We start from the raw sequence: 60948 nt of genomic DNA, 5'->3' as shown, positions 1-60948 counted from the left end.
CTCAAGATGTGTCCTATTGCCTTATACAATGGAATAATTACATCCTTATCCCTGCTAGCAAAATTCCTGTATATTATTGACAAAACCCATGAGCTGTCCTGGCAGCCTGCCTGCACTGCTTAGAGAACTTCGTATCTGACTGCACAATTACCCCCAGGTCTTTTTCATTTTCCACTGCTCTGAGTATAGTACTATACAGTTGGTACTTGTGCCTACCCTACTCCAATTCAAAATTTTGTCAGAAGTACATGGTTCATAAAGGTTGGGAAACACAGCATCTCCCCATCTCAAATCTTCATCCAAATACTGAAACTTATCCCATATCTATACACATATAGAAGAAAAAGTCTACTAAAAAAAAAAAGTAGTTTCCACTATTTACAACTGATAAGCACATTGTTCATTAATTTCTTTATTCAAATCAGTAGGAATGATAAGAGAAATACAACACAAAATTGCATAAACTGCAATTCACCTAGTTACATAACTAATTAATTTTTTTTTACATATTTGCTACCTCCGCCTAAACAGTCCTGTACTCCATGCTCCAACAAGAGTCCCTTCTTTTTCCTCTTGACGTTTCTTTTCTTCTTCCTCCTAGAAAAATACATTTCAGTGATGAGCTGTATGAATTTTATTTTTAGTCACTGCTTCTTGAAGAAGCAGTATTTACATCAAAACTTGTTCTAAAGTATAATGAATTGAAATAAATTAGGACTTTCGAACCTTTCAGAATGTGTGTAATTTCAAAAATTTATTTCCTGCTTTGTTTTTTTATATCCAATTTATTAATGAAAGTAACCAAAAGCACACACTAGAGGACATTAGAAAGTTCTAGAAAGCAATAATTAAAAGAATATTTTAAAAGACAAAAAATACTGTTGCTTAGGGAAAATTAACAGTTACCTCTGATATGTCTCAAATCTCATGAATATTCAAAATTTATGATAGAAACTAAACATTAAATGCAAGTTTGAGCTTAGAATAACTAAGTATTAATATTCATATAAATAAATAAGTTTTTATAAAAATTTTGGGCTCAAAGGAGCACAATCCTTTTGTACATGTATATCAAAAAAAAAAAATAAATAAATAAAGATCTACAGATAATATATGAGTGCTCTGAAATGTAGGGGAGAAGAGACTACTGCTATTTTTCCACATCTTAAAAGTGGATATTTGAATACTAGTTCTGGAATTATTTAAAGAAGTATAAATATCTATGTAATGAAAGAAAGGAAGTTTTAAAAAAATGGATGTGTGGTTAGAGCTGAACACCCGACAACTTCTCTGAACTTAGTAAAAAAATTAACTTGATAAGTTTCTCATGACAATATAAATACAACAGTACTTCAGCCCAAATTATCAATTGCTATTATTAAATAATTACCTGCAGTTTTCTTTGATTTTCTTTAAATACCATCAAAGGATCATCAAATTGACTATAATATTCTAAGACTGAACGTACATCATCCACACCACTTGTAGCAATAGCTGAAAACAAATTAAATCAAAATTAACCTCACAGAATTAATCACTCAGTTTCATAAAAAAAACACGTACACGTACCCAAATGTTCCCGAAATTTCAACATTGTGCGGGAACTATGTCTAGTATGGACTTGTGGCGCTAGGTAACACTGCATGCATCCTTTGTAAATCAGTGTGCCACGTGGCATCGGGCTGGATAGAGCCATTGAATATTTATGCACAGTTCTTTGGTGGTGTGTTTCACATAGTTTGTGGTTATTGCAATGACTGAAGTGAGAGAGCAACGTGCTTGCATCAAGTTTTGTTTCCTTCTTAACAATACAGCAGCAGAAACCCATAAGAAGTTGAAACAAGCTTTTGGTGACAATGCTTTAGGCCAGACACAGACCCACTACTGGTTTAACCGTTTTTAAAAATGGTTGAATGTTGGTTGATGACAATGATTGCGCTGGGGGTCCATCATCAAGCACCACCTCAGAAAATGTTGCAAAAGTTTGGGCAGCAATCCATGAAGACCACAAATGGACTATCCACGACATGTGGCATTGTAGGACTATTGTGCGGCACGTGTCAGTGGATTTTGTCAGATGAGTTGAACATGAGAAGGATTGCGGCCAAGTTCATGCCATGGTTACTGAGTGAAGACCAAAAGCAGCAACACATGGAAGTTAGCAGAGATCTTCAAAAACAGGCCAGGAGTGATCAAAACTTCCTTTCTACGGTCATCACTGGTGATGAGAGTTGGGTATATAGGTACGACCCAGAAACATTCATCCCAGTGGAAGAGCCCATCTTTGCCCCGACCAAAGAAAGCCCGACAAGTGAGGAACAATGAAGTCCATGCTGATCTGTTTTTTGAACATTGATGGGATTATCCATAAGGAATTCATCTCTCCTGGTTGGACCATCAATGCAAAGTTCTACTGCAATGTCCTGAGGTGGTTAAGGAAACCGTAAGGAGGACACATCCAGAGAAGTACTGCACAAAGAACTGGGTCCATCATGACAATGCACAGGCCCACACATCTGTCGCTGTGATGCAGTTTTTGGCATCCAACAACATGACAATCATCCTCCATCCCCCCTTATTCGCCAGACCTAGCCCCCTGTGACTTCTCCTTCCCAAGAATGAAAATCAAGCTGAAGGGTCGAAGATTTGACAGCATAGAGAATATCCAAACCGAATCGCAGGCGGTGCTGAACATTATAACAAAGGACTTTCAGGATGCATTCAAATCATGGAAGACGTGCTGGGATCAGTATTTACACTCTCAAGGGGACTACTTCGAAGGTGACAGTGGTGAATAAGACCCAGGGTGAGTCTAATTTATTTTATAAATACATTTTGGGAACTTTTGGGTAGCACCTCGTACATCATGTTTTTTTTTTGATATTTTTATAATTTTAAATGATAATTTAAAAATTTTGTGCACTTTTGTTTCTTGAAAAGTTATAAAGTGAAAAGCAAGATGGCATCAGAATGGTGAAAGGATACTAATCAATGTCTATATGAAGAATGGCTTAGGTGTGGTCTACAAAGCTTGGCAATTAAAAATGAACCAAAAAACAGGAGGTTTTTTCCTGACATACCTCTTTCTAATAATTAGTGGTATTAGTTTTAGGTTATGCAAAATTCAGACATTTAGAAAAGCTTGGAATAAATTGCAGATAAAGAATTATTGAAAGCTTGGAATAAATTGCAGATAAAGAATTATTGAAAGCTTGGAATAAATTGCAGATAAAGAATTATTGAAAGCTTGGCAAATAGACATCTTAGGGGTGGCCCGATTGAGGTATGAATCCCTGAAGGGGATCAATAAAATGAACGATGAAGGAGAGAAATGAACCAGAGAGCACATACATTAAAATCTTAGGGAGTAACAGAAGGGCAGATCCCATGAAGTTTTTCCTTTGGGCAGCATGCTGGAGACTATTGGAATAAAATAACTGCCAAGTTTGGTTATGTTCAAAGTGGAACTGGATAATCATTTTTTGGCAATATAGAAAGTATTATGATTGAAAATTTTTGCAGATGCAGAAAAGTAAGTTTCCTTGCATCATTTAGACATTCTAATACTAATGTATGCTCTATGTTGTACAACATTGTATTAGTGTGTTTCTAGTGAAGAAATAAAACAAAGGCAAAATATATAGAAGATTATATATTAGTGCATCCCCCAAACACTACTACATGGATAAAGGATTTCAATATAGCTACAAATAAGCAGATCTTGAGTAGGTACTATGTGTGTACTCAAAGATCACTTGCTAATTTGTATCCATTTTTAAACTGAAATAATAAAAATTAGCATGCTGAATAGTTAATAATGCCTAGCCATCGCATTATTGTATACAACATTACTGCTGCAGAAAATATCAACATTGAAGTAATGAGGAGACTATTCCCACTTGAAATTCCACAAGTAGAGCATACCTACAGAAGGAACTCTCACTCAATTGAAAGCAGACATGTGACGTACACTGAACAATTCAAACAATACAAGGGGAAAGGAGTTGATTGTCTGAACTGGAGTACGATATGATGAAAAGTTGACACAGTAAATCCTCTAATTCAGACTTCACTAATACAAACCATCTATAATTTAGGCTGACTTCTTTCTGTGTGGGTAATTATTTATTCAGAAGGAAATATTTCCTTAAACCAGAATTTAATATAAAATTCTGAATTTCTTTCTGAATTCTTTCAGAATAGTTTGAACCACTTTGTAAAAGAATTAAAACCGTTCAAAAGGAAAAATTAAGTGTGAAAACATTAAGACATTTTTATCATTAGATAATGACTTTGTAAATTCTTCTAATGAAATTTTATCAAATGGAAATATACTTACCTTTACTTACCTCCTAGTCCCAGATTTCACACAACTTATCGATCATGGAGCCACGTTTGACTGTGATTTTTTATATTGAATGAAACAAGTGAAGAGTTGTTTTTTTTTAAATGATTTTTACAAAATGAGAAAAGACTGGCAAATATTGAAAGTTACAGCATAAAAAATGCTACTTCTGACTGGGATGCAAGTCAGGATGAAGTAAATGGAAAAAGCTATTAAATGATGAAAATAAGAGTAGTGATTTAGCCAGAATCAAAGATGATCAAAAATGTCAAAATGGTAAAAAGGATACAAATTTGGGGATATAAGAATGTGGTTAAAAGATGAAATAATTACAGCATTTCAAGAGAAAAATTCTGTAGGTCAGGTGGGAAGTAAAGAAAAGAAGAAGTGTAGAGAAAAAATTTTTAATTATATAAAAGCAAAAGTTGCCTCAATACTCTTATCAAATTTGCTAATTCTTACAAGAAATTCTATAAATATTTATACTCAAAAAAATTGAAGAGCAGAAATATTCAACCAAAAATGAAGAACGATATTATGAAATGGTGACAGAATACAAAATGTTTACTCAACGAAACATTTGAATTTCTCAAAAAAAAAAAAAAAAAATACAAAACTGGGGAGGGATTCTGTATAATCCTAATTGCATCGTCTTTTATATGTATACTGAGGGACCATATACATCTCAAATATATGTTACTGGACTGTGAATAAGTTTGCTCAATTTTATGAATTTTTATATTTAATTTATATTGATATACAACTTGAAAATATTTAAATATGTCCAGTATGCAACCATCCTGTAGGTTACTCAAGGATAATTTTTAAGACTCAAATTACCCAAAGTCTGATGCCCTCAAATGGCTATCATCCAATGCAGCAGGGATTTATGTATTCCTTGATTTATGAGACAAATAAGTAACAGAAGAGAAGAGTACTTCAATTGTCAAGTTTTTTTAAAAATCAAAACTGAACATATGCTAAATGAACCTATGTAATTTATCCTTCCTTACTCACATACAGTTCTGCATATCAAGTTATATCCCTGAAGATAAAGATTATTTTGCAATTTTTTTTTGTTTTAAAATTGAATTATTCCCACTCCCCTGCCAAAAATGATTGAACAATGCTATAATTATGCTGTTTTCAGGAAAAAAAAAAAATATATTAGTGAGAGAGAACCAGGACTGGACTGTTTAGAACAAACAGCAAGGCAACTAAGGAAATGAAGCACCAGTATATCCTATTTGTAAACAGAATGTACTTTCTGATTGGTTTACCTGTTTTTGAGTGAAAAAAAAAAAAAAACCAGAGTTCTTGAGAGAGAGGGTGGGGGAAATAAGAGAAACTCACCTGAGACTGACTAACTTGGCTGTGGTTAAGTGAAAGAATGCTACTACATTTAATCATACAAATGAAAGCCTACTGGACAGGGGAGCTATAGGAACAAATTCTTTGTACTAAGATGCAATAAAATTATCAAAGAACTGCTAATTTCTTAAAAAAAATTAGAGCATTAATTAGAAAGACAACTTTTTTTCTTCTTTGCAACAGTCTGATATGAAAATCACACACAAGTTTTTTTTAAGCTGAAAGGATGCTTAATCCATGTGGTATAAACTAAAATGATTTCTAGAGATGTCATAAACTGTTTCTATTATGTAAACCACATAACACAGCTTATAGTTACTTATAGATGTTGACCAAATACACACAAAACATCCATGGACACATTATTCTCAGTCAGGAAAGAAGATGTTAAGTATTGTTTTAAGCAAGTATATAACAAAGAAAGGCCCAGTAACTATTTTTTTAACAATAATTAACACATTTAGAGCACATAGTGAAATAAAAAAAAATGTTTATTATGTGAAATTACATAGAATACAAACTAATAGCAAAATGGCAACTGAGGAGCAAAACAAAAAAGGTGGGAAGTGTTCAAAAGCACTCCCCATTTGCCATTTTGTTATTAGTGTATATTCTACATAATTTCACAGTTAAATATAGAAAGTTTACTTTTTTAATATGTGCTCTAAATGCATATATTTGTACAAATTATTCAAAATAATTATTTTAGACTCACTTCGCAAAAAGTTGGCTAAGTCATAGAGAATTTTATCTTCATCGCTGCCTGTCCATTTCTTTAATTTCAGTGCATTTTTAGGTTGCAGTTGAAAGGAATTTGAATTCCAATCAACAAAGATTACCTTGGATAAATCTCTATTGAGGCATGACAAATCCTATTATAAAAGAAACACATCACTAAAGAAGCATTATCTGCAGCACTTAGAGATAACATAAAAACAGTTACATAAGGGAAATTCATATTAATTTAAGTCACTATACATACTTAAGGCATAGATTATCTCTGGTTTGACAATAATACATTTAAAGCACTACAGGTTTTACAGTCTGAGACAAACTGTTTTCTAATATTGTGCACAAATTTTGTTCCAGGAAAAAAAAAAAAAAAAAAAAAAAAAGATAACTGCCTTACTGAGCTTTCTAAAATAATTGAGACAAAACAACCACCACACTTATACTAATAAGAATCTGTAAGTTGGCTCTTGTTAGGTAACAACAAATAAATGTAAATATTATTAGTATATTATTAATATTAGACAAGCCAAGGGCAGAAGGGTTTACACACTCAGTGGGACTGCATACATGTTGAATTCTTAAGAGCAGTCAGATTTTCAGTGGCACAATTTACAATGGACCATAGCTGGCCCAGAAAAGCCCATAACTGTAATGAACTTTGGTAAGAGCACAGTCTATCGTCTAAATTACTATGGATAATAGTGAAAACACATTCATATCATATAAAATATTGAGCAATATAAAGTACTAAGCATCTCAGCTCTTTTGAGTAAAATCTGAAGATCACAAGCCATCACCTCATGCTCTTCATCAACATTTGCTTGAGTTGTAATGGAAAATAATTCCTGACCTTTCATCGTCTTTAACATCAAAATCTTACCATTTGAAAAGGAGGGGGGGGGGGATTACAAATATTTTACAGTTGAATAAAATACTTGACTTGTAATAAATACTAAATAAGTAAATTGTAAATCAATACTTGACAGGTAAGTAACTAGAAGAATGAAGAGAACTCCAAAATACATTAACAGAACAAATATCCCAGGAAAGAGACACTAATACTGAATGGGTTTGTTTTCAGTCTTTAGGAATAAGTGCCCAATGTCCTGACAACTGGAAATGGGTTTTGAAAAGTAATGAATTATATACATACATTGCCTTATTTCACTCTGAAAACAGTTTTGGATATGGAAACTGTGTGTAAACAACATAAATATACTGTACTTAGAGTAAAGTTCAGTGGTGAATTCACGTTTGCCACCAAACTTCACACTAGGAATTTTCAATCTCTTTGTGTGGTCATTCAAATTGTTCGCTGGTCTTGGGGCTTATTAAGAGGAAAATAAAATGCTGATTACAACTTCTTGTGAAATCCTACTTATCTACCTATACCCTGTATCAATTCTATGGAGCAGGATGTTCTCAGCTTTAAAACAAGCCTTGAGTACTGCGTACAGGTCTGGAGGCCTCATTTTAGGAAGGATGTCGATTTACTTGAGCGTGTACAGAGAAGGGCAACAAGATTGGTGAGGGGAATGAAGGGATCATCTTACGAAGAGAGGCTTAAGTTCTGCAAATTGCAATGGCTGGAGACTAGGCACCTGCGCAGTGATCTGATTGAGGTGTAAAAGGCCTTGAATGGGTTGAGCATGCTGAATTCTGATGGGATCCTTCTACTTGTTCAAATTACGAACCTAAGGGGGCATAAATTCAAATTAAGAAAAGACATGTAGAATAGATGTGCAGAAATTTGCCTTTAGCCAGCGGGTGGTTAATTGCTGGAACAAACTTCCATCTGTCGTTGTGGAAGTTGATAGGTTGAATAAATTTAAGGAGGAACTGGACAGGCATTTGGAGGGAATGGTGTGATTTTTTTTTTTTTTTTTTTTGGCTGATGCTGCATAAGCTCATACACTTGCTTTCTTGCATCACATGCCACCACCAGTCTAGAAACACAGCAACAGTCTAGAAAAGTTGCCATGATTGGCACAAAGTTCTAATCCTATGTAAAGAACTGCAACTCCATAACAAGTGATTAATCAGACTAGTCTTGCTGGAGAAACAACAGAGTATTCCTGAAGTCAAATACCAAGAATTTGTCAAGAAGTATCTCCAAAGATTAAGGCTGGTTATCTTGTGTCACCAAATTATGGATCCAAATGGTTTTGGTACTACGAAGGATAACATAAAAGGGAAGTTTGTCAAAAACACCCCTAATTTTTCAAACCTAAGTCAGTCTCGCCTCTTAAAGAAAGTTCATGAGGTGTTTAAAAGACTGGTTTTTGTTTTAGTTATAAAAAAATAAATTTGTAGGCTGTTTTATTGAATTAATTATTTTTTTTATTATTATTTCTTATATAATTTATCCTATTTCTTCTTGCTTGAAATTTCTTGTGCTGTATGTGCTTCTTCAATGAATTTCAATCATATAACCCATCCCTCTATTTCCAGTTTCTCATCCAAAAGCCCCTTAACAAAAAGCAAATTTAATTTTTAGAAAATATAAATGATCAATACAATGAGTCAAATTAGAAAATGCCACTGGTGCACAGATATTTTTCATAATTTATCTGCCTGTGCACATTCATTTACCCAAAGGGTAGAGAGGTGAATTATGGCTACTGGATAAAGTGTATTTGTACATCTCAGCTAATTCCAAAAAATGACACACACACACAATCACTTGTGCAGCATATATTAACACCAAACACAAATAACTTCTCATAATTCATTGTAAATCAAAACAAAAGCAGAAAATATTGCCTAATCATTTAGAGAAAAGTGGTATGAAAAAGTATGAGGCATATGATTACAATTGCAAATTTAAAAGAAAATAAACGTGGCTTCTGCCAAATGCCACATAACTCTTAAACAAATGCAAACTTATAATAGCCAGTAATTTCTTTACTAACAGATAAAATCTTTATTTCATACCTTCACATGATGTCCCTGCATGTATCGTGTTGCATCCCTAAACAATCGATACATAATATACCCATTTGGATCAAGGGTATCGAGGATAGGATATGCTGTCTGTGGTAAACATAGAAAAAAATAAAATAAATTGGTAAAACTAATACTGAATACAGAAGAAATAAAATAAATTCATTTAATTAGTTTATTTTTAGCAACTTTAACTGGAAAAATCTAACAGAACTGCTCATTCCATAAAATCACATTAATATTTCTATAAGTGGAATGTGATTTGATTAATAAAATGGAGTTATCAAACAATGAATTCTACATTGTATGTTAATCTAATCTATAAAAAGATTTAGAGAAATTTACGCAATCTATGCAAAATATTGAAGTAAATTTCTCTAAATCTTTTTATAGATATGTAGAATGTATACATTTCACTTGTAATAATACTAGTGTAACTGATATACATATCAATTCACAAATGCTAATTTTATCAGTTTGTTTTAATCAAAAATATTTTATTACTTTTCTAACAAGCATCAAAAATGCAATGGCAAAAATATAGACACAGCAAGATTACTGGCCTAATGTCCAGAAACTAATGGAAACTTAATTTTCATAATGTCTAAATCAGTGTTTCTCAATCTTTTCATTGCTGCGACACACTTTTAAAGACAATATAATTTTGTGGCACACCTTTAAAAGATGTTAAAATTTTGCTGCACACTACACTCTACTATACTCATATATTCACAAACAGGAAGTTATTTCTGCTGGGTATATTTAATAATGCACTTATTTTTTTAAATGCTTTTAATATCTCTTTTTTTGAATGTACATGAAATTTAAAAGGAAATAAGTAAAAAATTAACATAATTATATAAAAACAAACAAAAATACAATTAATTTTTATTATAAAAGTTGGATTTATAAATTTTTTGGCTAAAATTAAGAACAGGTTGCCATTCCAGTGAAAAAAAAGAAAAAAGGTTATGTTAGTTACACCACCAATTCGGGACAGATTCAACCAATTAATGATTAGTAATGATTAGCACTACAGTGAAAAAAGGTTAGGTTATGATACACTACTAATTTGGGATGGATTCAAGCATTCTGGAGTGGCATCCTGTTCTACAGTTTTACCATTTTTTTTTTTTTTTTTTTAAATTTGCATTTTCATTGGCATACTTGAAGCATACTAGCAGCACACAGGTTGAGAAACACTGGTCTATACAATGTCCTAGAACAGTGGTGTCCAACCTTTTTCAGTACGGGGGCCATATTCAAAGTAAGATTTGTTTTACAGGCTGCAGTGAGTGATTCAATAAAAATTAGTGTGCTACATTTTCAATGAAGTATACTGTGCATACACTTCTGTGCAGCCACCAAGGTCAAGCAGAAAGTGCGCCATAATTGGAGTCCCGTAAAATTTTGATAGCACCTCGTATATAAATATGCTTCTGGTCAGGCATGTGCATATTTGACACAAAACAAAAATAAAACAAACAGAATTCATGACATCAACACGTGGCTTCGTAACTTCAACACTCTCACATATTCACTTAATGAGCACCACAGTCTTTTAAATTTATTTCCACTTATTTCAGCGTCGAATGTACACAGTTCTTGAAATAATTAACAAAACTTTAAATGCTGTTTTAGTTCACTTTCTGCTCAGGCCATATAAAAATTATTCACGGGCTGTAGGTTGGACACCACTGTCCTAGAACACTGGTTCCCAATGTGGGCAATACCACCCCCCATTGGGACGTGGTGGGATTACCTAGGGGGTGTTAAGAGGCAAGGGAGTGGCAGAGGTGCACTGGAGGAGGTGGTCCCCTCTTAGTACAGTGATCTCTTATTTACGATTGACCAGGTTAAAGCCTAGGATGAAATGCTCTTTGCTTCATATTTAAAATTTTACTGCTCTTATTGCATTCAAAGTTATTTTTTTTTTGGTCATTTTGTTTATATCCACAATGGAAATGCAAGTTCCTTGTTGCATTTCCAACATCAATATTGTGATCTGATTTTACTGTAATCACCCAACTTCTCTCCAAACAAAGAAACAAACTATAGATTACTAAACATGGTGATTTAAGATTCCTGCTAAGTGACTATAAACCAGACATTGGGAAACTAATATCACTTCATCAAGCTCAATCATTGCATTAATTTATTGAATAGTGAAGTAGTTACTAAATGTGATGTCTAAGACTCTCTAAATGACTATCAGACTTTGAAAACTGGTACCACTGGATCAAATTCATCAATTTCGTTGAATTGATTAAACTAAAAAGTTTTCATTGGATTTTGAATAAATATGCAATTACTTGTTACTGTTTGAATTTTATTGTGTTACTATCTTCTTTATTGGATCATGCAAACTAAGTCTGAATAATGCTTTTTATAGGGTAGGGGGCACTGGGAATGCGTTTATGGTACCAAGGAAGTGATGGCCAAAAAAAAAAAGTTTGGGAACCACTGCCTACTAAAAATTTCAATGATTTCTATTTTGTTTTGCCTTTCTATGACAGCAACAAATAACAAAAAAAGGAAGAGTCAAACTGATTCAAGATAATTAATACTTTTAAATTTTTGGATATCTTTCTAAAAACAAAAACTCAAAAATAAAGAATAATCACGTTGAGTAACAAAAACAATTACTCTAACTGCTGAGCAAAAATTACATTAACCCTTTCTGGAGTTCACACATCCATTGGTACATATACAGTCGGACCTCTATATTAAGAAATCAATCATTCCCTTGAAAAAATTCGTTATACCGAAATTTTGTTAAAGAAATATGACTCTTTCAATGAGGAAAACTGTTGTAAATTCAGAAATATAGTAAAAGATGGGAAAGAAGTGGGAATGAATGAATTTTCTAACAATTTATTAATACATATAAAGAAATGACTACTTACATGATGCCCACAATTTATTAGTACACTTTTAAGAATTATGCTGTAAAATATTTGGTTATTTTCTGTTGTACACTGGATTCTACTGTACACCGTTCATAAAAATGCTCACATTTGTTTAAACTTTAAACACTCAGATATATTTTCTGTTACATTTTCTTCCCACTGAAGGCCTTGATGCAAAGTTTCAAATGCTGTCGACATTTGTTTGGAGGGTTTAATATTGCCCTCATTTTCCAACTCATCGTCGATATTGTCATTAGTTCTTTAAATATGCTCCAAAATGCTGGAGTCACTCAGATATTCAGCTACTATGACATCATTATCAAACCTCACTTGGAACTCTTCCCAAGATTGCTCAATGTCTTCTAGTAGTTCATCCCTCTCATCTCTATTAATCAGCATTTTAGCAAAACCTGCTTACAAAACAATTCTTAATCATTATTTCCATCACATCTTGACTCCACACTTTCGCCAACTCTGATATGCACATCCACAAATCTATAGGTTGGTTTGTTTCTATTCTCAGTATTATTTTTTTTCAGTATGCACCTTCGGTAGTGTATTTTCAAATTTTTGATGGTCCATTGGTCCATTGGCTGCAGCTAAGACGAATTATTCAGAAGGAAGAAAACAAGCTTCACACTTGTAAGTTTCAAAATTACTGAGTGAAGGTGGGCAGGGCAGTTGTCAACAATCAATGCGATTTTTCTGTTTTCTTTCATCATCTTTCTAATGATATTTAAAATCCACAGCTCAAATTTTGCTTGTCATTCAAGGTTTTTTGTTGTAGTTATAGTCCAACTTTAATGACTTTACTCCTTTGATTTGGAATTATATGATGTGAGCATATTTCATCTCTGAAAAATCCTGTCCAAAAACTTTTCCTTATTGTAAGAGCGTTGCAAAGACATGCAGAAACACTTTGTACACATCCTTTGACACATGCAAATACCATTAGGATTTCCTATTCGTGAGCAAAGAAAAGAAATTCAATTCTATTTTCAGATGATTCAGTATACAGCACACGTTTTTTACACATATGGTGGGAAACCAATTACAATGTCTCATCAGTGAGGTTGCCTCACACATGTGTAAATCCCTTGCACCAAAAGTACACCTGCTTCATGGATACTGATTTACAACTATACATCTCCTTTAGCTGACAAAGAATTTTGGCTGATGCACATCTTTTACATTAGGAATATGAATAACAAAATGGCACTCCATATTTCACCCCCCCCCCCGCAAGTGGACTGTCATGACTACGCTGTACATGTATCCATATGTATGTGTCTGTGCATATACACTGTTCCATGTATACATTGATTATCTGTACATGTATAAATGTTATTTCAGCTGAAATTTTCTCAAAACAATTTCAACTTTTAACTAATTAATTTAATATCATGCTACTGCATGAAATTAAATTCTTTAAATAAACTGATATATTTACAGAAAGCTTTAAATATTTTTTTTAAAAATTAAAGTACAAAAAACTTACAAAACCCTGTTCACTTGTAAATATAACCACTTCAAATACAGGTGGACCCACTTGCTGAAGAAAATAATCAACACCAGGCCTCTTCTTGAACCTCCATCCTGTTTTATACTACACCAAGAAATAAATATATTACGCAATTTTTTTGTAATGTATACATTATAATTTACATTGTATATTTTTCTAAACACAAAGCCTAAATGAAAAGTTACATATTATTTATTTATTCAATTATATTTATGTATAAGTATAGTGCGAAAGCATCAATAATCATAGTCTAGACTTTTCCATAGCTTGAGGCTTATGCCCTAAATGCTTTAGAAGAACTGAAGCGTTAATATACATGTTGCTGTATACTTAAGTAGTAACATACAAATTCAAAATTAAAAGTAATACGAAAGCATTAATAGAAAAATTGTGCTCTGATACAGGTCTAAAACACACATAGCAAATATAGAGTATCTCATGTTGTGTCTTGCCACTAAATACATCAATAAAAAATTAAAATTATTTCATGAAGCGGAGCATTTGGTCACCAAAAATAGTTAAAAATTAAGAGTTTAAACTCACACCAAACTCAGTATTTAAAAATATTGAGTGATTCCATTTCTGTTTTTAGGTTATTTATTAATATATAGAAATAAAGAGGAATTTACCTCAATGCTTTTTTGTAGAATGCTTCACTAAAACACCCCTATATTGATTTTATTATTAGACAAGATGTTTTCTGACTCTCAAGGTTATGTGGAGGTGGTTTGACGTGTTGGTGGTCGGATTGGGAGATCTTGACTGCCAATCGCAGATATTGTTTAATTGAATTGAGGAGGGTGTTGTAGTGAAGCATTCTACAAAAAAAGCATTGAGGTAAATTTCTCTTTATTTCTATATATTAATACAAATGTAGAACTCATTGGCCATTATAGCTCTGTTTTATTTATCCTAATTGTTATTTATTAATGTAATAAATTTACATTAATAATTACTTAATTTAAAGAAAACAATCCTTTCAGTTACAAGCATTTATAAAGCAAATATTTTGGAGATTTACTTTTACTTTCTATTATACATTATCAAAACTGTTCTTGAATATAAGCTTGTTCACAACAGTTTAAGTTTTGTATCTACAAAGAGAAACCATATATCACTCAAAAAGTCTCAACTGGTCATTATAGTGTTGACATTCGAGGTAAGTGGATGCGCTTCGTCAGGGCTCCTCAGTTGTTGTTTGTTGTTTTTTGGATTTTTTAGGAGCATTAGCAACTAAGGCCATATTGCTCCGGGATATGTGGTGATCATTCTTTGACCTTTCCACATCCTCCGTATTTGGTGGTGACGGGCTCGAACCCCGGTCTAATCAAGAAGCGTGTGCTACGCACTGCTGCTCCTTCCCACCTGGCTACGGAGGCGCCCAGGGCTCCTCAGTTAAGTGGACTGGAGTACTGTTGATTATTGCTTTTAAATATTTGATTTATTTAGATATTGTTGGATTATTTTGTTATGTTTTCCTGTAACAGTTTGATTTTTATAATATTATAGATATTATTTTTTAAAGTTAATTTTCATTGATATTTAGCTAATTTTATAATGGTAATTACGAGATCTGCCTTAAACACGTCACAGGGTATCGTGACTCACACAGAAATAGCCGATGCCGATTTACATGAGTCATGATTTAATCCGTTGTGGAACCTGTGGAATATTTTCCAAGGTTGATCTGGTGACTAATCATAGCTCACCTGGGGATTCTTTTCTTTGTGATCAATCTAAGGAGTGCACCGATCTTAAATTACAATTTGATGCACTGATGGAACAATTTGAGTCACTGAAAAAAATGGCGATTTCCCTCGAGAATAATGCATCTGGGAGCTTGTCAGGGACTCAAGACTCCAGCAATCTACCAAGTGATGCACACCCAATTCAGGCCTCAAAACAGAAAAACCAAGTGCAAACTACTCTAGTTCAAAATTACTTTGTTTTATTAGGAGACTCCGTTGTCAGGGAAATGGGGAACATTTTTTGCAATAAGGATAGGTGGAGTAGAACCAGGGTATGTCTGCCAGGAGCAACTATTAATGATGTCACCAACAGATTGTCAGGTTTTAAGGGGGGTAAAAAGAATATTATTATTCATGTGGGGACTAATGACATTAAACGTACAAGATCTGACGATTTGTTAGAAAAATACAGGACCATGCTGAGGAAATGCCGCGAGTTAGGCCACAATGTCTATGTGTCTGCAATCCTGCCCAGACACGATAGGAGGGATTATATGTTATAAGCCTTGTGGGATTAACTCAAGACTTGAAGGACTCTGCAAGGATTTAGGGGGGAAATTTCTATCAGCATGGCCCACACTTGTAGGTAGAAGGAATTTGTTTTGTAGAGACAGGATATACTTAAACAAAGGTGGTGCAAAAGTTTTTGCCAGTATTATTGAGGATACCTTAAAGGTTCAGGGAAACTGCTAGTTAGGGGGGGGGGGATGTGGGTAATACTGACACGTGTTTATCTGATAATATTGGTCAAAGTAACTCTTGAACATACCTCAAGAGTTCTTATCTGTTACCCCAACTGGACATTATCTAGATGTTCTGGGGGCAGAAACATTTCAAGTGAGTGGGTAGCTAATGCCAAGGAAGCGAGCCTAAAAAACTTCAAGGGTTGTGTTAGAGTTGTTAAATATACAAGAACAGCAAGTCTTAATTGTTTATATAGTAATGTTAGAAGTGTCATCAATAAAATGAGCGAATTCAAACTGCTGGTTAAAACAAGTAACGCGGACATAATAGGGCTTACAGAGACATGGTGCCACCCGGAAATTGGGGATGATGAGTTTCAGTACGGCTTGTATAATGTATTTAGGAAAGATAGGGTAGATAGAAGGGGTGGTGGGGTAATGCTTCTTATCAGAAGCAGCCTGAGTGCGATGATAGCTTTCCCGGATTCAGACATTTCACATGCTAGTATAGAATCTATATGGTGTGAGATAGTTGGAAACAAAAGGTATAATGCGAGTAGGAGTAATCTACAGACCAGGTGATTGTGACGATTATGACGAAAGCCTCTACATGCAAATGGAATGGGCAAGTACGCTTCAATGTCTTATTATGGGTGATTTCAATTTACCTCTGATTGGAGTAAATGGGAAGGAAACTCGACATGGGGAACAAAATTTTTAAATCAACTAGATGACTGTTATTTGTATCAACATGTCAGGGAAAGTACTAGAGAAAAGAATATCCTAGACCTCATCATCACCCATGAATCAGATGACATAACAGGACTGAGAGTAGAGGAACCAGTAGCAGGAAGTGATCACGGAGTTCTACGGTGGATGATGATGAGAGAGGTAGCAGTAGTAAAAGGCAAAGGAATGGGTTTTAATTTCAGAAAAGGAAATTACAATGCCTTAAGGTGCTACATGGCCTCTATTAACTGGGTAGATATCGCACAGAGAATGAATACAATCGAACTGTGGTATGCTTTTAAAACATTAATCACAGATGCCTTGAATGCGTACTTACTGTTAAAAAAATACTCCACAAGGAGGGTTCCAAGTTGGATGAATAGTGAAGTTGCCACATTACTTGAGCAGAAAAAGGTGGCATGGAAGGTTACAGAGCAATAAAAAGTACTGAAGCTTATAACAACTACAAGATGATCTGTAATAGAGCCACAGAAAAGGTTCGACAGGCAAAGGCAGTTTATGAGAAATCACTAGCAAACAGAGCAAAGAAGGGGGATAAGGAATTCTTCACATATATAAATGCCAAGAAGAGCAGGACAAACCAGATTGGACCTTTACGTAAGGGAAAGAGGATAGTATTAAATACACCAGCTGCCATTGCAGATGAACTCAACAGTTATTTTGCATCGATATTTACAAATGAAAAACCTTTTGTGACAAAGGGAAATTGTGGGAGCGAAGTTGAAAAATATGCAATTAATGATATTGAAATTTCGCAAGATTATTTAATGAAAAAACTTTCGAGCCTACAGGCCAGTAAGGCTCCTGGAGTTGATGGAATATACCCTATAATCTTAAAGGAGGCGGCAAGTGAGTGCATTGAACCATTGAAGCTAATTATGCAAGCATCACTAGACTCTGGGGAGATTCCATTGGATTGGAAAAGTGTCAATGTATCTCCCATACATAAGAGTGGCTCTAAGAGTGAAGTGGGAAATTATCGACCTGTCAGTCTGACTTCAGTGGTAGGAAAATCATGGAGGCAATGATCAAGGGTGGAATTCAGGATCATTTGGATAGAATTGAAATTCTCAAGGATACTCAGCATGGTTTTGTAAAGGGAAAATCATGTTTAACAAATCTGGTTCGGTATTTTGAAAGGGTCACTCACAAGCTGGATTTAGGGAATAATTTCGACATTGTTTATTTATATTTCAGCAAAGCTTTTGACTCAGTCCCACATGAGCGGTTGCTTTATAAGCAGGAACAGGTTGGAATCACTGGGAAAATCCTTAAATGGATAGCAAGATGGCTTCAGGGCATGAGGCAGAGGGTTGCGATAAATGGCTATTCCTCAGATTGGGTTGATGTAAGAAGTGCAGTTCCCCAAAGATCAGTATTAGGGCCACTGTTGTTTTTAATTTTCATAAATGACATCGATGAAGGGATAGAGGGCGTGATGTCTAAATTTGCAGATGATGTTAAAATTGGTAGAGTAGTTAATGATCACTGTCAAGCTAATCTTCTTTAGAGAGACCTAGACAGATTGCAGGAATGGTCAGAAAAATGGCAACTATGCTTTAATCCAACAAAGTGTAAGGTATTACACCTGGGAAACAGTAATCCCAAAATAACTTATTCACTTGGTGGAGTTCAACTAAATCCAGTACTGGAGGAAAGGGACTTGGGTGTTACGATACAGTCAGACATGAATTTTCTGAGCATTGTAAACATTGTAAATACACCAGCTGCCATTGCAGATGAACTCAACAGTTATGTGGTGTCCCGATAGATCATCGATAGGACACCCATGGTATCCTATCGATGATCTATCGAACTTTTGCAAGTAGAGATAGGATGTGATAATCCCATTATATAAGGCCTTTGTTAGACGACACTTGGAATACTGTGTTCGAGTATGGAGACCGCACCTAAAGAAAGACATCGAGCTTCTTGAAAGGGTGCAAATACGGGTAACTCGCCTGGTGAGATCGACAAAAGGGCATCCTTATGAAGAAAGACTTCGAATGTGTGGGTTGCAGAGTGTGGAAACTAGACACCTTAGAGAAGATTTGATTGAGGTGTTTAAGGCTCTGAGAGGCATCAGTAAAATGAATGAGGACAAAATTTTCAAGATTATAAATGATGCTAGAACTAGGGGACATAAATTCAAGTTACGGGGGGGGGGGGGGAATGTTGAGATTGGACTGCAGAAAGTTTTATTTTAGCCAGCGAGTTATAAATTACTGGAATAAGTTGTCTACATGGGTGGTAGAGGCTGACAGTTTTGGGGAAATTCAAAGGTCATCTGAATAGTACCTTCGGGTGAGGGAAAGGCATAGGATGATAGGTTTAATTTCCTTTTCTTTTATTAATTATTATTATTTTTTTATCATTGTTTTATTCTGGTTTTTTTTTTTTTTTTTTGGCTGGTGCAGCATAAGCCATAGGCTTTCTTAAGCCATGCGGCCATTGCTAATACTAACTGCAAAATGGGTTTATATTATGATATGAATTTAATGAGTTAGTTTTTAAATATGAAATGAAGTAATTGATGCATTTATGCAAATGACCCACTGACAAATTAAAATAAGGATATTTAACCAAAGAGGAGTTTGTGCATTTTTATTACTTCAGGTATATGTGATCAAATCCAGATGCAGACCCTTTTTTTTACTCTCCAACTATTCCCAATTCTTTTTTCCTCTCCAACTATTTTCGATTATTTTGCCAGATAAATTGAACAAAATGATATAAACGCGAGGGATATAATTAAAAAAAAAGCACATCACTTGGAAAAGAATTAAACTAACAATTGAATGTTAAACTGTAATCTTATTTTTAGCCATTTATAACTAACCTCCAGAGCATTCTGTGACCATTTGGATCATAAATATCACATTCAAGTCAATCAAAGAATCCAGCATACCTTCAGTTAAAGTAAAATTTAAAAATGTAAACTTTCCATGTGTTGTAGAAGTATACTAAATGTATAACTCCTATGATTTATAATGCACATTTCCAAATATCTTTGAATACAGTTAACTTTTCAAAACCATTTATTATTAAATTAAGTCATCACAAGGGAGTACACATTAAATCTTACCCAGAATTGTGGTCCAATTCTGGCTTATAAATATGCAGTTATACAATAAAAGAAAAAATGCAGTTCTATAACATAAAACAAAATTCAGTTCTGTAATAAAATATGCAGTTCTATAATAAAAGACAAAATATATGCAAATTATTAAATTCAGCTTCAACTTAATTTTTTGCCATTATCTTAATGTCTTAAGAGCACATAAAAAATATTTACCGTCCAGTCTGGGTGTACTAAAATACCAGTCATTTCCAAAACAAGAGTATAAGGAGGTTGATAATAAGGCTCTGTCAAGGGGTCTGGAAGAAGCTTTTCTCGAGAAGGCTCTTTGATCATCTATGGAATAACAGTGATTTTTTATTTCATTAAAAAATAAAACTTAAAATTTAAAAAAATAATGGCTCAAAATTTTAGCTAAACCAACAAGAACATTGTACTTTCTAGATTTTATGTATGCTGCAAAAGCTGCTCTAATAAATCTTAATTTACGTTTACTATGTCCAAATGTGAAGTGTTTTTATTTATTCTTTTAAGGTCATGCCATAACTGCTTTTGAAATACAGTGGAACTTCTCTATTACGAACTTCTATTTAACAAAGTTCTCTATATTACGAATGTTTTCGCAAAACACTGCACCTTGAAATGAAATTACATGTAAAATTAACCACATATAGTGAAGTGTTAGTCTCTCTATAACGAATTTTTTAAAAAATTAGTAAAAGCATTTTTGAAGATTTTCAAGCATTTACTGCTAAACAGCAGCTCAAATATACTGCCTCCTTCCTTCCGAAATTGCGCATTAGCATCTGGAATTAATCATCCTTTTAGTGAACACTTGTGGTCATTGACGCCCGTAGGAGGGTCTTTGTTTCATTTTTGTTACAGTTATAAAACCAAATGAGTTTTCTTAAAAGTGGTCATAAACTTTACAATAAATAGGGTAGATTTGTAAATTGATGTTGGCTCAAGGGAAAATGAAATTCACTGCAGCAGCGAATGCCAATATGCTACCATATGCGAATACGCTACCATAGTTGGTTTTTAGTAATGCCTACTGAGTGACATTCACTTCTCACCTCAACCGTACCACGTGACCTTCCTGTCAATCATTATATGATATGTCCGTTCTCATCTAACTGGACTCCCAGTAGATGGTTCTCAAGAATTTTTTTTTTTTTTTTTAATTTCGTTCTTTTAGAACAATTTGTCATCAATCACATAGGCTATATGCTCTTGTATTTTTTTTTTCTGAAAAGTAACATACATTAACCATAAACTTTCTTTCGTGTATATATGAATGAAAGCAGAATAAAGGAAATTCACAAAGTCGTATATTTCTTCAAAGTGATTGATAAGAAAGGTCACGTGATACAGTTGAATTGGCAAGTGAACGTCATTGAGTAGGCAGTACTAACAATTCACTATATGGCTAGCGCACGAAGTTTGCGGTGTGTGTATCGGCAAGAGCTGCAGTCGAGTAATTTTTACAACTGCGGAAACAATGTCAAAGAGAAAGTGTTTAAGTATTAATGATAAAGTAAAGATTCTTCATGATACTGACCAGGGTTTTAAGAAAAAAGATGTTGCAGAGAAATGTGGCATACCTGCAAGCAGCTTATCTATGATTTTAAAAAATCGAGAATCAATTTGAAATCCAATTGAAGGAGCAGCAGACAAGAAGCGAATTAAGTTGTGTATACAGTAATACCCCGACTCACGCGAACTCGGAGTTACGCGGTTCTTGATTTTTTTGTTTGGCAACACGGCTGCCCACTATCTTCAAGGTCATTTTTCATATTTAACGTGGATGAGATTGACCTGTTCTGGAAGAAGATGCCTAAAAGAATTTTTATCGCGTGTGAAGAAAAAAAGCTTTCCAGGCTTTAAGGTTTCCAAAGACCGATTGACAGTGATGGTTGGAGGGAATGCAGCTGGTGACTGCAAGTTAAAACCTTTCTTAATTTATCGCTCTGAAAACCCAAGAGCTTTAAAAAATATATCTAAAATTAGCTTACCAGTGATTTGGAAGTCAAATCATAAAGTTTGGGTGACAGCTTCCGTTTTTGAGGACTAGTTTGGTCACCACTTCATACCCGAAGTCAAACATTATTGCAAGTCTAAACAGATTCCATTTAAAGTGATGCTTCTTATTGACAATGCACCCGGTCACCCTCCTGCCACCTTAATTAATTTTGACCCACGTGTAAAAGTTGTGTTTTTGCCTCCAAACACAACCAGCTTGCTTCAACCAATGGACCAGGGAGTCATCAAAACATTCAAGGCTTACTACACAAGGTGTTCATTTGCACGTCTGAATGAAGCTATGAGACAAAATAGTGAGATATCTGTTAAAGACTTTTGGAAACAATTCAATGTTTTAGATGCCGTAAGAATCATTGAAGAATCTTGGGATGAAATTCACAAAAAAACATTGAATGGTGTCTGGAAGAAACTTTGTCTATTTTTTTTCAAAAACGAGATGAAAACAATACCAGAAACTGATCATGTCGCTCATGTGATAGAAGAAGTTGTTAATCTTGCAAGGCAATTAGATTTGGAAGTCAATGGTGATGATGTCAACGAGCTGTTGGATTCACATAGTCAGGAGCTGACAATGAATGAGCTCAGAGATGCGTGAGCAAAACGTCACTGAAGTATCCGACACTTCAGACCCAGTTCCACCAGAAAAGCACATGACAATTGCAAGCTTGACAGAAGGTCTCAGCTCAATTAAAAAGGGCTTAAAAATTTTAGAAAACAGACTCCAACGAAGAACGCGTTATAACTACAAAGCAAGGAATAAAAAAATTATTAGCTTGCTATGAAGAAATTCTGCATGAAAAAAAGGAGGCGCTGTGTCGTCAGATGAATTTGTTAGATTTTATGAAGCCATCGACATCGAAATAACTTTTTTACGTAACTCATTTATTTTTTTAATACATATTTTGTATAATATGTATAAAGAACTGCAATTTTATTAAATATTTTTCTTCTAAACTAGCGTTTTTGTTAGTCCTTGGTCCCAATTAAGCAAAATTTATATGTATTTATATGCAAAGTTGTACCTCGATTTCAGCGATTTTCGTCGGACTCACCTATCGCGTAACTTTGGGGTATTACTGTATACGAAGATATTGATAAAGCTGTTCTAAAATGGGTGCAAATGATGTGTGAAAAGAATATACCAATATCGGGTCCAATAATTAAGCAACAAGCTCTGAAATTTTGCAGTCCCTTGGACATACAGAATTTAATCCGAGCACTGGGTGGCTAGATAAATTTAAGAAGCGCCACAGAATTGTGGAAAAGGTTATTTGTGGAGAAAGTGTTAATGTAAGCGAAGAAGATTGCAACAGTTGGAGGAACAATACCTTAAAGAAGATTTTGGAAGAATATGAACCTAAGGATGTTTTTAATGCTGACGAAATGGATTTATTCTTTAAATGCTTACCGAATAGAACACTTGCTTTTAAGGGTGATAAATGTTTTGGCAGAAAACTAAGCAAAGAAAGAATCACTGTGCTAGTTGGGGCAAATATGACAGGAAGTGAAAAATTAAGACTTTTAGTCATCGGAAAATCAAAAAACCCAAGATGTTTTAGAGGCACAAAATCTTTGGAAGTTGACTACACCTTTAATAAAAAAGCACGGATGACAAGTGATATCTTTGAAGACTGGATATTAAAATTAGACAGGTGTATAACAAAAGAAAAAAGGAAAATCATATTGGTAACTGACAACTGTCCGGCACATCCTGCCAAACTTAAGTGTGAAGTTGTTGTTTTTACCACCAAAACCATTATTAAAAGGACCAAGGCATTATTAAAAATTTTAAATTTCATTATTGAAAGAGAATAATAATGAAGATTGTCAATGTGTTATCAGAAAATAGAAACTTGGAGGTTACAATTAACCTTAGAGTGTGCATCTCTGAACTGGTGAAAGTTTGGACAAACGATGTCACTGAATACACTATTCAAAATTGTTTTTCGAAAGCAGGATTTGCATTGAATATAGAAGTCGAAAAACAACTGGACAAACAAGATGAACTGCCCCTTTCTTTCACAACTGAAAAACTTTTGGACATTATTAGAATCGTCCGGAAACATCGAAAATGAAATAATACTGGATAGTTATGTTTATGTAGATCAAGATCTGACTAAACAGAACATCCAAATGAAGATGAAATACTGCTGAATGGTGTTAGACACGACCACGATCATGAAGGAATTAATGATAACGCTGAAGACACATCAGAACGACCTGTAGAAAAGCCAACTCGTGATTAACGCTTTAAAATGGTTCGTATGGGTCTACAGTTTTGTGAAAATATTCCTGATAATGTTTTTAATGTCTGAACAAATGTGAGGTTTTCTTTGAGAATCAGACATTTTTTAATTGTACTGTGCAAACGAAAATTACGGATTTTTTTAATTTGTGATACTTACCAGCGAAAATTGTGTAAACGTAATTTAAATAAGTGTTTTTGAAATAAAATACATTAAAAATAAATGTAGATTCATTTTCATTTTCTAATTAAATAACAATTTTTAATAAAAAAGATATTCTCTGTATAACGAAATTTCTCTATAACGAATTTTTTCGCTGGATTTATCGAATTCGTTATAGGGAAGTTTTATTGTATTTTTAAAATAGTAAAGGTCTCAAAATTCGGGCATTGAAATAATTTAAATCTTAGTAAAATAAAGGAGCTTTGTATTTGCTATCAATCATATTATGAAAAAAATTCCTGTTTAATAATTTTTTTCAGCATTTCCTTAAGGAGCAAAATAATCTTACCTTATCGTAGTACATGATTTCTTTATAAGTCCTTAAAATATAAGCTTTCCATATGGGCACTAGAAAAAATAAAATTAAAACTAAGTTTGCTCATAAGCCTTAATGTAGTGCAAAAAAAAAAATTTAAAACTACTAAATTTCAGTAATAGAAGACATACTTACTCTCTGAAAATTCATCAGGTAACTAAAATCGAAATGAGGGGGAAAAAAAATAATAATCAGAATACATCACCATGCTAACAAATCTAGAAAACATTGTCAGTAAAATTCTAAATTACAGAAAATTCGATGAAGATATTTTCATAACTTTAAGCAACATTTAATTCTGACCAAGTGACTGGTCAGGATTAAATTGGTGAATTACTTTATAAAAAAGCAAAGTAATTCACCCATTCAAGGTAACTGAACTTCACTGTTCAATTATCTTGAAACTTGTTAATGTATGGTTGCAAATGAGATGGAAATCCAACTCCTGAGCAAAAATTGGCAATTTTTAAAATTGCCTTCATGAAAAATAATAAACAACACCTAGCCAATACTTCACAATATTTTCTGAAAGTGATACAGCATTCAGAAAATGCTTCAAGATACAAAAAAAAAAAAATCACCGTATTAAAAATAAGCAAAAGTTATTATCATTAGCATTAGTAGAGGCATTTGATGCAAGAAAGCAAGCTTATGCAGCATCAGCCAAAAAAAAAAAAACCCACTTCCACTTCACCTCTCTGTTCGTTCAAAATACCTGTCCAGCTGAGCCTTAAACTTATTTAGGCTATCAACCTCCATGAAAAGGGATGGAAGTCTGTTCCACCAACCAACCACCCGCTGGCTAAAGGCAAATTTCCGAACGTCTATCATACATCTGTCTTTCCTCAATTTGAATTTATGCCCTCTCAGGTGATTATTCTGAGCTAGAGGAAGAATCCCATCAGCATTGAGCATGCTCAAACCATTCAAGGCTTTATACACCTCTATCAGATCACCTCGCTGGTGCCTAGTCTCCAGACACTGTAATTTGCAAAACTTAAGCCTTTCTTCGTAAGAGCACCCCTTTGTTCCATTCACTAATCTTGTTGCCCTTCTCTGTACTCGTTCCAGCAGCTCTACATCCTTCTTGAAATGAGGCCTCCAGACCTGTATACAGTACTCTAGGTGTGGCCTGACCATTGCCTTATACAAGGGAATAATCACCTCCTTATCCCTGCTGGAAAAATTCCTGTATATCATTGACAATACTCCATGAGCTACTCTTGCAGCCCATCTGCACTGCTCAGAGAACTTCATATCTGCCTGCACAACCACCCCCAAGTCCCTTTCATTCTCTACCACTGTCAGTGTAGTACCACAGAGTTGATACGTTGCTCTGGGGTTGCTGTTTCCCATGTGTAGTACTTTACATTTGTCAATGTTAAACTTCATTTGCCACCTCTCAGCCCATCTGCTCAACCTTTCCAGATCCTGTTGCAGCAGCATAGTGTCAGTAGTGTCCTTGACAACCCTGCCAAACTTTGTATCATCTGCAAACTTGGACATTAAGCTTGATATACCATCATCAATATCATTTATAAATACAGAAAACAATAATGGACCCAACACTGAGCCCTGAGGGACTCCACTAATAACATTAGTCCACGATGAGCAGTGTCCATTGATTACCACTCTCTTGTCTTCTCCCCCTCAACCACCCCTTTATCCATAGCAGCAATTTGCCTCCAATGCCACACTGCTCCAATTTGTGCAGCAGTCTTCCATGTGCAACAGTATCAAAAGCCTTTCTAAGATCCAAGTATATAATATCAAAGCTATTCCCTGAATCCAGTTCTTTTGTGACTGCATCATAGTATCCAATCAAATTGGTCAGGCAAGACTTCCCCTTAACAAAACCATGCTGTGTCCGAGCTATAACTGAAGTCTTGTCTAAATGATCATGCAGTGCTTCTTTAACCAGTGCCTCCATTAATTTTCCTGGAACAGAAAATAAGCTCACAGGTCTATAATTACTTGTGTCAGCCTTTGATCCTCCTTTGTGAATTGGGGTCACATTTGCACATTTCCAGTCTATGGGTACCTCCCCTGAGTCCAAGGAAGCTCTCATAATTATGGCTAAGGGTTTGCTTACTTCCTTTGCTGCCTCCTTTAATATAACTGGATAGATCCCATCCACCCCGGATGCCTTTCTTGTGTTTATCTTCAACAATTTCTCCTCCACTTTACTCCCAGTTATTTCAAGATTCTGTAGCTTAGTGCTAGAGTTGAATACACCTCTGGCATTCCCCTCGCTGAATAACTCCTCATGTGTGAATGTCGATGCAAAATATTCATTTAGTTTGTTAGCTACCTGAGCAGGATCATCAACAGTTGACCCATCAATATCAAGTAGTTTACATAAGTAAAGAACTCTTTGCTGTTTTTCTTTGCATCCCTTGCCAAGGATTTCTCGTAATCTGCCTTCGCCTGCCTAACCTCCTTTGTAACTTGGTTGCATATCAACTTGTATCTATATCATAGGCTTCTGTGTCATGTATTAATTTGTAAGTATCCCATGCATTTTTCTTCTTTGCCATATGCCTCATTAGTTCATCTGACATCCATTTTGGCCTAAACCTTGAACAATATTTCTTAGTTGGTATGTAAAGCCTAGTAGCTTCCAAGATAAGTTCTTTGAATGCTTCCCATTTTGAAATTGCTGTTGGTAACATCATCAGTTGGTCCCACTGTATAGAATTTAAATACTGTCTCAGTCCATCGTAGTCGCCTTTACGGAAGCAATAACCCTTCCCTTTACCCCTAATGGTAGTTACCTCTTTGAGTAAATCCCACTTCAGCACACTGTGATCACTGCCACCTAGTGGTTCATTTATCTGCAGATTCTTAATGCATGAAGAATCACTGCTGATAATAAAATCAAGAGTATTACTCCCTCTAGTTGCCTCCCTAACATGCTGATGTAGAAAACAATCATCCAATAAATCCACAAAAGCCCTGCTAGTGTGTGAGTGACCAGCCCCCAAATTCCAGTCAATATCTGGGAAATTAAAATCTCCCATTATAAGATCCTCTGATTTTCTCGCCCACTCTATTTTCCTGTACAGGTTCTTATTATACTCATCAGAGTCATTAGGCCTATAGCACACTCCTACGCTCAATTTTGATATCCCAATGCTTATGTCACACCAAACTGACTCAACACTGCACTGTCCAGCGATGTCGACTGGCTTCACTTCCTTGGTTTTTATGTGTTTCTTAACTAATAGCATAACCCCTCCCCCTTCCTATCCTGTCTATCCTTTCTGTAGACGTTGTACTCCCCAAATTCCAGTTCTGCATCCCTTATATCTGTGTGACACCACGTCTCTGATATCCCAACAATATCTGCCTTTGATGTTTTGAGCAATACCTCAAATTCATCAAATTTGTTTACTAAACTCCTAGCATTGGTGTACACGCAAGTATACCTGCACCTGTTTCTATTCTTAGCTACCCTAACACAACCCATGTGTTTACTTGTACCGCAATGGCTCCCAACAGTCTCTGAAATATCAAGCATCTTGTTTTTCAGGCTTCTGCTCATTCTAATAGAAGCAGTACATATTTAACTTCAATTAACTATACACTCTGCCTATGAAAATCCCATCTACATGCAGTATACTGAGCAAACATGTTACATTTTCCAAATTTTATAATGCATGGAAAATCTTATATCTTCTCAAATACCATACTTCTTTGGCATCTTACTAAAGGACATTATTAACCCTAAAACACTACCAATAAATGAATAGGCATTAAAGAAGCCAAATGTGCACATATCTGAAGCTATTCTACACTGTTATCAGACTGAAGGTGAACAGTGTGCTAGGGAAAGAAAAAAAAAAGGAAATATAGGATCTACAACTTCGTAAACATCATCAGAAGGAAATAACACCATTTCTAATTTTTTTTTTCTTTTTTCAGACATTACTGCAAAAAAGTATATATCATTTTAGGTAAAAATAGTTACAAAATTTAAATATAATATATTAAAATATGCAACATATGATAATACTACTGATACATAAAACTGACAAAGCACCACTAACTTTGTCATATTTTTGTATTTGTACAGATGCAAATCCAAAATAATCATACTACCACCATCAAGTTAAACAATATGTTCAAATAAATTGATGGCAATCACTGCTACATCATAAATTTTACAAGACATGGTATTCTATGGCCAAATCAAATTTAACTTCACATCACAAATAGTAAAAAAAAAAAAAAAAGATTGGGGGGAAAATGGTCTTCATTATAAATCCAGAGATTGGCAGCTATGCACCTGGCTCAATGAAAACTTTACTGTTGATTCAATTCAGTCACAATGATTAACTTTGCTGGGACTATGCTGACCATAGAGATTCCCATCTGATTACAGATTAACATTACAGATTTTCCCACTGCTTGCTTGTCCAACTGCCAACTGGATAAATAAGTAGGGGAAAATCTTTTTCTCATGGATTTTTCCATGAGGAAATAAGAGGCCCTTAATGACCAAAATCGATGGTTATTTTGTCAATAATATGTTCTTGTTTATACTCCGGCATGACCACCAGATCGGTGGAGTTTACAATAAATCAATCGATACAAACTAGGATTCAGTCTGAATCCTAGATATACATACTAGGATTCGGTCTGAGATTTATCTGTACCTTTTAAGAAATTAAATATAAACCTTTCTCTATGCAAGTTAGTATTTGAATCACTTTTCCAATGCTTAGCAAAATAAAATTCCTGAAGTAATCCAAATAAAAAGTTACTTACTATGTTGCCATTATCATCTTTTCTAGGAGATCCTAAAAAAAAAAGTATTTTTAATTAAAAAAAGAGAACATATTAATAAATTGTTGTATAATATAATTTCAACTACTACAGATTATAACCGCAAATCATAAATATATGTAATAGATCTGATGTAAAAGTAATACGATGTGCAACTTTACAATTTTTAAACTTTTCTGGAGTACATATGTACAGTAAGTCTCCAACTTATATAAGCCTGAGTTACATAACTTTGTACATACGTAAATTTTTTTCAGCTATTTTTTTTTTTTTTTTTTGTAAAATTTAAAACAGTAAAAAAATAAATAAATAAGCAATCAATAACTACAAACACGGCATGCACAAATTGCACAAGTGAGATACGGAGTAACAAGCTTAAAAAAACAGGAATGAAGAGAAGATGCTGAAAATTTGTTTTTTTTATGACTGAAGGTGGGACAGATTTCACCACAATAACAAAAAAAACCATAGAATTCCAGATACTGGTATTATTGCAAATGCAATAAGATTGAGTTTACTACTCGTTTATAAGGAATTGCATTAAGAGAAAAGCCCAATAAACCAGAAACTGTAAATTGTCTTTATTGTTTATGGTAGTAACCTCCAGAAATGTGCTTTAGGAAAATGTGAGCTCGCATGATGTAATAATAGTATGTTTCTGCCTTAACCATGAAGTTCTTCACAGAAAATTTCATTTTGACAGTTATCATAGTGCCAACTACTAAGAGAATAAGTGAAAGTGGTACTAGTAAATCTACTAAGAAAAGGAAAGAGATTGATTTGGATCAGAAAATTAAAATAATAAGGATGCATGAAAAATGGTCAAATTAAGTATCATGCGGAATTTAGATTTGCCAGTGCCAACAGTGAACACAATAACAAAGAATATGAGAAGTGATGAAGGGATTGGCGCCAATGAAGTCAACTATAATAACCAAGGCTACAAAATACATATCAGTTTTTACAGTACAATAACATGCATTTTTTCTCCCTTTTATATTTTCTTATGTGCCACCTAGCCACAGAGCAGAACTATGTGATTCCAGCTACTTCACCACTGTCCTCAGATAGTTTTTAATTGAACTAATAAAAATATGTAACTAATATATAAAAAATATAACTATTTTTCTTCATTCTTCTGAGGATATTATGTGGTTTTGAAATTTTGGCATATCAGGGATATAGTAGCAATATTTTATTAGTCATTCCCAAGTCACATAACACTCGACTTACATATCTCTTACATATGGCGGGGACTTACTGTACAGCAATACCCCACATAGCACTGATAACTGGTACCGAAACTGTTCCATGAATGTGTACCAGAGAAACGGTCTCTAAACAAATTATGATAAATCTATAAACAATTTGCACTTGATACCAATTAAAAGGATTTGAAATAAAAAATACTGGAAAAATGTTATTAATGAAAAGGTAACATAATGAGAGATGAGAAAAAAGCTTTATTGTTTATTTACGTATTTCAATAATGATGTCTGGTGAAGTTGTCACTTCTTTTTTTCAACATACAAGTCTTTGTAGCATCGAATCCGATCTTGTAAAATTTGCCATATCTTGATGTGACGTTCAACATTCGGATCTCCATTCATAATTGTCTTGCAGGCCATGTCAACCCCCCCCCCCCAGCCACCGCAAAGCTTACTCCAATTCTTCTGTTGAAAGTTCTTTTGTTGCAACTTCAGTGTTATCCACTTCAGAATTGTTTTCCTCTTTATCATATGCAGTTTGCTTATCAGTTTCAATGAGAGCTTCATCATCTAAATCATTTGCATGTGAGTTAATGCAGTCATCACATTGGCAGTGTCGAAATTTTCGAACCCCAAGTCTTTTCTGATCTTCACAATGTCTTTGGCAATTGTCTGAACTTGCAGTTCAAAACCAGTGAAAACCAAATGGAGCAAAACATGCTGCCAAACAGAATGTATGTTGTTGGTAGTGATTTCTAACCAAGATGCAGATATATTTTCAATCGCATTCCTGATGTTATAATTTTTCCAAAACGTTGATAAAGATGATGATCCCACTCCTGTTGAAGCTTCAATCACTTGGGAAAAAGTTTGCTGCAGATAACATACCTTGAATGTGGCAATTACGACTTGATCCATGGGTTATAAGAGACATTGTGTTAGGTGAAGAAAGCATATTTTTATATTTTCATTGAGATCAGAAATTTCAGGTGGATGGCCTGGTGCATTGTCAAAGCATCAAAATTTTGAACTCCATCCCTTCATCTTTGCAGTAACGTTCAACTGTTGGACAAAAATAATTTGAACCATTCTGTAAACAATTCTCTTGTAATCCATGGTTTCTTATTGGATCACCAAATTACGGACAATGTGCTTTTTACGCAACCCTTTAAATTGGGAGCTCTTGGGTTTTCTGCTCTGAACATGAGTAGAGGCTTCAATATAAAATCCCCAGATGAGTTTCCACCCAATAAAAGTGTTAAACGATCTTTTGATGCTTTATATCCAGGTTGGGCCTTTTCATTTTCAGCTAAAAAAGTTCATGAGGGCACATTTTTTCAGAACAGTCCAGTTTCGTCGACATTGAAATTTTGTTCGTCCTTGTAACCACCTTCTTCAATGATGTCTTTCAATTCACTGGGAAATCTTGCAGCAGCGACTTTGTTTGCACTTTCACCTGAGATACAAACATTGTGAAGCCAACGCAGTTTTTAAATCAGAAAAACCAACCACAACTGGCTGTAAATATTTCTTTAGTCTCCTCTTCATTTTCTTCTTGCCTGAGTGCATTATAAAGGCTCATAGCTTTCACTTGAATGATGTTTTGACTCAAAGGAATTCTCTTTTTATTACAATCTTCTCTCCATATTAATAAAAGACATTCCATATAATGAACTTCTTTGCTTAGTTATCACTTTCATCAGGTAAGATGCTGTAGAAATTCCCTGCTCTTTAACCTGATCCTTCTTTCAAATAATCGTTCACGCTGATGCTTCATTCATTCCATTTTCCTGCACGATTTCAGCATACGATGCACCAGATTCATGGCACTTGATATCAAGTTTTTTTTCTAATGTAAGCCATTTACATTTAGTAGCTCCACCGCTTTCATTACTTTTTCTTTTTTGACTCATTGGTTCATATTTAAAGGGGTAAAAAATAAGTTGTGAAATAAAGTTTGAAAAGCTATCACCTTGTCTCATCAGGATGGAACACTGAACACTGTTGCACATTGCCGCTGACTGCCTGAGGGGAGCTATTGGCACATGTGCATGTGAGACAATAGAGTTAGCACCGCAGCATATAGAGGGTGTTTGGAAAGTCCCTGTGCACTTTTCTAATCATATTTTGTTTATATTTCAGATTTTGATCCCAATATGTTCGGAAAGTCACTGTGCACTTTTCTAATCATATTTTGTTTATATTTCAGATTTTTATCCCAATATGGTTTTAACAACTGAAGAATGTGTATGGCTCGTTGAACATGTATTCCGAGAAGGTGGTAGATATACACGTGGTGCGACAGCGATTTGCTGACAAATTCCCAGATACACCTGTTCCACATTGCAATAAAGTTCGTAACCTTGTGGATAAGTTTTAGGAAACAGGAGCAGTGGATGATGTCAAACGCTGTGGAAGGCCAGAAAAGCTATCAGAGGAGAAACTGTTGGATATTTCTGACAGTATGCTGCAGAGTCCATCAAAATCATTACGAAAGTTAGCTCAGCAGCATGATATTGGTCTTGGAACTGCTCATAAAGCCGTCAGAAAGAAATTAAAGCTCTTCCCATATAAAATAATGGCAGCACATGAACTGAAAGCAATTGATCATGAAAATCGAATACGCTATTCCAGATGGTTTAACCGATTTATCGAAGAGAATACAGCTAATGTGTTGGATGTGACCTTTTTCACTGACGAAGCATGGTTCCATCTCTCGGGTTATGTTAATTAGCAAAATTCAAGATTGTGGTCATCCGATAATCCTCACACTTTGCACGAAACACCCCTACATGATTTCAAGGTTGGCGTGTGGGCTGCGATTTCCAGATGTCGAATTGTTGGCCCTATTTTCTTTATGAACACAATAAACAGTGAGCGCTATTGTTTGGAGATTCTTCACACCTTCATCGGTCAGATGACAAGTGATGAAATCAATTACTCATGGTTTCAACAGGATGGTGCTACTGCCCACACATCTCACAGATCTATGCAGTTATTAAAGGAATGTTTTGGAGACCGCATTATTTCGACAGACGTGGGGCCCCCACGCTCACCAGATGAGAGCAGTTTTATCAAAAGATAAAAATCCACCAGACTTTTATCTATGGAGAGCAACAAAATCTGCAGTGTATTGAGATTGTCCGCGCACACTGGATGACTTGAAAGCAGCGATAACAGCATTCATTCAGTCTATTTCAAGCAAGCAACTGATAGCAGTGTTTAGAAACAAAATAAGGATCCAAGCCTGTATTAATGCTAAGGGGGGTCACTTTCAACATTGTTTATAATTGTCATTCATATTTACCTCTTGTATTCTATATTGAAACACGTCTGTTAATAAACATATAAGTGCACAGTAACTCTCCGAACACCCTGTATGTGCGCATACCTAGACTATGACAATGCAGCATATAATTATGTAGAATACGTGTCTAGGCTATTAGTGTAAATTTTCAACTTAAATTTAGTCAAAGTTTATTGCTTCCTCTGAAAACTAATAAATTTATTATAAGTTAAGATACAAAAATATAAACAAACAGGAGCTTTCGGGGCAATGGAACATTATAGTCATAAAGCAATAAATTGTATGACTATTATGGAACCTGATACCAAAGGCCTTTTCACAGACTTAAGCTTAATTGAAAACCATGTTATAATGAAATTCGTGCTGTTTGAAACCATGCTAAGTGAGGTATTGCTGTATATGTATTTTTCATGTGTGGGGCTTGACAAGCACGTACGTGTGTGTGTACACACACACACACACATATATATACACACATACATTTTTCAAGGTCATTTCAAATAATACATCTGTTTATGCACGAATCGTCTTGAAATTTTCCAGTAAGTGGTGTTGTCTCTTATCAACGTTCCCAAGTAATTACAAGAACCGTTTACAACACATAACATCATGAAAACAGCTTTTAAAAATTAAGAGGTAAGCATACCTGTTGGCCACTAATGCCTGACTGGGGCTTACAAAAGCCATAATTCTCTGTAATTTGGATCTAGAAGCTCATAAAATTGAATCAAGCACTAAAATAAGTGTGAAAAATATTACTGCATCAAAAAAAAGTAATGATAAGATTTTTATTTTGTTTTTAAATTCTGATTTGAATTTTTTAATAATTTCACTCTAATTTTGGACAAACAACAAAGTCAAAATAAAATAAATTATTATTTAAAAGACTTTATGCTCAAAGTTTTAATTTTTACAAAATTTTCAAAAACTCCATAAAGAATTAGGCATTTGAGGAATGATGTCAGGAGAAAACATCCAGATAAATGGTACTCTCATGATTGGCTTTTTTATCACAACAATGTGCCAGCTCACACGGCTATCAATTCAGCAGCTTTCAGAACAAAATGACAATGGTCCCACACTGTCATTTTGTTGTTCTATTCTTTTAACCTGGAACCCTGTTACTGCTTCCTCTTCCCCAAAATGAAAATTCAATTAAAAGGATAAAGATTCAAAGACATCAACGGAGATTCAAGCTTAATCGCAGAAAGTGTTGAAAGGAATCAAGAAACAGAATTTCCAGAGATGCTTCAAACAATGGAAGAAATGCTGAGATCGATGTATAAACTCGGGAGGAGGCAACACCAACATGTAACTAACTTAAGTCTAAATTAATTTTATTGTTCCAGTCAGTAAACTTTTGGCTTGCATTTCACATTCCCACAGTAAAATAAACATCATTCATAATAACCTCATCCACTTTATGCTCCAAAATTCAGGAACCAATTAAGAGCATTACAGTGGATGCTGCCTGTATATGGATTTGACTGTACAATAAGCATATCTAGCATTGTGATCACAAATATTACTTCAGATAATGAATTAGATGGCCAGTCTAAGAAAGAAACCTAGTAACTTAGTCTACACCCTAAAACTACATATTTCTTTACTTTATCGAACCAATCCAATACAATATATTCATATTGCCAATAAATCAGTTCAAGTTCTACTTAATGTTTTTTGGCATTTACACAGATAAGGGAAAAAAAATCATAATAATGTTGCTAGAACCTACAGAAATAAAGATGTACTGGGCATACCTAGAAAGAACTGCATGTAATAAGGAAAAATAAGCTAGCATACATTCTATAATGTAGAAAAATTTCAGATTCAGTAGTAAAATTATGTAACACTATATGCTAGAGGATGCTATAATTAAAGGAAAAAAAAAGACAAGATTGATCAATTTAATTTTTCAATCATATAAAACCAATTTACATATAGAACATGAAGGGAGGTAGGGCACTGGATGCAACGTGTGCTCAGGGATGAGCTAGAGGGGCTTATTGCATGAGCCCCTTGTTAACAACAGACAACTAGAAATGACTATCATCTGAATTTCTTCTCAAGTGGACACTGTTAACAAATTGGCAGTACACCCCCTGTCCAGCCCCAAATACAGGAGACATCCAAAATGTTTTTTAAATGGTTATAATTATAACAAAAGAAAGGGGAGACTCAAATCCAACAATGAATCTAAACCCCAAAAAATCTGTTGCATGGTCCTGCTTATAAAAATGAACAGTTGACAGAAGCTGGTCCAATTTTATCAATCTCTGGTGAGCCCACACCAATGCAATTAGCCTTGACCACTTGCAACGAGGAAAGACTTCGAATATGTAGGCTGCACAGATTGGAAACTAGGCACCTTAGAGGAGACTTGATTGAGGTATTTAAGGTTCTGAGAAGCAAAAGTAAAATGAATGATGATGGAATTTTTAAGGTTATGATTCTAGAACTAGTGGCCATAAATTCAAGTTATGGGAGGAGATGTTGAGAATGGATTGCAGGAAGTTTTATTTTAGCCAGTGAGTTATAAATTACTAGAATAAGTTACCTACATGAGTGGTAGAGGCTGACAGTTTGGGAAATTTCAAAGGTCGGCTGGATAGTTACCTGCTTGAGGAGGAAAACACATGGGTTGTCTATTTCCTTTTATTATTTATTTTATTATTATTTTACTCTTTTTTTTTTTTTTTTTTCTTTTTTTTTTGCTGGTGCAGCATAAGCCTTGGAGTTCCTTGCACCATATGGCCATTACTAATACTTGCTGTGGGAATGATACTTATAACATAATACTGTAAAAGACAAGAGTAATAAAATATTTCCATTTCATTGGTCCAGTTAAAAAGAAATTCTACCATACAGAAATTAACATGAGATATTTTACAGATTTTAAAAACTATGTCAGGATATGCCAAATAATATGAAATATGGATAAGAGGAGGAGGAAGAACAGAAACCTCTTGCCCTGTTCGTGCTTCTCTTATCCTCTTTGGATAATGGGAGGAAGAGAGCAAGAGGTTTCTGTTACACAATATACATAAGGTACTAAGCTACTGAGTGGATATAATTTCTTTTCTAGGAAGAGAAGGAAACATTTCCAAATAGAAAATTAAAAATATCTAACTGCTCATATGCAAAAGTTACATTTTTAGAAGTATCTCATCACATCTGTCAAGATTTCAATACAATTTTTAAAGATCTATAAATGAATAGAATCTAACACAATGAGTTTACATGTCATGAAAGAATAAATCATGAACTCAAGAAAGTCATACAAAGTTTAAGCCTGAATAAGGGTCAGACATGAAGTAACAGGGAGTGCAATCAACCCTTCACTACTATACTCTCATACTGGTCCTTCATACTGCCTAAAAGGTTATCCAGGAGGTCAACTGGCAATAAATTCCATTCCTGGGGGGGGGGGGGGGGGGGGGAGTACTTTCCAGAAATTCATCAATCAATTAGAGTCCTGAGCTGGATATCATCATTCTTCTCTTTCTTGGCGATTCCTTTCTACTTTTCTTTCTTTCTTTCTTTCTTTCTCTCTCTCTCTCTCTCTCTCTCTCTCTCTCTCTCTCTCTCTCTCTCTCTCTCTCAGGGTAACTCGGGAATTTTATTTTATACATTTTTTTTGCTGGTGCAGCATAAGCCTCAGGCTTCCTTGTACCATATGGCTAATAATAATAATAATTGAGCTTTATGGGAAGTCTATTATCATCCATAAAAAGGAACTGAGGACCAACTGCACTCTTAAACAGATTCGCATGAACTCCATGTGATTTCAGCTATCACTTGCCCATCCAAGGTTCCACCCTAAATCATATAAAGGGGACGTCTTCTCTTTCTTGGTGATTCCCTTCTCTCTCTCTCTCTGGGTAACTCGGGATTTTTTTTTTTTGGCTGGTGCAGCATAAGCCTCAGGCTTCCTTGCACCATATTGCTAATAATAATAATATAAAACAATTAATGATAAGATTTCCCACATACCATTATTCTCATACAACTTTTTCCATATGTTGAAGGAATGATATTGCATTCTCATCAAATATAATAATGAACAAGAATAACTATGCAAGAACCACCTAACAATCACACTCTGTCCACTATGCATTATAATATTTTACTACACAGGCCAAACATAGCCTAGTTTTAGGGGCTAAAGACACATTTCATTTAAACACAATAGTTGTTGTATATTTAAATGGAAGTTGATTTACTTCTATACACTACTTGGCTGTTGACTCAGTCAAAATACATCATTCACAGTCTGCATATGTTTGCTAACAGAGATCCACCAGCTGACGAGAAGCCAGTAGCTTTGAAACAGCAGTCCTGACAGTCTCAGATTTTTAAATGTACAGAAGATTCACCTCAACAGTGAATAAAGATACACATATACCTTGCTTAATGACATTCTTTATAACAACACTGAAAATTACCACAAATACTGTTTGTCACCACCAATGCTGTCCTTATAAGAACATCTTAAAAGTAATTTAGTACCATTATTATTAGTATTGGTATATGATGAAAGAAATGACAACTTCCTATATATCATTTACAAAACCATATGAACTGTCCTAGCAGCCAATCTGCACTACTCAAAGAACTTCATATATGACTGAATTACCCCAAGTCCTTTTCATTCTTCACTACCCTCAGTGTGGCACACCACACAGATATGTTATTCTGAGATTACTGCTACCCATATGAAGCACCTTCCATTTGTCAATGTTAAACTTCAATTGTCACTTCTCAGCCCATTTACTAATTTTTATAGATCTTGTTGCAGGAGCATATCCTGATTATCATCATTAACCATCTTGCCAACCATTGTTTCATCTGCAAACTCTAGACATTAAGCCTGATATGCCTTAATCAATATCTGACTCCTCTCTAACAGTCTCTCCACTCTGTCTCACAGACATACTGTTTCTGCTGCATGCCTTTTCTACAGATACTTCCATGGGCACTGTTCTTCTGAATTGACTTCTATAATTCCTGCTCCCTCTTTCAAAACAGTCCGAACACGTGCCTGGTTTTGTTAAGGGGAAGTCTTGCCTGACCAATTTGATTGGATACTATGATGCAGTCACAAAAGAACTGGATGCAGGGAATAACTTTGATATTATATACTTGGATCTTAGAAAGGCTTTTGAAACTGTTGCACATGGAAGACTGCTGCACAATTTGGAGCAGTGTGGCATTAGAGGTAAATTGCTGCTATGGATAAAGGGGTGGTTGAGGGGGAGAAGACAGAGTGGTAATCAATGGACACTGCTCATCGTGGACTAATGTTATTAGTGGAGTCCCTCAGGGTTCAGTATTGGGTCCATTATTGTTTTCTGTATTTATAAATGATATTGATGATGGTATATCAAGCTTAATGTCCAAGTTTGCAGATGATACAAAGGTTGGCAGGGTTGTTAAGGACACTACTGACGCTATGCTGCTGCAACAGGATCTGGAAAGGTTGAGCAGATGGGCTGAGAGATGGCAAATGAAGTTTAACATTGACAAATGTAAAGTACTACATATGGGAAACAGCAACCCCAGAGCAATGTATCAACTCTGTGGTACTACACTGACAGTGGTAGAGAATGAAAAGGACCTGGGGGTAATTGTGCAGGCAGATATTAAGTTCTCTGAGCAGTGCAGACAGGCTGCAAGAGTAGCTCAGTGTCTTGTCAATGATATACAGGAATTTTTCTAGCAGGGATAAGGAGGTTATTATTCCCTTGTATAAGGCAATGGTCAGGCCACACCTTAAGTACTGTGTACAGGTCTGGAGACCTCATTTCAAGATGGATGTAGAACTGCTGGAACGAGTACAGAAAAGGGTTGCTCTTACGAAGAAAGGCTTAAGTTTTGCAAATTACAGTGTTTGGAGACTAGGCACCGGTGAGGTGATCTGATAGAGGTGTATAAAGCCTTGAATGGTTTGAGCATGCTCAATGCTGATGGGATTCTTCCTCTTGCACAGAATAATCACCTGAGAGGGCATAAATTCAAATTGAGGAAAGACAGATGTAGGACAGATGTGTGGAAATTTGCCTTTAGTCAGCGGGTAGTTGGTTGGTGGAACAGACTTCCATCCCGTGTTGTGGAAGTTGATAGCCTAAATAAATTTAAGGCTCAGCTGGACAGGTATTTTGAACGAACAGAGGGGTGAAGTGAAAGTGTTTTTGTTTTTTTTTGGCTGATGCTGCATAAGCTTGTTTTCTTGCATCATAAAAAAAAAAAAAAAAAAAGTAAAGTGCAGCCATTATCAACCCACTGCAGGATGGAAGCCCCCTCAACAATTCGTGCTGAGGGAAATGGACCATAATCTGCCACGCTGGTCCAGTGCAGGTTGGCAGATCGACCGTATTATGCAGTCAGGGGGTTGAACCCCGGTCTACTCAAAGAGCATTTGCTACTGCACTCCCGCTCCAGCCCACTCGGCTACTAATGCTAATTCTCTACTAATTTCGCAAAAAGGATTCTTTTGCTCCTATGCTTATCTTTGGTGACACTCCGATTTCTAGTCAAGTTGCTATATCTCTTTTGGGGATTACCCTGACTTCTAATCTCTCTTGGCACAAGCACATTATAAATATTGCTTCCTCTGCATCTAAAAAACTCGGTTTTCTCTTTCGCTCTTGGCATTACTTTTCTTCCAAAACAGCTGTTCACTCTGTACAAATCACAAATCCACCCTACCATGGAATAGTTCTCACATCTGGGGCAGTGTCCCCAAAACCTCTCTCAAGCTTCTAGATTCCATTCAAAACAGGGCAGTTAGGTTAATTAATGACTCCTCTAACAGAGTCTCTCCACTCTCTATCTGATAGATGTACTGTTTCTTTCTGAATTGGATTCTATAATTCCAGCTCTCTCTTTCAAAACAGTCCGAACATGTGCCCCAACCAGCCAAGATCCATTTACTGTGTAACTTCAAACTCACAGAACCAACTTTTCATCTTCCTTGTTTATTCATTCAACTGCTGTTTTCTGGAACAACCTTCCTTCATACGTATTTCTTGAAAATTACAGTCTACAAAAGTTCAAGTCTAATGTCAACAAATATCTTCTTTCATCTTCTCAACCTCCAACCCAAGCACGGTACTAAGTACTATAGGTTCTAATACCTCTCGTGTTTGGGGTTTCCATAAAAACAAAATAAAAAATATGTCATTAATAAATCCTGAAAGCAACAATGGTTCCAACACTGATCCTGAGGAACTCCATTAATAACATTAGTTCAAGAAGTGCAGTACCCTATGATAACCGCTCTGTCTTCTCCCATTCTCTTTATCCATATTAGTATGCTGCCCCTAATAGAACACTGCTCCAATTTTTTTGTTTGTTATTTGGTTTTTAGGGGCATTAGCAACTAAGGCCATATTGTTCCGGGAATATGCTTTTTTTGATTTTTGATTTGGATTTTATTGGCGCATTAGCAACTAAGGCTCCGGGAATATGCGGTGGTCATTCCCTGACCTTTCCACATCCTCGGTATTTGGTGGTCATGGGCTCAAACCCCAGTCTAATCAAGAAGCGTGTGCTACGCACTGCTGCTCCTGCCTTCCTGGCTACGGAGGGGCCCTCCAATTTGTATGAGTCTTTCATTTGGAGTAATGTCAAAAGCTTTTCTGTAATCTAAGTATAGGGCAAAATAATTTTTTGCATCCAGTTCCTCTGTTACTGTGCCATAGTATCCAATCAGATTGGTCAAACAAGACCAACCCTTAACAAATCCATTCTGTCATTGCAGTATAAATGCACCTGTCTAGATCATCCTACATTGCTTCTTTAACCGGCGACTATTATTTTCTCTGGAACAGAGATCAAACTAAAAGGTCTGGAATTACTCACATCACCCATTGATCCACCTTTGTGAGTTATGGATACATTTGCACATCTCCAATCTATAGGAGCTTCCCCTGAATCCAAGGTTGCTCTCCTAATTATGGCTAAAGATTTGCTTACCTCTTTTGTTCATCGTTTAATATAAGTGAATAGATCCCATCCACTCAGGAGACTTTTTTATGTTCAGTTTCAACAATTTCTCTTCCACTTTCCACTCAGTTATCACAAAATCATTTAGCTTCCTGTTAGAATTTAATAAATTTCTGGAATATTATAAAAAAATTCCTCATGTATGAACACAGGTACAAAATATCTATTCAAGTTTGACAGCAACCTGAGCAGAATCATCAACACTTAAACATTCATCCAGCAGCCCAATGTGATTCATCTCCTTCCTTCTACTGCTTTACATAAGTAGCCTTTGCTGCTTTTCTTTGCATTCTTTCCCAAAGACTACTTGTAATCTGCCTTAGCTTGTCAAACAGCCAATTGATTGCCTAACTGTCCTTTGAAACTTGACTGCAAACTAGTTTATATCTAATGTAGCTCTATTGCCTGATAATTTATATGCATCCAATGTATTTTTCTTCTCTTTCTAATTAAAAATATTTCAAATCTAAAATTAAATATTTAGGAATATTTCTAGAAATAAAGCAGCACACCTCCAGACAGCAGTCCTCCAAGCTAATTAAAAATAATTCCTCATTTTAAAGTTTATTGCAAAAATAAAGCAACATTTGATAGAAATAAGGTCCTTATGTTATTTTTCTTCCAAAATGCTCATAAAAGGAAAAAGCAGCATAAGGTGGATGCAAAGACAAAATATTAGCATTAATAGCATTAGCATTAATTGAGGCATATGACGCAAGAAAGCAAGCTTATACAGCATAAGTCAAAAAAAAAAAAAAAATTCCCATTTCACCCATCATCCGGTACTCCAAATGTTTGTCTAGTTCAAGCTTGAAGAAAACTGTTGCCTCATTAAGTCCAAAATTAGCTTGGTTTGGAAAAGCCAGGGCATGATGAGAGGCTAGCTTGAATAATGTTCAATATGGTGATGTGGTCAATTTACTCAAATCATGCAGCAATCTGTCCACCACAGAAATCTATGAAGTTAAAGAAATGCTAACCCTTTAGTCCCAAAAATTAACAGCATCCAATGATATAACAGAAGCCTTTACCTATCTAGAAGCAGCACTCGCTTTCCTTGTTGAGAAAGATGAAGAGACACAAAGGAGAAAAAGAGTTAACAGAGACATAGAAAAGCATAAGAATGTTACCAACTGTTATACCAAGTGATGAAGAGTATGGAAAAGTCGGTAGACTCATATAATAAACCTTAACCACATATACCCAAAAGAAGAAACTTCATTGTCTGCGATCAAATAAGATTAAAAAAACAACAAATACATTCATTTTTATTTTATTCTACAATTTTTCTTTCTTCCATGGTTGTAGGCCTAATGAGGATGGTTCCACAAAGTTTAAGCCTATTTTTATTATCACAATGTTATATAACTAGGCTGTCATCATTATGCAAAACAGGAAAAAACTTCTTTCCCAATTACTTTATTATATTCTACAAACTGTTATAATTAAAATTTATCATTTAATTAAGGACTATGTCTATCATTATAACATTAGCATTAGTAGAGGCATATGATGCAAGAAAGCAAGCTTATGCAGCATCAGCCAAAAAAAAACCGCTCCCATTTCACCCCTCTGTTCATTCCAAATACCTGTCCAGCTCAGCCTTCAATTTATTTAGGCTATCAACTTCCACAACAAAAGATGGAAGCCTGTTCCACCAATCAACTATCTGCTGGCTAAAGGCAAACTTCCGCACATCTATCCTACAACTGTCTTTCCTCAATTTGAATTTATGCCCTCTCAGGTGATTATTCTGAGCAAGAAGAAGCCCATCATCATTGAGCATGCTCAAACCATGGAAATATTTTCCTCCATATATTATAAACATGTATGGAGTAAAATTGCCACTCAATTAATGCCATTTTATTAATGACTCATTTTTCAGGAACTCAACTCTGTCATTAAACAAGGCGTATCTGTATTTGTCTCTAGGCAGAACATATGCCTAAGTCTTAGTGCCAAGTACTCAACCCTGGTCTGAAGTGATTCTATACAGATTAACAAGCTTGAACAGAATGATCTCCATGATCGAAAACAAAATGCAATAAAGCACATGAATTTTATTTTGGTTACTGCACTGAAATACCTACTCTCTTTAAATCCTACAGTAAAAGAAATTTTCCTTATTATTATTTATTACAATACTGCCCACAGATAAATTAAATTTACCATTCTTATAACTTTCTATCATAATACTGTACTGTACATTAAACTCTTTTTCACAATTCAAACAATCAGAATAGCAGAATGATATATTGCTATGACTACAGTATATTCACATAAAGGAGACTAACTGTACACAAATGGTGCATGATTATCACTTGTTCAATGGTCAGAGACCAATTAAGCTGTGGGATTAATAGTATTACAAGAGATGAGTAGGAAATTGACTCAATTTGAATGACAAGATTAATGCTACCTCAGTGTGGCAAAGGGCACTACAAGAGGCTGGCTAAGCTCAAATCCTCAGCACTCATGATTTTTCTCAAGCATTCAGATGCCTGTGAAAATAGTTATAAGGCTAATATATACACGATTGATTATTTTGGTGTGCGTGTGTGTTTAACATTGTTAGAACAATGTTTTCAGCCACAGGAGGGCATTAGCATTTAGAGGCACATGATGCAAGAAAGCAAGCTTATACAGCATCAGCCAAAAAAAAAAAAAAAAAAACTCTTTTCATTTCACCCATCCATTAACTCCAAATGTTTGTCTAGTACTGCCTTGAATTTATTCAACTTCTACAATGACAGATGGAAGTTTATTCCAGCAATCAATCACCCACTGGCTAAAGGCAAATTTCCATACATCTATTCTACAACTGTCTTTCCTCAATTTGAATATATGTCCCCTGAGGTGATTAATCTGGGCAAGAGGAAGAATCTCATCAGCATTGAGCTTGTTCAAACCATTCAAGGCCTTATACACTTCAATCAGATCACCACGCAGGTGGCTAGTCTTCAGACACTACAATTTGCAGAACTTAATCCTTTCTTTGCAAGAGCAACCCATCATTCCATTTACCAATCTCATTGCCTCTCTATACTCATTCCAGCAGCTCTACATCCTTTCTAAAGTGAGGCCTCCAGACCTGTATACAGTACTCAAGGTGTGTACATACAGTATGTATACACCTAACATTAATTAATCCTGAAAAGAATACATCTGGTCATGTCACATCTGCCGACCGGGCTAACCGGGTGGGTAAAGTGCCTGCCTGGCAACCCAAAGGTCGCGGGTTCGAATCCTGCTTCGGGCTTAGATCAAAGTACTGCAAAAACCTTGGGAGGTGCATTATGGCCACTGAAGCCGATGCGCCAACAACTACCAGGAAAAAAAAAAAAAAACGTCACATCTATCAGTACCTATTTTTTATTATAAAAAATTTATTTTTATTTTTTAAACTGAAAGTGGGTTTTATTAATTATAATTTACATAATCCGTCCCACTTTTCACTGTTTGAAATTTTTTCTCTTGTGTATTTTTTTTAAAATAATCATCTATTATACTCCCCTTCCTTCAATTTCTATTTTTCATTTGGAACCCCTCCCTTGGGAGAAAAAAAATCAGTAAAATACACACAATGGGTATAAAGAACCAGTTACAATATGCTACTGGTGCAAATATATTACTTATGGCATCTATCACTGTTTGCACACAGTTTTGTTATTCATTCCTCCTATCCACCCTGAAGAGGAACTGAATTACATACACATGGGGAAAGGGGGGAATCCATCACATGGTGTCAAACCAAACACATTAAAATGGGGTTGAAGGGAATATGCAAAACAAATGAGAAAAAAATAATTTTCTTTCCAGTTATATTTAATCCAGCCTCTCATTAATTCTCATATTTCTATTTATAAAAATAAAATATATATTACTCTATTCAAAATATGTAATAAATGCATGGCGTTTTACAATTATCACAAGGAATGCATACTTCAGAAGAAACTAAACAAGTGGTAATGCCTGAGCAATTTAGGTTTAACTCAGCAATTTCAATCATTCAACGCAATAAGAATAAAGATTGGCCAGATTTACTGCCTCCGTAAGATTCTTTCAATTCTTCGCTATAGTCCAGAACATGGTGCACCTTCAGCCTTCCATGGTCTTGGGGTGTTTATTCTCCCCATTCCCGCTGTTTTAAAATAGGAAAACGAGTTCTCGATTTTAAAACCGCGGCAAGGGTGGGATAAACACCCTAACTAACGCTAACCATAGCAGGTTAGGAACGTGATTTTCAAAGGGGCACCGTGTTCTGGAGTTTTACCCAATTCTTATTTAGTGCAATGCTTTAACGAATGATTATTATTAGCTTTATTTATTTACTGCATTTCGTAAGGAATAGAAAGTCGCAAAAGTTACCCCACTCATAGACGAGAAACCCAGCAACCCCCGAAAATATTGAGCCAAATGCTATAAAAGTAAACTTCATTGCTCTCTTCCGGAATTCGTTAGATTTTTGCTTGGTCTTCTCATCAGATGAAGAGTCGCTAGCTGGTTTGGTATCATGTGTTGTGCTCTTGTCTTCATCTATCTTTAGTTTTAAAATTTCATCGGCGAGTCCCTTCACATCATTTCTAGTTGAAGAACCAATGTTCGTTGATTTATGAAAATCCCTGCCTGAACACAAGGTGGGAGACCATGTTCTCCTGCATTCCAATAGACCGATAGGAGCTGCATTATTAACAACATTAAAATTTTGCACTGACTTATACAATAATGTATACCTTCTACACAAACACATGCCAGCTCTGCTCGCCATCTTGACTCTATTGAACAGCGCCCTCTTTCGTTTACATTGTCTTGAGGATACGTACTTCTTAAAAACTGTTTTTATGGTGGCTGTGGTACTTCGCTCATTACGACCGATGCGCCATTAAATATTTTAAATAAAGTTGTAAAAGGCATCTCCAGAAGAGGCAAGCATTTATTATAATTTGTCCGAATTAATCAATGCACAGTTGACGAAAGAAAGCACTGATATGTGAGAAACTATTCGTCCAAACGAACACTTATTAGCTGCTCTAAGATTTTTAGCAAGTGGATGATCTTATGAAGTTTTAAAATTTACAGTGGGAACCCCAAGAAAATTGCGTGAAAGTAAGACTTTATTTATCAGTCGAACAATTAAAAATGCTATTTTAGAATTGTCTATTTATTTATATTGATTTTTTGAATTTATTTGTTTTTGTTAGTTTTACTTCCTAACAAAATTTTTACTAATTTGGTGAGCATTTCAATTCATTAATTTTCAGTTTTTTACAAAGTATTTCAAAAAACAACAAAACAGAACTGAGATTCTGTTCCATTATTCCATGCACTATTATTTGTTTTACTGTTTATTGTATACAATAAACAGTAAAACAAATAATAGTTGTAGGTAAAGCGGTAAACCAGCTTTACCTACAACCCGTCATTTTATTTTACTTTCCGTTCTGCTCTGTGCTGCAAAATAGTTAATGAAAACACACCCCCAGGAGATCACACTGGTGAGTATGGGCTTGGCGCACCCAGGGTCCTGAGCTGAATCTTCTCTTAATTGGTGATTCCATTCTCTCTCTCTCTCTCTCTCTCTCTCTCTCTCTCTCTCTCTCTCTCTCTCTCTCTCTCTCTCTCTCTCTCTCTCTCTCTCTCAGGGTAATTTAGATTTTTTTTTTTGCCGGGTGCAGCATAAGCCTCAGGTTTCCTTGCACCATATGGCTAATAATAATAATAAGGGCAAGCCCATCCAGCCCCACCAATTGGAAGTGCTTCCTGCACAACTGCGCTAGTGACCACCCAGGAAGGGAGAAAACGCCAACGCATGAAGTGGAGCATCGAAATGAACACGTACATCATGCAAGCATACTACGAAATAACAAAGCTGAAGACCGATAGCTCCTGCAATCTTATAAAAAAATCAAGCAGGATGACAGCTATCAACTACAAAGGATAAAGAATATGGAACCAGAGGAGGAAGAACATATCACCCCAGAACCAGAGGAGGAAGAGCAAGAGGAAATACTGAAATACGCAGCAGCTGAAATGGAAACAAACGAGGTCATGATATCCAGAATAGAGGATGAGTGGAAGGCCCTAAAACAATTCGAATGAATAGACCCCACAAAGACTCACGTGATACAGAAGCAGAGGCCGAATAGAACTTTGTGGATAGTCACAAACCACCTGAATAGGCACATAATACCGCATTACCTCGACAGCAATGGTGCAACACTGGAGGCCATCCACACAGCCGTGTATTGTGCTGCAGTAGCAGCCACAAGGATTAATGGAAGAGAAGCGAGCGACCAGCAGCAGAAGAACCGAAAACAGAAGGCACCACCAGCTTGGGAAAGAAGACTTCAGCAGAAGATAGAAGAATTAAGAGTCAAGATAGGCCAATTGACCCAGTACCAACGGGGTCAATTGGTAAGACATTAATTGCAAAAGTGAAGAGCATCCTCAAGAGAGACAGCATCCACAGCAAACATGAGACAAAGAATCAGAGAATAGGAGAATACTTGGACACATTGAAGCAGAACCTCCTTGCACTCGGCAAGAGACTACGTCGGTACAAAGAGAGCTCCCAGAGGAAAATAAACAACCGAATCTTCGATGAGGACCAAAGAAGCTTCTACAGGAATCTCGGAGACGACGAGAAACAAGGAAACGGACCACCAGAGAAGAAGACGATTGAGGATTTCTGAGGAAACATATGGAGCAGGGAAGTAACACATAACAGCCGAGCCACCTGAATAGAACTAGAACGCAAGAAAACCAAGGACGTTCAAGAAATGAGAGGGTGGGAGATTCGGGAAGAAGATGTAAAACAGACGATCAAGAACTCTCACAACTGGCGAACTCCAGGAATAGATAACGTACACAACTTCTGGTACAAGTAGCTCACTTGCACACGCAAGCACCTGGCAGAGCAGTTCACCCGAATGATAAGGCACCCAGAGACAATCCCGAAGTTTCTCACTCAAGGATCACATATCTGAAGCCTAAAGACGAAGATACAAGAAACCCGGCGAAATATGGGCCAATCACCTGCCTCCCAACAATGTACAAAATCCTGACCAGCTGCATAACCAGGAAGATATCAGACCACATGGATAGCCAGAACATAATGGGCGAACAGCAGAAAGGATGCAAGCGCAGAGCAAAGGATGTAAGGTGCAATTAACCATAGATGCTTCAGTTATTGAGCAAGCCTACAAGAAGCGTCGCAACATGTATACAGCCTTCATCGATTACAGCAAGGCCTTCGACTCCGTGCCCCATAGCTGGCTAATAGAGGCGCTGAAGATCTACAAAGTCAATCCGATAGTGACAAACTTCCTAGGAAAAGCGATGGCGAAATAAACTACCACCATTAAAGTCGAAAACATCACAACCAGGCCAATCCCCATCAGGAGAAGAATCTTTCAGGGAGATGCCCTGGGCCCACCGTGGTTCTGTCCAGCACTTAACCCGCTATCAACCATGCTCAACAGTAGCAAGTACGGATATAACCTCAAAGAAGGAAGGAAGAACCTGTACACCCTCACTCACCTAATGTACATGGATGACATCAAGCTCTACGCGGGAACCGAGAAGCACCTTCAGCAACTATTTCAGATCACCGAAGAATTTAGTAATGATATTAGGATGGAATTTGGCCTAGACAAATGCAAGACCCACGAATTGCACCAGAGAAAATTAGTCAAGCAAAACTACCAGCTGCAGATTAGTAAAGAGATCGAAGCCATGGCAGAGTGAGAGGCCTACAAATACTTGGGGATGATGCAAGCTCAGCAGTTACAGCACAAGGAAATTAAGGCGTGCCTGACCGAAAAATACATTAAGAGGCTCAGAAACCTGCTGAAAGCAAAGCTAATTGGAGGGAAAACAGTTAAAGCCATAAACACCTATGCAGTCCCAGTACTAACATACTCCTTCAGGGTCATAGATTGGAATAACACCAAGCTGGAGGATATCATGAGAAAGCATGGACAATGATGACCAGGAGCCGCCAACACCACCCGAGATCTGCTGTGGAGAGACTGACAATTGCCCGGGAAGAAGGAGGAAGGGGACTGATAGACCTCATTGAGCAACAGAAGACAGCGATAGTTAACCTGAAGGATTACTTCCAGAAAGACACAGTAGCACTCCACCAGGCCATAAGGAAGATCGACAAGCGGTATCCCCCACTCAACCTAAGCGAGGAGTCTCCCTCGCTTAGGTTGAGTGGGGGACACCTTAAGTACAAACTAAGCTAGAAAGATGGGCAGAGAAGACACACCATGGCAGACACTACAATGATCTCCATCAAGATCACACAGATAAAACTGCTTTCAATGCATGGCTCACGAGCGGGACGCTCTTCTCCGAGACTGAAGGATTGAAGCTCGCTATCCAAGGCCAGATAATCAACACCAGAAATTATAGAAAATACATCGCCAAGGAGCCCGGAGTGTCCGATAATACATGTCGACGATGCCTCCTGATCTCAGAAACGATCCAACACATCACCACGGGATGCAAGGTGATCACCCAGACTGAGTGCACTCATAGACACGACATAGACAGCAAGGATAATACATCAGAAGCTAGCGAGGAAATACCAGTTGACCAAAGAAATTGTAGCATACTACAAGTATGAACCCCAGGCAGTACTAGAGACCCGAACCCACAAGCTATACCGGGATTGCGCCATAATAATGGATAAGACCATCCCGCACAACAGACCGGACATAACACATAACCCTTGTGGACAAGAAGGAAAAGACTACCTATCTGATTGTTATAGCGGTACCTGACACTGGCAACCGGCAGAAAACCCATGGGGAAAAATCAGGAAGTACACGAACCTAAGATAGGAGATCAAAAAGATGTGGCATATGCAACAAGTAACGACCATTCCAATCATTCCAATCATCGTGTCAACCACAGGTATGGTGCCAAAGACCCTACATTACAGCCTAGCAGCAATAGATCTCCCAGCCAACACCTACAAGGAACTCCAGAAATTCGAATCCTGAACACCTGTAGGATTGTCAGAGAGGTCCTCGACCAACAGTAACACCAGACATAACAACAACCACCCTGTGTACTCGGTAGCAATACCCGTCACGAGGTGAAACCCACAATCAGGGAGAAATAATATAAGAGCAATAATAATAATAATAACTCTATGTTTTGGTTCATTCCAAAGATTTTGCTCGATCAATTCACTTCTTGTGTGTTTTTGAATTTAATTTTTTATTCGTATATTCTTTACATTTTAGGCTTCTGAGACATGGTTGTTATTTATACATTTCAAGGAATTTCACAATAAAGTCTTTGGACATTTTTTAAACTAATTTCCACAACTATAAATCAACAGAGAAACTGATCACAAACAACAGTACCTTAACTAAAGAACATAGTTGTGTTTACAATCCGCGGCGATAGTACCCACTAACAAAGAGGTTTATTGATGGCAGTTTTTCTCACAGGAAATACTGCACCGATCCCAATCAAAGATAAAATCATATCCTTCGTTTATCACTAACGGACAGATATTTTTCCGGTTTTGGACCAGTACAATCCAAACAGACGGATAAAACAGCTCATCTGCGGCCTACTAATCACATCTGAAATGCAGTCCCAGGAGCGGGAACTCAAAATTCCAGCTAAATCCCGAATTGTGATGACATATTGGCATTCAAAATATGGGTTCCCTCGATGCGACGCACCCTGTCTCTGACACAGGAGGGGACCTCAAAGCATTTATTAAAGCTTTGCAACATAACTTTATATTAAAACACAGCTATAACAAAAAAAAAAAAAAAATAGCCGCCCAAAAACCGACCATGCACCTGCTCACTGAAAAACCATTGCACCACCCTGCCATTACATTATGGTCTAGTTCGATTAGGTCTTTTCTTCCTTGTATTTAAATAAATGAAAAACTCCTTGTCCCCATTTTTTGCTCTTTTAGCTCTTGAATTCTCATAATTCAATTCGCATCATCAGTGGGATCAACTGATGACGTTACCAACGTTGAATTCTAAATGTGAAGCCTTCCGGAACTTAATCTTGGACTCCACTATCCTTTTCATTCCAACTAAGAAATACTGTTCGAGGTTCAGGCCTAAATACATGTCATATGAATTAGTGAGGGTCATGGTAGAGAAGAAAAATGTATGGGATGCATGTAAATTTTCAGGTGACGCAGAAGCCTTTGACAGATATAAACTAGTCTGTAATCAAGTCACAAAGGAGGTTAGGCAGACGAAGGCAGATTACGACAAATTGTTACTCGTGGATCGATTGGGGCCAAGCTGCATGCCCTGGGTCTCACCGATTCTCCTCTCTGCACATGCGGTGACAATGAAGACTGGATTCACCTCATGTATAATTGCCCTCTTTATGATTTACCCAGAAGTCTCCTAATTACCAGAACTGGAGATACACCCAGTGGACAGGAACATCTCTACATAATTGACGCAAACCAACTACAAAGCCTTCACTACTTTTGCCCAGACTGTATTTGAAATGCGTCAAATTCACCTACAGCAAACTGTTCAGCGCACCCCCATCTTATAATGAACCCAAAACTCAATTCACAGAATATATCCTGAATGGAATCAAAGAAAACACCAACAGGATATTGATCTTTATCCTGACCTAACAGGAATCTCTCGACGTTCACAAAGGACGCTATCTGACAAACCTACCAACCCAAACAAGGACTTTTCTACAATAGACACAAGAATTCCAAGCAATCCTTGAGCTTCATGAATCCATGTGCCTCCTCTCATCCCCTAAGAGAAGATTATCCAAGTCCTCTACTCAGTGTGGGACACTGCTCATTGCCTACAAGTCACCCTTGGCTGAAGAAGATTAAATTGCTGACACTGGGCTTTTGCCCAATGTGGGACCCACTCACTTGCTGGTACCTCTTCTCTTCTCTTCGAGGTGTAGGACAATACTGATTTTCCTACTTGTGTAGGAACTCACATAAATACTCCTCTGGGAGTGGGACTGGCATTTGACTTATCAAATGCAAGGTCATGCTATTAGGCAACCTGACTTTGTGGGTCACTTGACCTCACAATCTTTTCTCTTCTTCCTAAGGTAGGGTGCGCTCCCCCAAAGGGGGAGCCCACTCTACCTCGCCCTCTTTCTTCTGCTTACCTTCTTTCTTCTCCTCAATCTCTCACCCCTTCTCCTATTTCAAAAAAAATATATATTTATTATTATTTTTTATTTATTTATTATTATTATTTTTTAAATTTTTATTTTTTATTTTATATTTATTATTATTATTTTTTTTTTTTTTTTGGCCCTCCCTGGGAAGCTCAGGCTAACCCCAGGGTCGGCCAGCCAGAGTTCTCTTCCCACTTACCTGGTCCGGCTCCCAGTGCCAGTGACGATAACTAGCGGTCTGTGGTGTTCTACAGACCCTAGGCTATGCTATCTGGCCTTGACAGTACTGTCTTACTTCACAAGAGATTCAAATGCGGAGTTGTGCGAATGCACCGATGCCGCCTGTCAAAAAACACTATGTCACTATGAAGTGTATGAGACCCTGAATGGGTTGAGCAAGCTGAATGCTGATGGGATTCTTCCTCTTGCTCAGATTAAGAACCTGAGGGGGCACAGTTTCAAACTGATTAAAGACAGTTGTAGAATAGATGTGCAGAAATTTGCCTTTAGTCAGCGGGTAGTTGATTGATGGAACAGACTTCTATCTTTTGTTGTAGAAGTTGATAACTTAAAATATTTAAGGCTGAGTTGGACAGGCAATTTGGAACGAATGAGAGGATTTTTTTTTTTGTCTGATGCTGCATAAGCTTGCTTTCTTGCATCGTTTGCCTCTACTAATGCTAATTAATCATCATCACTTAACATTTCTGTGGTTGCCTCTGTCTGCACGCGTAGCACATGGTATCATCACCGATCTCCCCACACTGGGTGGAAAAGGCTTGGGTTCGAATCTCGTCAATGACGCGAGGAACTTTAATGTGCTTTTATCATTATGTGGCTAAGTTAGTCGGTCTCAGGCGTATATAGCAAGGTTTTTCTCCCAGAAACTCGGTTTTTTTGTCCAACAAAACAGACAAATCGACCATAGAACACACGCAATTAACAGACATAAGACACACAGTACGGCAGATGAATTTAATTATTCGGATGGCATAAAAATAATAGTTTTTTTCTGTAGTACCGCTACCGATAAATTTTACATCTGTTGTAGGCTTCAATACGTTTCATTGCCCTGTAACTCAACATGCTGTTCTTTTTCTGTTTTGTTGAACTGGTCTGCTCCGTATTATCATCCTTGTGCTGTCTTTTCTTAATGGTTTATCCATTAATGGTTATCTATTTGGGGCTTCTGGAACCAATTCCCACCTATTCATTTCTTTAAAGGCATTTTCCATTGTTTCTCTGTATTCGGCCCCCTTTTGCCTCCCACCTAATAGAAACCACATAGCATCTTAGGTAGTCAGTCGTCTTTTTCTTAAATTAAAACCGATGCCATTATGGGTAGCACAGTTGATATAACCACCATTCTCCCCAAAAAGAGTGGAAAACACTTGAGCTCGAATGCCGTAAATGACGCGAGCAATTTTTATGGGCCTTTATAATAACGTGGCTGAGTTCGTAGGTCTCAGGTGAGGGTTGCATGGTTTTTTTCTCCAGGACACCCGGGTTTTACGTCCAGCGAACAAAAAATGAACCACAGAACAAACAGTTTACAGATATAATATACACGGCTCAATAGGGTCTAATCGCTAATGCACCTAAACCCTACAACAACCAACTATTAAAACCAATGCTTTTAACTTTGACAACTGCATCTTTCTTTATCCAACTTAGAAAATAAGAATGCGTTCACACTTGATCGCCCATTCCATCTATATAGTCTCTTGTTTGTAGCATACCACCACTCTCATTTTCCTTTTGTATGTGCTTCCAGCTATCCCCATACCACACACATTATATGATGGCATGCATAAGTTCTGAATTCATTGACAATACTCCTGGCATTAACGTAAATGCATATCTACATTTCTCCGCTCTCTCCTAAATTGCAGTTTCTCTAAACTTTTAAGGCCTCCACAGTGATATTGACAAATTGTTCATGTAACCCTCTCATTGTTCATCACTCTCATCGACCGGTGTCAGCGACTGTTATTAGAGGATATTAGTCATATCCTCTAATAACAGCAAGGTTAAATTATCAGCTATTTATACTTTTTTGTATGATTCTAGAATATCCTAGAGTTCTTAGGTACTCTTCTAGAGTATTCTAGAATATATTCTATACCCTCAGGGGCTCACATTTGGTGAGTATGGGCTTGGCACACCCAGTCCTGAGCTGGATATCATCATTATTCTGTTTCTTAGTGATTCCTTTCTACTTCTCTCTCTCTCTCTCTCTCTCTCTCTCTCTCTCTCTCTCTCTCTCTCACTCAGGGTAATAGGGAAAAATTTTTTTTTGGCCAGTGCAGCATAAGCCTCAGGCTTCTTTGCACCATATGGCTAATAATAATAATAATGTATTCAAATCGATTCTTTTAAAAATCATTATTAATTTACAAAATTAATAATGATTTTTTATTATATTAATGATATCTTTGAATGGATTGAGCAAGCTTAATCTGATGGGAATCTCCCTCTTGCTCAGATCACACATATGAGGGGACACAAATTCAAACTGAGGAAGGATGGCTGCACAATAGATGTGCAGAAGTTTTCTTTCAGCCAATGGTGGTTGATTATTGGAACAAACCTTCATCTCTGGTTGTGGAAGTTAGTTTAAATAAATTCAAGGAAGAACTAGACAAACTATTGGAGGGAATGAATAGGTGCATACGTGTTCAAGAAATTGCCAAGCTTTCTTTGGGAAGATTTTCGTGGCTACTGTTTGTCCGGTTATTTTGGAAACAACTTCCTCATTCGCGAATCCTCTTCATCAATTATCCTACATTAGCTGTTCAGACAGAATATTTTTCCGGTTCGCGCAACTTAAAGTGTTTTAATCTGTAAGCATTGCTTTTACTGATTTAATAACTGGACAGTACTTATATGTTAATTTAATACCTTTTGATTTAAAATGAATACTACATTTTCATCAAGAGTGGGAACAAGAATACTTTTTGTAATGGTGAAAGAAAAATGTTGCTGTTTGATTTGCAATGCTTCTGTGGCTATACCCAAAAAAAGCAAATTTAGAAAGGTACTTCAATGCACTCCATGGTAAATACAAATCGAATTTTCCACCGAATAGTGACCTTAGAAAAATTAATTAGAAGAACTTAAATCTAGATTATTCGCGCAACAAAATTTCTTCAATTTACAATCTAAAGCAGTAACTGTAGCATCATTTAAAGTGAGTCATCTTCTTGCAAAAAAATGCAAATCATTTTCTGATGGCTAATTCATCAAAGACGCATTTTTAGAAATAACAGATTCTCTTTTTGAAAATTTTAAGAACAACAATGAAATTAAAAGTGCCCTTCAAGATCTGCATTTATCCTGAAATACTGTCAAAAAATGTGAACAATTGCTAATTGCTTTTCTTTACAACTGGCTGAATCTACAGACGTCAGTGATACAGCTCAATTGCTCGTTTTTTTTTGACATGTTTTTCGATGATTCTGCCACTAGAGAAGAACTACTGGGTATGGTTTCTTTAAAAGAAATCTTGATATCTTTAACTCATTCAAACATTCTATTGAGAAAATTAAATTAAATTATCACTATTTAAGCTCGTATCAGTAACAACAGATGGAGCTAAAGCAATGACGTGCATCTTGATGGATTCATCGCATTGTGTCAAAAGGATGATGAATTCCCAGATTTTTTGAGTTACCATTGTATCATCCACCAACAAGTGTTAGCCAGTAAAAAATTAAATACTAAAAGTGTTATGGACATCGCTTTCGAAATCGTGAATTCCATCAGAGGACAATCTCTTCAAAGGAGACTTTTCAAAATGCAACTCAGATCTGATATTACACACAGATGTGAGGTGGTTGAGTCGGAGTAAATTTGTACAGAGATTTCGAAATTTGCTGAATGAAATTAAAAAATTTGTTGATCAATGGGGAGATGATTATCAGCAGCTACAAGATAAGGAGTGGTTGCGTGATCTGGCTTTTTTGGCAGATTTTAACAGTAAATTAAGTGATCTGAATTTGGAATTACAAGTAAAAAATAAAAATTTGGCTGACATGATTGGTAGTATTTCTGCACATAAATATCAATTTTTGGCAATGGCTAAGGATCTCCAAGAAATAAAAAATTCGATCATTTGCAAAAATATCCTGTTTTTGAATTTAATAGTGAGAAATATGTTTCTGAAATTGAGAATGTTGTGGACGATTTTGAAACCAGAATCAGTGATTTTAAAACAATTGAAGACATTGTTCAATATATTTCTTATCCATTTAATGTCCACTTAGATACGAAACAAATTGCAGAAAAAAATCGCTGCGATTTTTCACATGGAGAAAATATTGCCGTCGCCGAGTGGTCAAGCGTACGGGCACATAAGTACACGTGCCTTGAGTGACCGGGATTCAAACCCGTGACTGCTAAATATGGTGGTTTCTTGTACTCTGTCTATCTTGTGAACTCCTCTGACCATTTGGTCGTCCCGGAGTATAAACAGAAAATTTATTTTTTTTTATTACTTGAAAATGAAATTATTACATTGCGAAATGGTATCTTCCTAAAAGCCAGATCATCCGAAAAAGACTTTTGGAAATACGTTTGCCGAGAAAAGTACCCAAATGTAAAAAAAATGCAGTGAACTTTTAAATTCTTGTTTTGGTTCCACAGATCTACGTGAATCGGCCTTTTTGTATTTGAAACAAACAAAGACGAAGAATCCCTCTAATCCTACGGACTTGCATACAGAAGATTCTTTACCGTTGGACTCATTACAATATATCACCGATTTTGAAAGCTTGGCAGATGACATGAAGACACAAACTTTGGATAAATTAAAATTTTAAATACATATGAATTTAAAATAAGAATTCTGAATTGAATTGAATTTTAAAATTTATAAACAACATTTTTCAATATGTGCTGATTAACTTTTTTAACCTTGTGCAATGAAGTTTTTGAGATGTTAGATTGGGGCACATTTTGAAGGAAAAAAGTAGATTGCATCACAAATTAAGTTGGCCACCCCTGGTGTATATCATATCACACCTTTGTACAAGGGCCTATTCATGGACCAGTATTGTGCAGGCTGAAAAATCTGGAATAGTTGCAAGCTAACACCAATCCCTAAATGGCCACCCGAAACTGAGATATATTACAAATTGGAACATCCTTGAGACAGCTAACTACAGCGGCGATAGGATTTTAGAAATTTTTCATCAACTGGAATCAAACCGAGACCTCTCCACAATTGATAAAATCATTATACTGTAACAGAGGACTTTTAATGGCATATTTGCTGGCAGATTCGGGGCTTTCGAGATGTTTATTTACTTAGTTTTGACTTGTTAAACATTACTGTGAGGTGGCGTGAATAAAAAGAGGGAAAACGAACCTGTAGCAGGGGGGTCAGTGGTTTTAACTCACAATGGAGTTTAGGACAGATTCGCTCTCTATCAGAAGGGGGTTTGATCTTCCTTGCAGAGTCGATTCTATAGTGGCATTGTCTATAGTTACGTCCACCAGGGGTTTGCCCTAATTTTCGCTGAAAAAGGCCTACATTAACCCAGATAGTTTCAAGGTCTAAGAACATAGACCTTCCTGGTCAGTTTAACTATTACACGTTATCAATTTTCTTTCTATTAGAATGATATAATACTTTATTTGGTTGGTCTTCAATCTTATCTTTCAATCTTAAGGTTTAAATTATTAAGAGTTGAGTTCTTTTCGAAATAAGAGGACAGAAACAATAGCAGTAACTACAAACATAACAAGTTTAATAGATAAAGAAGGTATATCTACATGTGAGATAAGGCAATGCTTCATAACTGACACAAAGCTAACTTTAACAATATTACAGCAAAAGATTTTATAAGTGTGGACCTGTAAGGACCCGTCCTTACATTAATTAATATAAATGGTTAAATATTATGAGAATTTAACTGTAATACGAATAGTGGTTTTCTGGTAAAAACAACATCAGTTAAGTAGCACTGGAATTCAAAAATACCTTCCAGTCACTCCTTGTGTAGTTGTAGCTTGTTTGTATAGAAGTTCTTTGACGAGTCAGTGAAAGTAATATACCATGACAAATCCCCATTAAGACAGAGGCAGATGCACCATAGTAAGGGCCAAGAGTGCTTAAGCTGGCCCTTTTAAAAATTTCACGGTGAGACGCGATTAGAGGTAGGCGACGTCACCAGGTGTGCGCGCGTGAGGTCACGGGAGGAGCTGTGACGCTTCTCAGTTGACCTGAACTTCCGCTTCTCTTTCTGGATTGTTCTGGTATGTTCGAGGTCCACGGAAGTTGGGGCACAAAGAATAAAGAAGACCCGCCCACGGAAGAGGAGAGGAGACAAATGAGAACACAGGAAAAAGGATGTGCAGATCTCCTATTGGCCAGGAAGAAAATAGAGGGAATTTTGAGAGGGAGATTCTGAAAAGGTTTTCGTGGCATTCTGGAAAAGTTTTCGTGAGATTCGGAAGAAGTTTTCGGAGGAGTCTGAAGAAGTTCACGGAGCGGTCTGGAGAATGAATTGAAGAAGTTGGAGAACGATACAGAGCAGAGCAGCAGTCTAGTTTGGGTGATAGCTGCAGACCTGAGGTAGATGGAAGCAGTGATAGAAATTCTGCATATCCCGACAGCCAGTAGGAATGTTCACCTGTAAACATGGAACCCATAGTGAGGAAGAATCACACCCTGAGAATTATATAGGCAAAGCCAGTCGAATGAGTGGTCGAACCATTGACCTACTCAAAAACCCCTCTATCCACGGAAGAAGAAATGCTGACCTGTAAAGAGTATGCAACACTGATTGATTCCAGCCGTGCAGTACCCGGAAGGGAAACAACCATAATCACCGAGATCCCCAAATGAGCGCCCCCGCATTCCAGTACCTGAATGACCGATATGAAAGGAAGCCGAGCAGAGAGGGAAGTTCCAGGCCTAACACGTAAGTGCTAGAGAGTTTACCAACATAGGTGTACTTAATTTATTAAGGAGAGGACTTTAAGATAACTAGACATATATGGTTAAGGAGGGAGGTTTAAGTAATGAAAATATGAATAAAAGTGTAAGGTATTTAAGACGGACGTAGCCTATAATTTGAAGTGAAGCTCCTCATATATATGCTTGCTGGAAGGAGAGATTATAATAGATAACTGAGAATTGTTTAAGGTTGGGAAAGGTTTTTATAATATGTATGAAATTAAAGGTTGAAATTTCGATTTATTATGAGTTGATTTGTGGAGAGTATTTCTGATTTAAGTAGGGGCTAATTAATAAGTGATATATAACGGTATAGAGGATTATCTGTTCTAAAGGGTAATGTTAAATTGAATTGATTAATATTTCCTGTTGACCTGATTGCAGAAAGGGTGTCTGATTGAATAAATGCAATTTTCTTACAAATTGAGACACGAACTCTGAAAGTTTTTGTGAGCCAGTTCATTGGCTGGTAGTTGGTTTATTATACAGACTGTTCAGAAGAAGAGTGGGAAGAATCTATGTAAAGTGTATGACACGACCTATTGAAGTCCCTGTAAAGAACATGAAGAGACACCATGTCATAATGAATAATAATGTGTATTAGA

General features: G+C 36.2%; 1 protein-coding gene across 1 annotated transcript; it reads right to left on the bottom strand.

Annotated features, from left to right (window-relative positions):
• Positions 1-396: 396 nt before the first annotated feature.
• Positions 397-47025, bottom strand: LOC150084996 (mitochondrial import inner membrane translocase subunit TIM50-like). The gene is made up of 10 exons (XM_090375700.1): positions 46588-47025; positions 29680-29711; positions 25045-25066; positions 24883-24941; positions 20299-20418; positions 13799-13906; positions 9383-9481; positions 6432-6588; positions 1391-1494; positions 397-597 (listed from the first exon to the last, which is right to left on the bottom strand). Exons 1-10 carry the CDS (start codon positions 46985-46987, stop codon positions 514-516), a joined length of 1185 nt encoding a protein of 394 aa, XP_090231826.1. The 5' UTR covers positions 46988-47025; the 3' UTR covers positions 397-513.
• Between the last annotated feature and the right edge of the window lie 13923 nt (positions 47026-60948).

Source organism: Mastigoproctus giganteus, chromosome 6 (genome assembly GCF_048544385.1).
Source record: "Mastigoproctus giganteus isolate SK-2022 chromosome 6, ASM4854438v1, whole genome shotgun sequence".
NCBI lineage: Eukaryota > Metazoa > Arthropoda > Arachnida > Uropygi > Thelyphonidae > Mastigoproctus > Mastigoproctus giganteus.
The sequence above is the reverse complement of the archived record's forward strand: the minus strand, read 5'-3'. Positions and strand labels throughout refer to the sequence as shown.

Excerpts from the sequence above, each read along its gene's own strand:
- LOC150084996 (XM_090375700.1), bottom strand. The coding sequence starts at position 46,987 with ATGGCGAGCAGAGCTGGCATGTGTTTGTGTAGAAGGTATACATTATTG. Across the intron at positions 25,067-29,679 it reads AAGATGATAATGGCAACATA|TTACCTGATGAATTTTCAGA; the intron begins GTAAGTAACTTT and ends TTTCGATTTTAG. Across the intron at positions 20,419-24,882 it reads AAATCATGTACTACGATAAG|ATGATCAAAGAGCCTTCTCG; the intron begins GTAAGATTATTT and ends GTTATTCCATAG.